Source organism: Schistocerca americana, chromosome 2 (assembly GCF_021461395.2).
Source record: "Schistocerca americana isolate TAMUIC-IGC-003095 chromosome 2, iqSchAmer2.1, whole genome shotgun sequence".
Taxonomy (NCBI): domain Eukaryota; kingdom Metazoa; phylum Arthropoda; class Insecta; order Orthoptera; family Acrididae; genus Schistocerca; species Schistocerca americana.
Genome location: NC_060120.1, coordinates 879,243,035 through 879,315,123, shown reverse-complemented (window position 1 = coordinate 879,315,123; position 72,089 = coordinate 879,243,035). Strand labels below are relative to the sequence as shown.

The 72,089-nt window shown below is 42.3% G+C and overlaps 1 protein-coding gene and 1 non-coding gene across 2 annotated transcripts; one reads left to right on the top strand and one right to left on the bottom strand.

The window, feature by feature from the left end:
• The first annotated feature begins 19,249 nt into the window (after positions 1-19,249).
• On the top strand, positions 19,250-55,421 carry LOC124595789 (glutathione S-transferase 1-like). The gene is made up of 6 exons (XM_047134677.1): positions 19,250-19,401; positions 28,833-28,995; positions 39,799-39,857; positions 48,110-48,248; positions 50,275-50,439; positions 55,148-55,421. Exons 2-6 carry the CDS (start codon positions 28,852-28,854, stop codon positions 55,295-55,297), a joined length of 657 nt encoding a protein of 218 aa, XP_046990633.1. The 5' UTR covers positions 19,250-19,401; positions 28,833-28,851; the 3' UTR covers positions 55,298-55,421.
• On the bottom strand, positions 36,688-36,761 carry Trnar-gcg. The gene has a single exon. It is a non-coding gene; the product is annotated as a tRNA-Arg (tRNA).
• Positions 55,422-72,089: the final 16,668 nt, after the last annotated feature.

Sequence of the window (72,089 nt, the reverse complement as noted above, 5' to 3'; positions counted from 1 at the left end):
GGGGCCAACCACAGCGCCATCTGGTTTCCCCCTTCAAGCTAGACAAGTTTCGTTCTTTGTAGTTTTCTCGTTTGACGCTTATTTCGTGAGATATTTGGCCCTGTCGCAATCAATGGACCACCCTGTACATCAGGTATAAAAGAGGCATCGCAAGGTGAAGATAAGGAGACCCAGGAAGTGTATGAGGATATTCAACGCGTAAGTCAGTACGTAAAGGGAGATGAAAATCAAATACCAATTGGGGATTGGAATAATTTTGTGGGGGAAGAAGTGGAAAAAGGTGTGCCGGGAGAACAAGGATTGTAGAAGAAATGAGAGACACGAAAGACTAAGTTGTGCAATAAATTTCAGCTAACAATAGCGATTACTCTGTTCAAGAATCACAAGAGGAGGAGATAAACTTGGAAAATGCCGAGAGATTCCTGTTAGATTATATCATGTTCTAGCAGAGCTTCAGAAATCATACATAGGATTGTAAGGCGTACCCATAAGTAGATTGTGCAAAAAAAAGGTGGGTTCCCACATGAAATTTTAAAGTTGTTTCACGCCCCACTCCCAGGGGGCTGGGGTAGCGGGCTAATTTTAGCACCAGAAGATGTCCTCCTCGAAAATAATCAACTTTGGATTCTACACATTTTTTCGGTGAAGATTATTTTTCGAGTTATTCTGGTTTGTCAACTTAAAATTTACACCCTGTATATCAATTACAGTGTAACGCTTGTGATGGCAGATATACAGTACAAACAGGTAAAACATTTGATTTCAGATTCAAAGAACAAATGAGAGCCTGGAAGTATGGGACACACCACTCCATATTTGCAGAACACCTAAGAAAACACACTCACAAGCAAACCACTAGAGAAGAAGACATGAAAATAATTAGAATCAACAACAAAAAGCACCTCCTAACCCTGCAAGGAAATTACCACATACAGAAAAACAAAGCAGAAAAGAAAACCTTGTTCAATGATCTAGTATATATATATACCAAGCAAGTCATTGTTTACGCTAATAGATAAAATAATAAAGTAACACTACCATAGAGAACTACTATCGTAATAATAATAATAATAATAGTGATAGTACCTCCCAATCCTCTTTCCACTCACTTGTCTATGAATCTCTTCACAACATATTTCAACAAAAACTCAAATCAAATGCAGAAAAATAAAACAAGCGTGATTACTCTCTCTCTCTCTCTCTCTCTCTCTCTCTCTCTCTCTCTCTCTCTCTCTCACACACACACACACACACACACACACACTCGCTCACTGACACACATATGGATATAAACATAACATAAATGAACAGACGTTAGTTTTAAGCATATTATTCATTAGGTTGGCAATATGTACGTGTACGTAAAGAAACCAAATAGGATGAGGTGCAAAGTGAACTCGAAATAGTTATGTCTATATTAGTGTTATGTCTCTACTAGTCCGCAGCTCGTGGTCGTGCGGTAGCGTTCTCGCTGCTCACGCCCGGGTTCCCGGGTTCGATTCCCGGCGGGGTCAGGGATTTTCTCTGCCTCGTGATGACTGGGTGATGTGTGATGTCCTTAGGTTAGTTGTGTTTAAGTAGTTCTAAGTTCTATGGGACTGATGACCATAGATGTTAAGTCCCATAGTGCTCAGAGCCATTTGAACCATTTGTCTTTACTATAGTTCAATTCTTTTATCTTGGCGGCTCGTGCATGCCCGCCCAGACGCGGGAGATTGCTGCGTTGCCAGTTGCAAACAACGCACGCGCCAATAGAAGCAGCGCCATAGTATAGCATAGTTCGCAAGCTTACGTTTAGGGGGGAGCGCGCAGTTCATGAAGTAAAGCCACCAGGGCCGCATTAACCCTTTCGCTGCTACAGAGCCGTGCTCCCCGCATGTCACTGCACTGCTCGCCTGTGCTGACACATGGTGTTCCGACTGCTTTGACACTCTTATCATTCGATTCCACAAAAACTCTTTGGCCCAAAAATTAGATTTGTACACATCTTCTTGACTGATAAATTCCCCCATAAATATTTTGTTTCGATGTTCAACGCAGTTATTATGCAGCATTAAATATAGTAAACCATTGCACGAAATTTTGAAGAGTTTGCAGAGGTAAAAGTCCATAGCGTATACTTTCCGTATGGTCGATTTTAGTTGCCACAATGTTGAGAATGAAATGTGGACAAGATACCTAAATTTCATATAAAATTTACTCTACAACAATATCTCATTTAAGCACCACATAGGTGTCGTATGTAATATTGAGAAATATTCCGTCTTTCGGGACTGTAACAAAAGTTTTATTTACACTGAGCACGTTGGCTTTATTTTAAATAAAGAGACAAAACACTAGAAATTTCAAAAAATTGCATTTAAACGAATATAATTCGTGAAGTAACGCACTTCGATATTGTTTTTAAATAATGAAAATATTACGCTCCGCACAAGGTTTAAACTCCTAACCTTTCGTGTAGAAGCCCATCACCTTATCCGTTACGCTATCGCAACTCGTCTGACTGCAGAACCCCATGAAGACTCTAACACGTCACGCAAAATACTGACAAACACTGTTGGTATGACTATGAATTACTCACGCTTTGTCGAAGTACAATAGGAAATAAACAATTACCACTGTTCTTTATTGCGAAAAAGCGGTTCGTGTGATTGATACAAACACCTTTCCTTGCTATCGCCTGAATTAGGAGTCTTATTGCTTGTTTGGTTTAATTAATTAATAGAATATGAAGCAATTGGTATAAAGAATGCTTTTTCCAAACTTTCCATAAAAGAAAGTCTGCTATCAAGACATTGCTTTCGTTCTATTACTTTATTTATGACTGAACGTTTCTAAAACTGAAGACACTCGTCCATGCTCTGCACTGCAGTCGAGATCTGACAACGACGTTCTCTGTTCATTGGCTAACTGTGTTTTGTGACGTCAGATGCGCAGAACGAACCTAAACTCGGCCGCCAACATAAATGACGCGCACTTTAGTGACAGAAGACTGAGAATGCATCAAAAAAACAAGTGCAAACAAAATGAGAAGTGTGAAGAAAAATATTCCATACACAGAAAACATGCTTATGTTTAGTAAATAGAGCAGCTGTGCGATCTCCATGTGACCGGAGGAGAGGAAACACGGCTACCAACTAAAAACAGGAAGAACTGTAAATAAACAATTATTTAAAAAAAGCAAGCAGTGAACGGTTTTATAATCTACCAATAATACATGTCAAAACAAAAGTGTATCATAAGTGTATCATTATAGATCCCAGTGATGTTGTCTTAAAGTGAAAAAAGCCGGGACGCATCTGGGAAAACAAAACACAGTGCAACAAGAGAAGGCGTTTTTATTGAAAACGAACAGAAAAGGGAATGGTTATCGGCAGCACTGAATCAGCGTATAGAAAAGTCAAAACAACATTCGGTGAAATTCAAAGCAAGGACAGTAAGATCAATTAAAGCAGAGCTTCTAAAATCAGTGGAGAAAGTGACAACAGAACGAATATTCCCACTGGTGTGTAGAAAGTACGAAACTGGTGATGTATCACAAGCTATCGGAAAAAACATCATCCACACAATTTCGATGACAGCAAGAGCTGACAAGTGCGAGAATTATCGCACAATCAACTTAACTTCTCATACATCCAAGTTGCTTACAAGAGTAATACACAGAATAAAGGAAAAGTAAACTGAGGATCTGTTAGATGACGATCAGTCTGGTTTTAGGAGAGGTAAAGGTATCGGTGAGGCAATTATGACGTTCCAATTGAAAATGGATGCAAGACTGAAGAAAAATCAAGACACATTCGTAGAATTTGTCGATCTGGAAAACGCGTGCGACAATGCAAAAGGTGCAATGTGTCCGAAACTGAGAGAAATAGCGGTGAGATATAGGGAAAGACGGATAATATACAATATGTACAAAAAGCAAGAGGGACCAAGAAGTGCTCGGATTAAAAAGGATGTAAGACAGGAATGTATTCTTTCGTCGCTACTATTCGATCTATAAGTCAAAGAAATACTGATAAAAATGGGAAGGAGAAAGGTTCAAGAATGGGATTGAAATTCAAGATGAAAAGATATCAGTCATCATATAAGTCTCCTTGATATAATGTTCTAAAAACTGTTCAGTCCCCTTGTAGTTGCTATAAGTAGACCCTTAAATGTTTTATAAGATTTTACCACAATTTTTTTTAAAAAGTCTTTTAACTATCAATGATAAGATGACATTGCTATCCGCAGTTAAAGTGAGGATAAATTACAGGACGTGCTGAATGGAATGAAAAGTCTAATGAGTACAGAATTTGGACTGACAGTAAATCGATGAAGGTCGAAAGTAATGAGAAGTACCAGAAATGAGAACAGCGAGAAACTTAACGTCAGTATTGAAGGACGGTGAAGTAGACGAAGTTAAGGAATTCTCATACCTAGGCAGCAAAATGACCGATGATGGTAGGAGTAAGGAGGACATAGAAAGCACACTAGCAATAGCAAAGAGGGCTTTCCTGACCAAGAGAAGTCTAATAGCATAAAACATAGGCATAATTTGAGGAAGAAATTCCTGAGAATGTACTTTTGGAGCAGAGCATTGTAATGTAGTGAAACATGGGCTGTGGGAAACCGGAACAGAACAAAATCGAAGCGTTTGAGATGTGGTGCTACAGAAGAATGTTGAAAATTAGGTCGACTAATAAGGGAAGAAATGAGGAGGTTCTCCGCAAATTCGGAATAGGAATACATGGAGGACACTACCGAAAAAGTGGGACATGATGACAGGACATCTGTTAAGCCACCAGAAAATAACTTCCGTAGTACTACAAGGAGAAGAAGAGAGTAAAAACTGTAAAGGAAGGTAGAGGGTGGACTACAGCCAGAAAATAACTGAGGGCGATGAGAGAAAGCTGTGCATACCTGTACTCTGTCTCTCTAATGTCTTAACGCTTACTCTTAACTACGAATACTCTAACCACGAAGTGGAAGAACTTGCGTACTCTTGTTAAGAAGTTGTTAAAGAGAATAAATTATTTTCTGTTATAAATAATGTGACTACGTCAGACCCCTCTCGGCTACAGCACTAAAGTGTTCCTGACGCCCTCAAACGCGTATTTTATGGATTAGTTCCTTAGTTATCGGCAGGTTTCTGTTTATATGCTATGAGAATATGGACTGATTCTCTATGATTATGTGTCAATATTCAGGACACTGACTCGGATCTTTGCTCAGATCTCTTCTTGCGTCGACGCCTGTCGATTTTGAGACGTCATAATACTTACAGTGTCTACGCATGTTGGTATACAGTATGTATCAGGAGGAACAGTAGATATATTGGTAGGGAGATACGTCTGTTTTTTAATTGATAATTACTAACCTCGATACGTTTGCTTATCGTTCTTGGAAAGAGCGTTATGTATAAGCTTCAGGATCTTTACGAGCTACTTCCAGAGGGATTTGCGGAACCATGTGAAATACATTCCTACTAAGGAGCAAGCACAGTCAGAGGAACGAACATGGCAGTTGCGTTCGTTGATTTTTTTCATAAAAATGTGCTTGTTACTCAACTGTTACACACGTCAGAATATTTTGAAAGAGTATGGAATAGATTAGTCACAAAAATATCTGATATTAACGAGAAGTAACTCCAAATTACTTTTGTAAGTAGGCTACTTAGGTTTTCATGTTGGTAACGCCACGTAGCACTCTGTATGAAACTCACTGACTGTGCTGTGTTCAGTCTGTGGCGGGTTGGCAATGTTGCAATATTGGCTATAGTAGTGCTGGGCAGTTGGATGTGGACAGCGCGTAGCGTTGCGCAGTTGGAGGTGAGCCACCAGCAGTGGTGGATGTGGGGGGAGAGATGGCAGAGATTTGAGAGCGGACGATCTGGATGTGTGTCCGTCAGAAAAAGGAAATTTGTAAGACTGGATGTCATGAACTGATATATATGACTTTTGAACACTATTAAGGTAAATACATTGTTTATTTTCTACCAAAATCTTTCATTTGCTAACTATGCCTATCAGTAGTTAATGCTCTCAGTAGTTAGAATATCTTATTTAGCTGGTAGGATTGGCGCTCGCTGTAGTATTGCAGTAGTTCGAGTAGCGAAGATTTTTGTGAGTTAAGTGATTCATTAAAGGTATAGGTTATTGTTAGTCACAGCCATTCTTTCGTAGGGATTATTGAAAGTCAGACTGCGTTGCGCTAAAAATATTGTGTGTCAGTTTAATGATGATCCGAATAAGTAAAGAGATAAATGTCTGAGTACGTTCAGTTTTGCTCAGCTGTTTGAAAATCAAATAACGTAGAGGTTTTCCAGCACTGTCGTTTATGAAATTTTCTAAGGGGATGTTTCACGTTTCTTCGAGACATTGTGCAGCTATTGGACATAAAGAAGAAAGGTATAGAGAGCGCTGTTTTGCCTCTTTTAGCCTCGCACTAGAAAAATTAATGAGATAGTAAAGTATAAGATTTAACGAGGATGGGACAGACTGTATCTTTCAGGCTGAAAATGTTGAGGTCTGAAGGTAATCAACCTCGTTTTCGCGGCTGATTTGGCATTACAAGCACAAAATAAAGAAGATACTGGCTGATTCTTGCAAGGAAAAAAAATAAAAATATAGCGTTAATGACGCTACCCGTTTACAGAGATAGGGCCGTTACCGGTTTGGAAACGGCCGGTTCAACCTTTGACGCACTTCACTTTTCCACGTCTACATCTACATGACTACTCTGCAATTTACACTCGATTGCCTGGTAGATGGTTCTTCGAATAACCTTCATACTATTCCTCTACCGTTCCGATATCTAATAGCAGGTAGGACATCAACACTTCACTCTTCCAGTAAGAGTTCTGATTTCTCTTATTTCATTACGATGATCACTTCTTCCTACCTGTATGTAGGTTGGCAGCAATATTTTCGCAAGCCGAGGAAAAATATTATGACCAAAATTCCGTAAAAACATCTCACCCCAACGAAAAACACCTTTGTTCTAATGACTGTCACCTGAACTTGCTTATCATCTCCATGACACCCTCTCCCCTACTTAACGATAATATAAAACGAGCTGCGAATTCTTGGACTTTTTTGGATGTCCGACGTCAAATCCACCTGCTAGGGATCCCACAATACAGCAATGCTCCAGCACAGGATGGACGAGTGTAGTCTCTTTAGTATACAAGTTGCATTTTCTAAGTGTTCTGCCAATAAAACACAGTCTTCTGTTTGCCTTCCCCAAGAAATTATCTAAGCGATTGTTCCAATTTACGTTGTTCGTAATTGTAATTACCGGGTATACCAGTTGAAATGGCAGCCTTCGGATTAATATGATTTATCGCGTAACCGAAACAATCTAACGCATTTCCTTTTGTACTCATGTGGATGACCTCAGACTTTTCATTATTCAGAGACAATTACCACTTTTCGCACCATACAGATGACGTGTCTAAAACATTTTGCAGTTGGTTTTGATGTTCTCATGACTTTACTAGGCGGTAAATTACAGCATCGCCTGCTAACAGTCTAAGATGGCTGCTCAGATTTTCTCCTAAACCGTTTGTATAGATTAGGAGCAACAGAGGGCCTATAATACTTCCTTGAGGAACGCCTGATATAACTTACGTTCTAATCGATGAATTTTCATCGGTTACTAGCACTGCGACCTTTGTGACACGAAATCACGCATCCAGTCGAACGAATGAAGCGGTATTCCATTGCAGTGCAGTTTGATTAGATTTGTGAAGAACCGTGTGAAAAGCCTTGTAGAAATATGGAATCAAAATGAGATCGGCTATCGATAGTACTGTTTACTTGGAGATAATAAAAAACTATTGTTTTTCACAAGAACGATGTAATCTCAATCAGTGCTTTGTGTCAGTATCCTGTTACCGTCGAAGTTATTCATAATCATTGAACACAGTATATGTCCAAAAATCCTACTGCAAACGGACTTCTTCGGATTACTCCTGCGTACATTCTTGAGAGTTGATGCAACTTGCACAACTTTCCAATCTTCCGGTACGGATATTGCGTCAAACGAGCGGCTGTATGTGATAGCTACGTATGGGGCTATTCTGTCCGCATACTCTGAAAGGAACCTAGTTGGTATACTATCTGGGCCGGAAGACTTGCCTTTATTAAGTGAGTGAAGTAGCTTTGCTACAGCGAGCATATTTACTTTTCAGTTACTGATGTTGGCAGTTGTTCTTCATTCATTTGCAAGGATCAACTTACGTAAATGTGAAGAGCAGTCTGAAGATAAATCTGTTGGTTCGAAATCATTAATGGCGCTATTTGTGTACATAAATAGCGTTATTAAAAGTTAGGGTAGCTGTTTCCTTCTTTGCAACACCCAACCTTTATTTTGTACACATCCACGGTCTCAAAATATCGGTTTAGGATAAAACAGCAAGCAAACAAGACTTTCAAGAAATGGTTCAATAAACTGGATGTAGAAGTAGAAGGGATAGTACTAAAGATACGTTACAAGATAACGCGTCGTTCAGACCTGAAAAAGAAAAGCCTACGAAACTGATGTTTAAAAAAATCAAGAGAGCAGACAAATTTAAATATATTTGGGAATGGACGAAGCCAACTGAGCTTCGTAAATAAGAAGCAATGGAACAACAGGAATGGATGTAAGGACGCTAACCCAAACCTCGTACAAGAATGTGATTTCCTTCAAAGATAAATAATGTAACATTCGTAAAGACTGATTCACTCTATAGTTCACGCTGAATAAGAAACGAAACTGTATCAAATATAGAAGGAAGAAAGAAAAAGGAACAATTTGAGGGAAATATGGTTAATAGTGGATTATGATGTTCATACAAATAGAGAAAAGAAGACATGACACGCAAGAGAAGACCGATGTACTGTAAACATACACTACTGGCCATTAAAATTGCTACACCACGAAGATGACGTGCTACAGACGCGAAATTTAACCGACAGGAAGAAGATGCTGTGACATGCAAATGATTAGCTTTTAAGAGCATTCACACAACGTTGGCGCCGGTAGCGACACCTACAACGTGCTCACATGAGGAAAGTTTCCAAACGATTTCTCATACACAAACAGTAGTTGAACGGCGTTGCCTGGCGAAACGTTATTGTGATGCCTGGTGTAAGGAGGAGAAATGCGTAACATCACGTTTCCGACTTTGATAAAGGTCGGATTGTAGCTTATCGCGATTGCAGTTTATCGTATCGTGACATTGCTGCTCGCGTTGGTCGAGATCCAATGACTTTTAGTAGAATATGGAATCGGTGGGTTCAGGAGGGTAATACGGTATTCCATGCTGGATCCCAACGGCCTTGTATCACTAGCAGTCGGGATGACAGGCAGCATATCCGCATAGCTGTAGCGGATCATGCAGCCATCTCGATCCCTGAGTCAACAGATGGGGACGTTTGCAAGACAACAACCATCTGCACGAACAGTTCGACGACGTTTGCAGCTGCATGGACTATCAGCTCGGAGACCATGGCTGCGGTTACCCTTGACGCTGCATCACAGGCAGGAGTGCCTGGGATGGTGTACTCAACGACGAACCTGAGTGCACGAATGGGAAAACGTCATTTTTTCTGATGAATCTGTTTACAGCATCATGATGGTCGTGTCCGTGTTTGGCGATATCGCGATGAACGCACATTGGAAGCGCGTATTCTTCATCAGCATACTGGCGTATCACCCGGCGTGATGGTATGGGGTGCCATTGGTTACACGTATCGGTCACCTCTTGTTCGCATTGACGGCACTTTGAACAATGGACATTAGAATTTAGATGTGTTACAACCCATGGCTCTATACTTCATTCGATTCCTGCGAAACCCTACATTTCAGCAGGATAATGCACGACCGCATGTTGCAAGTCTTGCACCGGCCTTTCTGGATACAGAAAATGCTCGACTGCTGCCCTGACCTGCACATTCTCCAGATGTCTCACCAATTGAAAACGATTGGTCAATGGTGGCCGGGCAACTGGCTCGTCGCCGGCCGAAGTGGCCGCGCGGTTCTGGCGCTGCAGTCTGGAACCGCGAGACCGCTACGGTCGCAGGTTCGAATCCTGCCTCGGGTTTAACTAGTTCTAAGTTCTAGGGGAATAATGACTTCAGCAGTTGAGTCCCATAGTGCTCAGACCCATTTGAACCATTTTTTGAACCAACTAGCTCGTCAAAATACGCCAGTCACTACTCTTGATGAACTGTGGTATCGTGTTGAAGCTGCATGGGCAGCTGTACCTGTACACGCCATCCAAGCTGTGTTTGACTCAATGCCCATGCGTATCAAGGCCGTTTTTACAGCCAGGGGTGGTTGTTCTGGGTACTGATTTCTCAGGATCTATGCGCCCAAATTGCGTGAAAATGTAATCACATGTCATTTCTAGTATAATATATTTGTCCAATGAATACCAGTTTATCATCTGCATTTCTTCTTGGAGTAGCATTTTAATGGTCAGTAGCGTATTATAAGAATGAGTCAGGGACGATTAACGAAGAAAATTTTCGCTTTGTAACTTAAAAGAAGTGACCAATTACAAGGGGTTTCAGGTTAGAGCAATTGTTCAGAAGAAAAGAGGAAGACGCCCCCTAAAAGAACGAAGAACGAATTAGAACTGGAGCACCATAGGACTTTGGCTAATTTTGATTGTTTATACGATTAGGTATTAGTACGTAATGAACTTCTGTATTAGTCTAGCTTGTAAAGGTAGCGAGCCTGCGGTTCTAATCATGAGTACATGACATTACACTGGCCACATAAAGAGCTTCCGTTCTGTCAGCCATTTAGTCTCTCTCTCTGTCGTGCGGGCGGCTTTTACTTTGCCCTGCAGCGAGCAGCGAGTGGCCGCACTGTCATACCGGTAAGACACTGTCACGTGATACGTTCCAAGCAGTAACTTTAATAGTGTCGCGATTAATCATGTCCTCAGTGAAAGTTTTTTATCGCCATGCGGCCCACTTTTAAAAACTTTTAACATCCGCTCACTATAAAATATTTTTCTGTTTTCTTTTTAGACGCCGGCATGATTTTGAGGAATGGAGCACATCTTCGTTACCTTTCGCTCGCCACAGTATTGACAACATTCACCGAATAGTAAGTATTGGCTAGGGGTGATGAGTATGCCTATGATCTTGTGACGTTGTGAGTATATGTTAGACTTTCCCTTATTAATTTTAATATCCACAAATTGGGTTGACACTGTATCTTTTTACATTGTAGGTTACATCTAATGATGCGGATTTATGCTGCGCAACCGGTTTGGTTTTAACAAAAAACAATTTTACAGCCGTTAGTGGAATTCTTCCTAACATCAACAACGATGAAATTCTGAGAGCAGAACAAGAAGCAAACGGGAAAAATCGGTTTATACTCTTCGGTTTACTGTAAATCACAACGATGATGAAGAAGAAACAGTCAGGACCGGTGCTGCATGATAAACAGTTTCCTGTAAGGTCTGGGTCTAGTTCAAGGAGGAGATAACTTTTGCCCTCGCAGGGGTTATCTCCCGAGGCTTTCACTCAGTAACATCCAGCGGCATTCCACACTTCAACAGCAGCGCTGTTGCGTAACACAAAAACAGAAGCAAGAGAACAAATATTGTGATGCCGCTTAGAGAAGTGAAAGTGTCGGAAAGGCGAAAAATCGTAAACAAAATATGGTTTATAGCAGCTCGACGCGGCAGACTGGCAGTGTGTGTGTGTGTGTGTGTGTGTGTGTGTGTGTGTGTGTATATGTACGATGTTGGAAATACCTTCTTCATCTCTTGCAGATACAATGCTCGAGAAACGTACTCCTTACAATAAGGCAGAATTGAAGTAATTCTTTTCCTTTTTTGTAGCAAAGAAAATAATAACCCTAATACCTACGATACATACTCTTACACTGATACCTTTGCGTAGAATAAGTTTCCAGCAGAAAGGCTTCAGTTAATATCGGTTGCTCCTTACATCAAAGGACAGTGAAACAGAAGTAAATCAGTACCTAATACCTACTTGAAAAAGTAAGATGTACCAATGCAACAGGAGGAGGACAAAGATGTCATTAGAGACGGAGTAGAAGCTCGGATTAGGGAAGGATGGGGAAGAAAATCGGCCGTGTCGTTTCAAAGGAACCCTCTCAGCATTTGCCTGAAGAGATTTAGGGAAATCACGGAAAACCTAAATCAGGACGGCCGGACGCGGGTTTGAACAATCGTTCTCCCTAATGCAACTCCAGTACGCTAACCACTGCGCCACGTTGCTAGGTTTCCATCAGCGAGTTATTTAATCAGTCCTTCTACAATAAGGATTGATTACATTTGTTTCTCCCTCAGGTACGCTGTTAAGCTGTTTATGCGGGTTTTGTCTGTTATGGTTACATAACACCAACATGCAACGAGGAACTATGTTTAAGGGCTACAGATATAAATCGAATGTTGAACGTAACCTGCCCTTTTCCTAATAGGCGGGCCAAAGATAAACTAGAGTCATATCTCATCACGAAATTATGTGGTGACGCCTGAAAAAAAAAATAGTAACTGGCGAAGGTTTAGAAGCAGTCCGCACCGTCAACAGTTAAGAAATGGATGGTTCGTTTCCAACATTCTCGCACTTCTCTTGACGATGATGCTGGTGAAGAACTACCCTAAAGTGTTACCACAAATGAAAACGTGAAAATGTGCATAGTATGCTATCGTCAGATTGGCTATTAAACATATATAAAATAGCCTGTATCTTACCGAAAATTACATTATACACGAAGAATCATTTGCGAAAACATTTTGCGCGACACGGGTGTCGATATATTTAAATATGGCGAAAAGCATAAACGAAAACGAATTTTTCGACATTTGTCTGGCCTGATTAAAATAGTACGCGACTGATTTAATTCATCCATTTCTTACTACGGTTGAAGTTAGCGGGTGGAAATATGTGACATTGCATCAAAGAAGGGGAAGTTTATTTTATTGCCGGCAAGGTTATCACAAGATACTCTTGGGCTGAAGTAGAAGGATATAACATACGTGGGAAGTGATACAAAATGGTTCAAATGGCTCTGAGCACTATGGGACTCAACATCTTATGTCATAAGTCCTCTAGAACTTAGAACTACTTAAACCTAACTAACCTAAGGACATCACACACACCCATGCCCGAGGCAGGATTCGAACCTGCGATCGTAGCAGCCTCGCGCTTCCGGACTGCAGCGCCAGAACCGCACGGCCACCGCGGCCGGCGGAAGTGATACAAATTGCAAACGAAAGGAAGTTTTTATTCATCAGGAATCCCGCCTCTTTGAATAAAAGTGCTTCAGCATTGGGATAAGCGAGCGATTTCCAGTGAGAAGTATGTTTGGAAGAAGGTTATAATCTATTGAAGTCGTACACAAGTATTTTTCAGGTCTTTCCGAAACACATTGCAGGGTTGGAATCTGCTGATTAGAAAAGGTTGCACCACTAAAAGACGACGAAAATTAAGTCCCTTTTTCTCCCCACAAAAATAATAACGTTCACTACCGCCTGAGAGTTCTCCACTTGGCTTTAATTGAATTAAACGCACTCATACATTTTTCTGAGTAAAAAGTTAGTGGTTTAATAGCATATCAGTCAATAAATTTAAAGAAGGCTTTGCAGACATGGTGTTACAAGACTGCATCATTTTCAATGTCAGTACAGAATTGTGCCGTTTGCAACGGCATTTCAAAATTGCGCATGTTTAGAGAACCGTATCGACATATGACGGTTTTCTTGTGCAGTTACAAACTCTCTAAGTCTTACAAATCAAATGAGCTTCAAGACTTCACCATTAGATCTCGAAGCACACAAACGAGAGTGATACGTGACGATTTTTATCAAAAGTTCCACAGATGGGAAAGCCAGCTAATGTAAGTTAAAAATTTGTAAATTTGTGATAAGATCTCATGGGAGAAAACTGCTTGGGTCAAAGGTCCATAAGCTTACACACTACTTAATCTAGCTTACGCTATGGACAACACACACACCCATGCCCGAGGGAGGACACGAACCTTCAACGGGGTAAGCCGCCCGGACCGTGACAAGACGCCTCAAAAGTGGTTCAAATGGCTCTGAGCACCATGGCACTTATCTGCTGAGATCATCAGTCCCCTAGAACTTAGAACTACTTAAACGTAACTAACCTAAGGAAATCTCACACAAATCCATGCCCGAGGCAGGATACGAACCTGCGATCGTAGCAGTCGCGCGGTTCCAGACTGTAGCGCCTAGAACCCCTCGGCTACTCATGTCGGCCAAGACGCTTCAGACCGCGTGGCTACCTCACGCGGCAATGTAAGTTAATTTCCGTCCAGAAATGAAAATAATAATATTGTGGTTCGCGATCTTTGGATAAGAGTTCGGCTAGCTCTGATTTGGGGGCGAGAGCTATGAGGTATGAGTGGTAGCGAGGCTAGTGAGGCCGCGAGAGCAGTGAGCCGCGGGAGATGAAGGGAGCTTTACGCTGTGAAAGGAGGCCCGTTCCACATTGTCGACGATGCGCTGGGTTGCGAGCGCCGAACCGAGGAAAGACACCAAGCGATAGTCAATTGGTTGCTGCCTTCGAGTTGGCGCTGGAAGGAGTGCTTTTCCATCCTGCACTTCCCGGGATCACCTATGACCAATGCCAGTTTCTGAATCTGGTAAAGCATTTGTATGATCACAGCACGTTTATGTGTAAAGGAGAGAGTCCTGTACTCTTTAAAGCTCTAATAGTGCTTTGGGTCAAGCAAGTAAAGTATTTAATAGTGGCGTAATAAGACATCCCTTGAGACAGGCAATGTTCCGAGACAGTACTATCTCTGTAGCGATCGTGACCGTTAGGCTGCTTCCAGTGCCTGCAGAAGCCTACTGTTCCACTACTGAATTTTGTGATCTTTGTTAATGTTTGGGTGCGAATTTATTGACTGGTTTGTGGTTTAAAAATTGCTAATTTTTACAGGTGCTGTTCGCATGATTTAATAAAGGAACGTAATTGTGATTTCCTTTGGCCTGAATTGGTCACTCAAAGTTGTTGACCCGTGGAATTAACAAATTGTTAATTTATAATCTTAATCTATTGTAGGTGGCAGGGGTAAAATACAGGGAGCGAAAAGCTATTTACAATTTGTACAGAAACCAGATGGCAGTTATAAGAGTCGAGGGACATGAAAGAGAAGCAGTGGCCCCAGAAGAAAAAGTCCAGCGGGGTTAAGTCTGGGCTGCGTGGTGGCCAAGGTATTGGTATACATGAATAGTTCAGATTAATGTCAGGACTTCAACATTTAATTTCAAGACGCTTATTAGTAACTGCAGGCTTTACATTCGCTCAAAACAGGCACTATGTGCATGCATGATTCTTATTGTTGTTCTTTCCTTCCATCTTGATTAACAATCGGCAATCACTGTGTGGCTTCTGTTAACTTAGTTGCTTACCCAAATGTTTTCTGATTAACTTGTTCAATCCAGGTTCATTATTTGACCTCTGCGAAGGTGTTGATACTTTAGTTCAATTGTAATACTTGTTGATATTTATCAATATTACCTATATTTTGTGAATACCAGCACCCGTCTTTCATTTCGTATATTAGGGCCACCTCTGTTTAAATAATTCAGTCCACTAAGTTATACTTCGTGCGTCACTTGTAACTAAATTCAAGTGATTCTGTGAGACGTGATCTACACTCCTGGAAATTGAAATAAGAACACCGTGAATTCATTGTCCCAGGAAGGGGAAACTTTATTGACACATTCCTGGGGTCAGATACATCACATGATCACACTGACAGAACCACAGGCACATAGACACAGGCAACAGAGCATGCACAATGTCGGCACTAGTACAGTGTATATCCACCTTTCGCAGCAATGCAGGCTGCTATTCTCCCATGGAGACGATCGTAGAGATGCTGGATGTAGTCCTGTGGAACGGCTTGCCATGCCATTTCCACCTGGCGCCTCAGTTGGACCAGCGTTCGTGCTGGACGTGCAGACCGCGTGAGACGACGCTTCATCCAGTCCCAAACATGCTCAATGGGGGACAGATCCGGAGATCTTGCTGGCCAGGGTAGTTGACTTACAGCTTCTAGAGCACGTTGTGTGGCACGGGATACATGCGGACGTGCATTGTCCTGTTGGAACAGCAAGTTCCCTTGCCGGTCTAGGAATGGTAGAACGATGGGTTCGATGACGGTTTGGATGTACCGTGCACTATTCAGTGTCCCCTCGACGATCACCAGTGGTGTACGGCCGGTGTAGGAGATCGCTCCCCACACCATGATGCCGGGTGTTGGCCCTGTGTGCCTCGGTCGTATGCAGTCCGGATTGTGGCGCTCACCTGCACGGCGCCAAACACGCATACGACCATCATTGGCACCAAGGCAGAAGCGACTCTCATCGCTGAAGACGACACGTCTCCATTCGTCCCTCCATTCACGCCTGTCGCGACACCACTGGAGGCGGGCTGCACGATGTTGGGGCGTGAGCGGAAGACGGCCTAACGGTGTGCGGGACCGTAGCCCAGCTTCATGGAGACGGTTGCGAATGGTCCTCGCCGATACCCCAGGAGCAACAGTGTCCCTAATTTGCTGGGAAGTGGCGGTGCGGTCCCCCACGGCACTGCGTAGGATCCTACGGTCTTGGCGTGCATCCGTGCGTTGCTGCGGTCCGGTCCCAGGTCGACGGGCACGTGCACCTTCCGCCGACCACTGGCGACAACATTGATGTACTGTGGAGACCTCACGCCCCAAGTTTTGAGCAATTCGGCGGTACGTCCACCCGGCCTCCCGCATGCCCACTATACGCCCTCGCTCAAAGTCCGTCAACTGCACATACGGTTCACGTCCACGATGTCGCGGCATGCTACCAGTGTTAAAGACTGCGATGGAGCTCCGTATGCCACGGCAAACTGGCTGACACTGACGGCGGCGGTGCACAAATGCTGCTCAGCTAGCGCCATTCGACGGCCAACACCGCGGTTCCTGGTGTGTCCGCTGTGCCGTGTGTGTGATCATTGCTTGTACAGCCCTCTCGCAGTGTCCGGAGCAAGTATGGTGGGTCTGACACACCGGTGTCAATGTGTTCTTTTTTTTCCATTTCCAGGAGTGTATGTATCACTGAGGTCACGATGTACAGGTCATTCTGACATCCGCAGGAGTATGTTGATTGCTCGACTGTAACCTCACAAAATCTGATGTTAAACCCTGTCTTGAAATCTACCGCGGTAATTGTTCAAAGACTGACGAAAGGCGAAGATGAGATGATATATGAACGACATGGTACCTGATCAACAGAAGTCGTTCAACGAATATATCGTGCACCAAAATTAATTCAGGTAACTAGGTAGGGCACTGCAATGCCATTACGAAAGATACGATACTGCAATGTCTGTGTTGTTAACAAGTAAGAGGCAATTCTCTGACTTTGTACCGTTCTTCTTAATAACACAGGCACTGCAGTATCGTATTCATCTGCCGATACCCTGACAGTGACTTTCAATTAATGTTCTCCCCTCTGTACGGGAATTACACAATGTGTAGCAGCGCAGGCTGTGAAGCATGAAGAAAGAAATATGGAAGTTTGGGTCTGGCCGTGAGATGTACACGGATAGCCAAAGCGGTTAAAGTGATCGCTCGCGCCTTTTAATCGTTGTATACGCAATTTGGTCTACGTAACAAATGAAGCCAATTGCGTCGTATACCATAGATTCGGATATACGATGACTAAAAAAATTCATCTGAACAGATGCATAACACATAGAACACACAGAAATTGATAACAGATAACACATCAAGGTAACGCGCAAGAGGTATCTTTTATATTATTAATGAAAAAAGAGTAAAGAGCAGTAAAAATGTACTGATTTGCTCTGTAGTGATGCTGTATTTCGAGATTACCTACAGGTGACGCGATGGCTTTCAAAGGTAAATATAAAGCAACCGTGGCGCTTAATAATTGTCTACAATATGGTGCAGTTTATTTATAATTTACTGCGTTTTCTGATGCGAGGATAGAAGAGATACTAGCGCGAAACAGGTTCTTCAGTTTTCTTAGCCTCTTGCACGCAGTTACTTACTCAAGCGAAAGGAATGTGTAAATGGAAACATTTTTGGTGTTCAGCCTCACGACCAATTTAGTGTATTTCTGATGCTTTTCCTGCTAACAGTAGATGCTAGGGATGTTTCCTTGACGGAAACGCATCGTTATGATGGGCGTCAGGCATCGACTATCATGTGTCCAAACCGAGAATTACGATCCGGTAACATTACGCGTGTTATATTGCCAGAAATGACTTATGATTGCCGTCGTTAATTTAAAAACGGAAATATTCATTTTCTTCATTGTACGCAACAAGCCTACAAATATTCGTACATGCCTCCTTCTGATAGACTGAGTCTATGGAAACTATCGTGACACTTATACGTTTGTTTTGTCGTCAGCATTTCGGCCTCTTTCTTCATAAATGTTTGTCTTTTGCTGACAAAAGTCTTTGACATACTTTTCTCTTACCAGTCGTATGTACAACCTTCATAAGTCACACCTCTACTATGTTATGCTCCAAGCGAAAATTTCTGGAACTTCTCATTCTAAGTGTCAGTTCTTTTTGTATTCACAGTAACACTGTCTTAAAAGAGTAGTGACCAAGGTGTTTCCACACTATTAAAGCGTATATGGGATCACAAAGTTGTGAATGTTGAACTTTAATGACTAAATAGAAACAGGAGTTACAGTAACAGAAATACACGTAGTGGATAGTTCACAGCGATTGCACTCCTGAACAGCACAACACTTTCTGATGTTTTGATAGCGTTGCGCGTCTTTTAAAAGACAGACATGGACACTTTTTTTTCCACCTGAGGATTACTGTAATGGATAAAAGTTCGATTGACAGTTATAGAGCTAAGAATCGGTGCAAGAGCGGCCAAGCATCGTACAAAGGAACTTACCTGCTGAAATACGAGCTATTTAAAACAAATGTTGCGTATGGTTTGAAAAGAAGAGAGGTTTCATGAAAAATGAATCTACTACTTTTCGCATTATATCCCAGCGTGAAGCCGCAAAGAAACATTCTTTCATTGATTCTCCTACATAAGAAAACTACTGAGACCGCGAATATTGGATGTTATTAGTTCCCGCGCTAGTGAAATTCACCTACTCTGTTGCTTATTGGATCACACTTTTATTTTTTCTCAGAGGTTTCGGCAGGCAGAGATAATTTGATTACTCATGTTTTGTCATCGTCAGGTAGTTGTAGCGATAAAAGGCGTTACACCACGCTACATATTAATTCCAAGACGCCAGGCGCAGCGTCTGTCCATTTCGCTGTTTCATGGTGATAACGGTTATCTTATCAGTGTCTTTTTAGAGTTGTGCAGTTATATAAACACAGGAGAATCCTTCTGCGTACAGTATTCCAGAGGACTCCTTCTATTAGCTCACACGTAAGTTCAGCTGCTTTACAACCTAAACAATTTTTTAACTATAACAAATAGTATACATCATGTGCTAAAATTTAAAATTTTTGCAATTTGACTTTTATCTGTCAGTGTTCAACGACTAGCGGTAAGGCTCATAAGATAACATGAGAATGAAGTTCAATTACTTCTCTGGCAAAGTACGATAAACCGCGTCTTCCAACAGTGCTACGACCCTTAATTACTGTGCAGTCAGTTCAGGTCACGAAGGTAACAGAAATTTTTGCATTTGGTTGGCGAGGTAAAGTGAGAGAGTGGAGATTAATTTGTGACAACTGCATGCCAACATATTCGACTAAATCTTCGACCTCTCTGCCGTGTCTTATGAAGCACAGTCGTGTGGTATTGAAGTAATCTGTCCGGCGGGGGCTTAAATGTAGTTGACCATCTTGGTACAACTCCAGAGTAATAAACTGTCGGAGAGCAGCGCGTTCAACTCCCTCCTTATAATAGCAACATCAGTCGTGAAAACATTACATTGAGGTGGTGACCATTAAAGACATTTACAAAGTCCATACATCTTAAAGGCTTGATACTACGGTAACAGGTCAAGGGAAGGCAACAACGAACCATCTAAACTATGATCTTGTCAGGACGTTTCCATGTTTTCCGTATATTCCCTGCGGTCAATGTCTAAAGTAGGCCTGACAAAAAGTTTTTTACTCTCTACACGTATTCTACGCATGAGTGATTTCAGAAGCCGTAGTGATAGTGAATAATACACTGATAGAATCGGGGACTGATCTTGCTGCACCTGAAACATATGTTGTGTCAGTTCGTGGAATTGCTGGCTGGAGGATGATACGATGCATACTTCACACCATGTCATCCCAGATTTGTTCTGTAGATAACAAATCAGGAGACTGGGTAGGCAAGTGAAGGATCCGTACAGTTTTCAAGTGTTTGTAATGTGAACTGAAGCGTGGGATCTTGCATTGCCCTGCTGGAATATACCACATGGTACCCACGTCATGAATGATACGACAACAGGGTTATTATTATCGTCACAGAGGGGAGAATACTGCACGTGAAGGATAGTGTACCTAGGAACAAATTATGTTTCCTGGTTGATGTTTCAGTCTAATGATCGAATTTAGAATTACATGAAGGAAAGCGCACTAGAGACCACCATCAGAAGTTTCCGGCGCTTTCTACTGCTTATAACCACCGCCTCGTTACGAAAACTTCATGCAAGCACTGTTAGTATCACAAATATTGCATTTAATATTTAATCTTTCAAGAGAAGGTGTTATATTAGCATTTACCTTCATTCGACTTCAGCGTCTAGGAGATAATTACAGATAAGTCTTAATCGGGCATTTCATTGTAAAAGACACAAGCACCTAGTTGATATTTAACACTTTCGAATTTCTTCTCAAACTCATTGATTACACGAAACTACAATATTTGTCCTCATGAAGAGTCAATTTCGTCATACTTTTTCGATACAAAAGACGTACAATGTTTCTTCGGGACACTCTGCCCGCAAACGAAGTCCAAATATCACCTGCTGCCATCCATCTGTTCATCAGGGCGAGTCGACACAATCCTACGATCTTCTCGTGTATTCCTGGATGCACCCGTGCCTGCCCTTCTTGCCATAGCGTTTTCGGGGGCAGTTTTGTCAGCATTTGTTCTGCAGTCACAGCAGTACAGGCAACTGTCTGTGCGATTTATCGTGCGGTGCTTTCACGTGCCACGACCGTACTCAAAGTGCGAAAGCTGACAATGAGTTGTAAGTGCGCGTAATCGGGGCATGCTTTCTGAAGTTCACCACTGAAGACCTTCAGCAACATTAGACACCAGTAATAGACATGTACTCACACCATTCTTTACCAGTAAGAATGGCTTTTTCTGTAAAACAAATACAAAAAGTAAACTTGTTTGAGGATCAAACTTTGATCAACATACCCTGTCGAAATACTGAAGTACCGGTTTCTTTTTTCGTTCGGTCAAAGTGTTCATGGTGTAACACTTTCTATGGTCGTCAGGAAACTTAGCCGTAAGTTTTGCAAATCGTACCAGAGGAAAATACTTATCATTTCAGAAATTTTTGAAAGTTATGTACCAACGTTGTGATTATATTAACAGTGAAGAGTAAAAATCTGCGATGACAAGCAAAACTGGATGATCGATAGAGATAATTGATAGAAAAATAATTTATCAATTCTAAAACGACAGTAATTTAACTAGATCTGACATTGGCATCGGTGGTCCGTCAGAACCGATGTCTTCTCTACATTTATTCTCGATTTTCGTAACATTTGCAATTAGTTGCACTTATATGTAATGAGTAGCACGTACGAAAATTTTTTTCTAGCAAAACTCAAAAGTAGTGAAATGGGTTTCATAACTCTAAAGAGAAATTAGAAGCTCCGAATAAAAATCATCTCACTGTAGATTCGTGAAATACACATGCACATGTACTAAAATATTGTTTAAGCTTTGCTTACAGCTGCACGAATTGATAAATACCTGTTGTTAATGCTCTGGTAATAACATCTAATTACCCAGAAGGATAAAGCGGAATTAGAGACTGCGCATCTATTAATATTTAAGAGTTGGAGAATATGATGAGAGAAAAGGATGTGAAAGAATGCGAATCGAGTTGCTGTTGATGAAACAATTCAGGCTCTTCCTGAAGTGATGTCTAAGGATACCACGGAAAGCTTGAACCAGGAAGGCCGCCGAATATAAACATCTATCTGAACCAATGCCTCATTCGAAAGAGAGATCCTGTCCAAAATATCAGATATGTCTACATCCGATGATTAAGAATATTTTCTAAAATATTTATTGCCCCACGTGGGACGGTTTATTTTAGGCAGTAGCACATATTTCGCTCCTCTTACTGACTATCCATTTAGATCATTTAGCACACTTCTGCGTCACAAGAACTTTATAAGTTGCTGTATTTAAACGTTTTTCGTTATCTTCATTTACATATTTATATCTGGAGTTAGTTTGATTGAAGATGACTAATGAAGTAAGCAAATTTTCGTGACACGTTATGTTACATCACCAGGCTGCCTCCTTATCTGTGTGCAAGAAACACCGATACAGACATTATTTATTCGATGTATCTCATACTTGGTTTCCAAACTGTTATGACTCTCGAACACAGTGTCAACATTTTTTAAATAAACTGTTTAATTTCACTTGCATTTATTTACTATGGAACGTGGCAGGAAAAAGAAAGTGAGTAGAGGTAACGATGCGATAATATTTTAATGGGCAAAACCCATAAGTTTTCAAGTTAATCAGTTACGTAGCAAAAGTTCTTATACGCAACGTTGTTCAATTTATTTATGAGTTTTCTTGCTATGTTTAGTAAATAGTGTAATACTCTCAAACAGATTAACCGAAATGAAGAAACGAGGATGAATTAATTATAACAGTGGCTAATGGATAAGTGTGATCGGATTGAAAAGGAAGATGTTGCAACGATATTATAGAACTGCATACGACAGCATATCACTGAGCTGAATTTAGTTTTCGTTGTTCCCAAATTAATTGATAGTTTTAACAAAAACACATACATGCCTTTTAAACACTAATATGAAACACTTATCCCTTCTCATTAAGAACCAATAGCGAATAATGTCGACACAAGTACAGAATTGAAACGGTAATATAATGACACGTCACATCCTCCTAGTGGCCGAAACGTTCACCAGTAATAATTTTTTTATAATACAACACGGTACCATACCGAGAATTTTATGTCAACTGATTCTGGCCTTCGAAGTTTAAAAATATAAATTTATTCGTATTTTCGTTTCCTATCCACCTCAATTTTTTTGCAAAAAATGTACCTCGTCATTGATTATTTCAATTATGGCGACTTTGAGGGTCTTCCCGTGGTGACGGTGATGCTCTCAACCCCTACTATGAAGTACGACCACTGAGTTGTAGTGTACGGCTACCACTGTAACTAACTTCATATGATTTGTCAGAATACGAAAGTAGTTAACCGTTCTGGATTCCTGTTTGTAATGTTTACAAATTGTCACATATTATAAAAATATGTGTGTGTGTGTGTATGTGTGTATTTTTCGTATGTCTTCCTACACCACTGGACCGATTTCAACCAGTCTTGGTACACATATACCTTACTGTCAGACGAAGATTACTTTGGTGGATGAGAACTACTTACCTATCAAAGGGGTGGGGGCGAGTGTGAGAAAGACGCGTGAATTCCCAGATTTCGTATGAGAATCGGAGCACTTAACGACTTTTAACAAAAATTAGGTATAATTTGAAACCTTTATGAAATTTTTTCTCGTTGACAACCCCTGCGAAACTATGAAAGAAAAATGTTTATCACTTACTATTTTTCTTCTGCCACGCAGTGAATGTACGGCAAAAGGCAAAACGATATAATTTATTATTTCTTTACTGTTCACTGCTCTCGCGACAAATTTTGCAGATAGTATGCACATTTACCACTGAATGTAACTGCAAAATTATATTATTCGACACACAGTTCAGGAGATATGGCGTTATAAACAGTGAGATGCTTAAACTGCCTCATAGTGCTAGACTTAAGTTATGGCTTTATTGCTAGTAACTCCATTCCCAACACGTTTTTCAGGTAGTATTCACATACGCCGCTGAATGTTCCTACAAAATTATACCATTGTGCGACACATAGTTCAACAGTAACGACATCATTAATATCAAGCACATGGCTAGTCGCTGCTTGTTACGGGCGTGGACGCACATCTACAATCAAATACCTAGGCAATGTCGCGTTTCTAAGTTAGTTGTCTCCATTTTACGGTCGTGAATATGTCATACATTTGTTTCACATATTAAACCGTTACATATATTGAATAAACGTGACAGTCAAGAGCCTCCGTTTTCGTCGTGGGTTCAACATCAGATTTAAAATGATGTTATGATGTATATTCCAATTGTTATTGCATCAATGTTCTGAATGACGCCCGTGTTCCTCTCCACTGGGACTTCATTACCTTGGCACAACATGAGAACGAAAAGTAATATCAAATACGTCATCTCTTTGGGCCTGTAAAATCATGTTATGAATGACGCTTGTCTTCCTCTCCATTGGGACAAGTTCATAACTTTGATACGGCGTGAGAACGAAAATAGCGCGCGTACATTTAAAGCCACATCGCCCTACCTAAAGACAGTCTCGTCCGACGGCACGGCTCTCGATGATATTTGTTAGCTGATAATACTGACGACTTGTTGCTAAATATAATATGAACTCTGTCACTGCGGCAGATAAGGCATATCATCCTGCAAGAGAACAGGCCACTCTTGGTCCTCAGCATGGTACGTCAGTTGTTGTAGTTATGGAAACGTTTCTTCCCGTGGCAATGGCCGTTCGGTACTCACGTGGCTAATCGCCTTGAACAAATATCTCCTTCGCGACGACGTCCGCGCATTATCCAGCGGTGTAGTAACTTAGGATAGCTCGTAATTACAGTTGCACTGGACTAGCACTCGGGATGACGACGATTCTAACCAGTGTCCTGCCATCCTGATTTAGATTTTAAGTGATTTCCCTAACTCTTTTATGCAAATACCGGGATGGTTTCTTCGAAAGTGCATGAGCGTTGTCCTTCTCCGGCCCTGCCTAATCCGAGCTTGTGCTCCGTCGCCAATGACCTCGATGTCTAATGGATATTAAACACTAATCTCTGCCTCGTCCTCCTGCTCCAGTCAAGTCGAGGACCATCTACTTTAGAGTGAATAAAATCGAAACAGGTAACCGTGGTTATAAATCACTCTCTGCGGTTAATGGAAGGATTAACACGAGCATGGCGACAGCTCTCTTTACCTCTGATGGGCGCCTGATGTCAGTGTTACGCGTAGATCATCCGATATATATAGTCTCTGCGCCACTGAAGCGAGGAGTCTAATCCACTAGTGTTCTGTTGGCCTCAGATCACAAACCGTCTCTAATGCTTACAATTGATTTGTATGAAGCCGCTCATTTGCATTCTGTTGTTTAGTGTTAGTGTTCAAGGGTGTACCCAGGATCTGAACTAGGGGGGGGGGGGGGGGCAGGTCATTCATACTAGTCTCAGGAAAAAGGACTCGAGACAACATACAGCACTTCTTATTCAATAAAACAGTAAACTAGTGAAAAACTGCTTTCAATAAACATTTTAAATATAAGAATGCACTTGTTTAAAAATACAACTTTTTAATTCAGTAATAATCTTCTAGGATTTGCCGACAGTAACGTGCCGAAGACGAAAAAATTACTCCTGGATTTGCGCGAGCTATTTCAAATATCTTCTAGCGGGGGCGGGGGGGCGGGGGCAGGCAGCTGCCCCCCCCCCCCCCCTGCCCCTCGCTGGGTACGCCCATGTTAGTGTTGACTGGAATATGCTGTGTGATATTCTGAGCCGGCAGCTGTGGCCGAGCGGTTCTAGGCGCTTCAGTCCGGAACCGCGCTGCTGCTACGGTCGCAGGTTCGAATCGTGCCTCGGGCATGGATGTGTGTGATGTACTTAGGTTAGTTAGGTTTAAGTAGTTCTAAGTCTGATGACCTCCTATGTTAAGTCCCATAGCGTTTAGAGCCATTTGAACCATTTCTGATATTCTCAAGTACCACAGGAATAAAATTCACGGCCCCAAACGACACATGAACAAGACTTCAATTATAAGCATCTGTTAATGAGAATGGGATGCTGTTGATGAGAAAGAAGTGAGATATTGTTGTGACCTATCCTCAAGGTTATTTACTGTAAACATTGAGCAAACCATAAATAAGAAGAAAGAGAAATTTGAGAGGTAATTAACGTTCAGGGAGGAGAAATAAAAACGTAAAGATTTGCCGGTCACACTGTAATTCTCTCAAAGACGACTAAGGGCTTGGAAGATATGTTGAACGGAATACTCAGGACACTGTCCATGTCTCTGGGACAGATATTACTCTGATAAGCCAAAACATTTTTACCAATGCCCACGGCGACGTTGGATGCCGCCTGGTGGTTTTGCGGGCACGTGACGCGGTAACAAAAGTATCTAAGCGAGGCACACATGGAAGGGGGATCACCGTAGCGAAGATATGGAGAATAAATGGGGGAATCCACTGACATAAGTGACTTTAACATAGTGCAGATAATTATTACGCAGAGCCTGTGAACGAGTATCTCGATAACGACGTAGCTGATCGAATGTTCACTTGCTAATGTCGTGAGCATCTACGGAAAGAGGTAGATGGTCAGTTAAACTACCGCTAGATGCTGAATGGTTGGACGTCGACGACTCTTCACAGAGGAGCTCAAAGGCTTGTCTGTTATTTAAATGCCTCGGGCATTGATGTGTGTGATGTCCTTAGGTTAGTTAGGTTTAAGTAGTTCTAAGTTCTAGGGCACTGATGACCACAGATGTTAAGTCCCATAGTGCTCAGAGCCATTTGAACCATTTTTTTTTTGTTATTTAAAGTAGGATAGAATGTGATCTGTGGCAACTCTGTCGAAAGAGCACAATGATGGGGCACGCATTGTTCATCGTACATTGTTGAACATGGAGCTAAGCAGCAGATCACCCTAGGTGTTCACCTATTGACCCAACGACATCGTCACTTACGATTTCAGTGGGCACGGGACCATCGCGATTCGACCGTTGATCAATGTAAACGTGCCGGCTCTTCGCGTGAATCACATTTTAGCTACACGAGGTCCATGGTCGTCCCGACAGAGGCCGTCTTCGAGGCGAACGGCGGCTTGACACGTGCAGCGCGCCACAGAGACAGGCTGGTGGAAGCAATATTGTACTATGGGAGACCTTCCCCTGCCCTTGCGTGGGAACTGTGGTAGTAATGAAAGACACGTTGACAGCTGCGAAGCACCTCCATCCCTTCGTGTTTGACTTCTACCCCGATGGCTATGTTATCTTTCGGCATTATAATCGTCCTTGACTCGGAGCCAAAACCATATTTCAGTAGTTTGAGGAGAAGCATAGCGGACTCACATTGATGTCTCGGCGACCAGATTAGCCTAATGTAAATCCTACAGAACCCATTTGGGTTGCTATCGGACGCCAACACAGCGAAGCAAATCAGCGGCCTGCTATTTATACGAATTACATAACCTGTTCGTAGACATCTGATACCACTTAACTCCACAAAAATACCTCCACAAACCTACCAATAAACTGTAGGATCCCGGATACGCAGAATCAGTGCTGTGTTTCGTTCCAAAGACGGACAAGCAAGGTTAAGCAGGTGGTCATAATGTTTGGGTTCATCCATGAACCGAGCGAGGTGGCGCAGTGGTTAGGACACTGGACTCGCATTCGGGAGGACGAAGGTTCAATCCTGCGTCCAGCCATCCTGATTTAGGTTTCGCTTCAGGCATATGCTGGTATGGTTCCTTTGAAAGGCCGACTTCTTTCCCTAACCCCATGAGACCGATGACCTCGCTGTTTGGCCTCTTTCCTCCCAAATCAACCAACCAAACATTAGAAAAAGTATCTCAAGTCATACAAAATCAGGTGATGTCGATGGTGTTACATTACAAAATAAGACATCAATGGCAGCAGATGAGTTTTGCTATTTGAGCAGGGGTGTAACTGACGACAGACGAAGTAAATGTGGTAAAACTGCAGCATGCAACTGTAACAAGCGTTTCTGAAAATCGGAAATACTGTATCTTGACATCTAATATAAATTTTATTATTAAGGTATTTACTGTAGAGTAATATAATATGGAAGCCAAATGTAGGCGATGAATAAGAGATCTCAAGGAAATAAAAGATCTGGAAATGTGATCGGATAACGAATGAAAAGGCACTTAATCGAATATGTGGGTGAAGGAATTTGGTAATGGAGGCGAGCGGGGAGAGGGATAAAAATTATACAGTGAAACTGGCTTGACTGCAATAAGCAAGTTCAAGAAGACTCAGCATGCAGTAGTTAAAGACCTACAGAAATAAAGTTGTGTGCTTGGGTTAGGCTAGAGTGGAAAGCAGCATCAAACCAGTCGTTGGACTGAAAACAACAATAGTTTCGAATAGTTTTACTGTAGTAACAACTTAATCAGCATTCGTATAATGAACCTTCTGTTCGTTATTGTTTTGTGAGTAAGCAATGCTGTATGTAAGTAGTGCAATTTTTTGTCATGCCGTTACAAGAAAGCTGTAGCCGGCGACTCTGTTACGTTAATGCATAGCCGGCCGTTGTGGCCGAGCGGTTCTAGGTGCTTCAGTCCGGAACCATGCGGATGCTACGGTCGCAGATTCGAATCCTGCCTCGGACATGGATGTGTGTGATCTCCTTAGGTTAGTTAGGTTTAAGTAGTTCTAAGTCTAGGGGACTGATGTTAAGTCCCATAGTGCTTAGAGCCATTTGAACCATTTTTGAACCTTAATGCACAAACAGATCCTGTCATGGTGATTTTGTTTGATTTTTGCAGGATAATCCTGCTAGGTACCATGCCGACCATCACGGTATATGGTAACGACCTGAGCCCACCGGCGCGAGCAGCAAGGATGGTAGCCGAAGCGGTGGGAGTGGACGTAGACCTCAAGAGGACCTACCCCTTGAGAGGGGAGTGCAAGAAACCCGAATATCTCAAGGTAACTCACTTGGCGGAAGGCTGAAGTGCCATTAGTTGGAACTGCCAGCGACAGCGACAGCTAGCAGACGGGTGCTGTTGTCAGACAAAGTAATGGGCCGGTGATCGCTGGTGCTGCTCGGCAGTCAGCCGTCGTGACGTCAGCGGGTGGCACTCGCAACTGAAGCTACCAGCCTGGCGGTCACGTTGAAACTGTCGGCTATGGTAAACATTGTGCGCGCCATATCTTATTTCATTTAAACCGTAGAAGAACAGTTTTGATGGCTAAGACTATGAGCGACTGGCAATGTATGTCTTTCGTCGTGCTGTTGTGAATGACCACAAGGATAAGGATTTCAGAAACTCATTGCAAATATCTATGGAAAAGTATGGAATTCACTACTACAGGCACTTCTAGTTCACATTACCGTAACTTCCTCTTCTTCAAACAAGGACTCTAGAATCGTAGTGGTAACGCAATCTCTCTCCCCAGTCTCACCACCAGTGCACTCACGTAAGGTTTCTAACAGAGGGAGTGCCAGTAATTAATAATCTATCCCTTGGATGAATTTGTTTAGAGCTCTTAATTTTACTTGGAGTTCTCTTTAATTTTCGTTGCAAATCAACACCTTAACAAGCTTCTCCACTCAAATGGAGACAATTCAGAGGGTACAGCTTCTTCCCTCACATGTTAATCAGCATCGTTGTTCTTGACTGAATACGATTTCGGCATATTTATTTAGAACTTAATGACCAGGGGTCGAAATAGAAAAGAATGACAATGTGCTTTTGGAATTGTAGGCGCACATTCTATCTTATTTGATTGTTATACGCTCATTTGTATTGTTTTATGATTTATATATGTTTAGGTGCTGTGTGTGCATGCGTATGTGTGTGTGTGTGTGTGTGTGTGTGTGTGTGTGTGTGTGTGTGATCTGCATAGAAACAGGTGCAGGAGACCCTAGATAATGCATGGGTAGTCACTGGTATTCTTTGAACAGTCTCTAGCTCACATAAAGAGGACTGAAGTAGGGGAGAGTCTGGACTGGGGTTGGCCAGTGTAGCAAATGGATACCCCCACCATTGTCTAGATGGAGGTATCCTTTGTGAGGCGCCATATTTCCACACTCTGGCGCTGGTTCATAATCTGAACGCTTAACTTTGTCTTGTGCTTCAAGTATTTTTCTGCAGACTGAAATGAAGTACTTAATAGTGTGCTTAAAAATAGCCAACCCAGTAATCCAGGACAACAACTGTGACAAACAGATGGGGAGAGGAATTTTGATGCAGTGTTAGACATGTAAATCTGGGAATGTTGGGATCTTTGTTTCAGACCAACGGTTTGTTGGACGTGATTAGGAAATAATGAAACTGCCTGTGTTTAGTGCGCACTGAAATATCATCGTGTTTGAGGTTTTAAGATGAGATTATTTAAGAAAGCCGTGTGAAGACTTTTGATTGGGTGAAGCACTTCCTCAAGGACGAGCAAAATTTATGTACAGCCTTTGTCACAGTGAGTTGTATGGAGAAAGCGGACCAGAAGTACTTGAACTATTCTTAATTTCAGGATTGTGTGTGATATATATATACAGGAAAAATGCGTTTTTAATATTTTTCAATAAATTTATTCTTTAAAATTTTAATGCAATTAATTTAAAGATGTGCTTTGTCTTCACCAGACACGTGTTGGTTTCAACTCGGGCAACCACCCACGCTGTATGTTTACGTGGGAAAATTCGTGTGATTAAGCTAATCTAGATAAGTAAAATCGTGTGAAGCTTTTAAGTTTGTACTCCGTTGGCAAAATAGTGGTGAGTACATTAGCCACATACCCGGCTGTTCCTAAAGGATCGCATTGCACTGGGAAACGCGCAGCGTCGCTCTGGAGATTAAATTTAACTTTGTCAGGAAAAATATAGTGTCTGAAATACTGAGCATGTGGAGCAGTCTCATAAAGCTACATAATGGTGAGTACAAAGAAATGCATAGAGAATAGCACCAGGGGGTACGGTGCAAATATAAGTTGCCAGTATCACTACATAGCTATGGAAGTGACGTGGGTTTTGGGATCAAATTTAATGGTAACAGTACAGATCGATAATTTAATATTTTGATGAGATCCGTAGCAATAAAGTAAATACTTTCTGATAAATTTTTTGTTGAATTAATATGTCTTCCGACGAGATTTGCGTGCAAGATACTGAAGAATAATTTTCTTGCTAGGCAATCGATTACAATGAGATCGTTTCGCAGCATGAGTATGAACGCTGAGAGGGTGTGTTTGAAGTAATAGGTTAATAGAACACGTATTGTAGGGAGGACAACACAAATCAATCGCCAATTATGCGCTGTAGGTATTGATATTATGAGGCCTAGCATAAAGGTTAGTCAGAGTTGAACTGGAATGTTAATGAAGAATTATGCCCGCATGGTACTTGTAAACAATGTACGAAATAGACGGTTTTAGGGATGTGCGAACTGTGGGACTAATAAATGAAAATCGGTGAGGTAAGATCGTGTTGCTTGACAGCTAGTCAGTAGCCATTGTCTTCTTGGCTTATAATCGCCTGTTCTTCGGTCATCCATAAGCTAATAATACGTGGCAGTGATATGAAAACTGTAGTATTACTAAGCTCCAGAGACAAAATGTAGCACTGTTATTTGATTAGAACTGAGTCAATACAGCAGTGACGTCATCAGAGGCGGTGTCTCGATGCTAGTTTGTGACAGTATTGAAACTTACTGGCAGATTGAAACTGTGTGCCGGAGCGAAACGCGAACTCACGACCTTTGCCTCTCGCGGGCAAGTACTCTACCATCTGAGATATCCAAGCACGACTCATGACACGTCCCCACATCTTCAATTCTGCCAGTACCTCGTCACCTACCTTCCAAACATCGCAGAAGCTCTTTTGCGAACCCTGCAAAACTAGAACTCCTTGAAAAATGGATGTTGCGGAGACATGGCTTAGCTACAGCCTTGGGGGTATTTCCAAAATGAGATTTTCAGTCTGCAATGGTGCCGAGTTCGAGTTTCGGTCTGGCACACAGTTTTCATCCGCCAGGAAGTTTCTTATCAGCGCACACTCTCCTGCTGAGTGAAAATCTCATTCTGCTAGTGTTGTTTCCGTTGCGCAAATTAAAAGTAAAGTAACAGACCAGAATTTGTTGGTCATTTCTTATATATTGTTCTTGATGATGCTATGTCCGAGAAATCGTTATATTGCATGACCGCTGGTACTGCGAGTATAAATATAGCTCGCTCGTCAAGTCACATGTGTGGTGATTGTCAGCTAGATGTGCACGAGAGTTAACTAGGTAAACTCTCACTATAATAAAGTTTCCTGAAAAACTGAGGAGTCGAAATCTGCAGGCGGATCTCGGTTACGGCCGTTCAGAGAAATGTGGACATAGTGCGGAAAATGGCGGCAACTAATTAAAAAAACGTATAAAATCCGCATCATTCTCTTCCTCATGAGGGGGCGGGAGGGGCCGGCCGTTGTGGCCGAGCGGTTCTAGGCGTTCCATTCCGAAACAGCACTGCCGCTACGGCCGCAGGTTCGAATCCTGCCTCGGCCATGGATGTGTGTGATGTCCTTAGGTTAGTTAGGTTTAAGTAGTTCTAAGTTCTAGGGGACTTATGACTTCAGCAGTTGAGTCCCATAGTGCTCAGAGCCATTTGAACCATTTGGCATTTCCTCTCTCCCATAGTTGGCAACGTAGACTCGGAAGCTCTCTCTGCTACAGTGACACAGACGCCAAAAATATCCAATGTTGGTCTCCCCGGGTCCTATTCTGTTTGTATTGGGACCGACGATGCATACGAGACGACACCGAAGGGAAGGCACTTCGCTCTTGGCACATGTTATCTTGCAGCTAGTCTAGTTTGCTTGGTCATTTGGAGCCACTGAAAATACGGGTCCCTCAAAGAATTTGTACCTCACGCTATTCGCCTTGCCCCACATACATCGTGAACACTCGGCTACTCCAAGGGACAAGCGGCAGATCAGTATATCAATGAATAAATTCCCGACACTCCTTAACTGTACCATATTTTATGGAGCGTACAGCCGCGGAGTGTTAAATAGTTCTCAAATAATAACTCACTCTCCGCCGGCGAAGATCGCTGCAACTCGTCGGACCTTAGTGTCACTTGCTGTAACGTACGGCCCGAACATTAACACATATCAGCAGAACATCATAACGTCTTCCGCGAACGACGTTGCCATTTTTACTCGGCATGTGCGACTACGTCGCGCTACGGCATGACGCCGACAGTTCCAGACATGCGATTAGAAATCACATCAGCCGACGCCATTTTCAGTCACGATTAGAAATCACTTCAACCGACGCTATTTTCAGTCACGAAGTCGTGGCTTCAGTATTGTCTCTTTAGCTTGACCTGAGATATTAATGCATTTTCTCCCAAGCAAATTATGAGAAATGCCTTTGCTTGAAACACTGATAACTCGCTTGCCACGTCCGTGGTAATATTTTCTTATTTTGCGATAGTACAGAACGAGCCGTCCTATTTGAAATTTTTCGATCTCTTCTGTTAAGGATCCCATACCGTGTAGCAATACTCCATAAGAGATGTACAAGCATAATATAAGAAGTCTCTTTAGTAGATTTGTTTCTCCTAAGAGTTCTACCAATAAAACGCACTCTTTGGTTCGGCCTAACGTCAAAGTTTTCTATGTTATGGTTCCACTTTAAGTCGTTCGTAATAAGAATCCATAAATATTGAGTTGACTGGAAAACATTGAAATTTGTGTGATTTATAGTGTAATCGAAATTAAACGGTCGCAAGTACATACCGGACACACTGTTTCGGTAACTGTTTTGCTATTTAGCGCTTCTCTATAAGCTCAAGCCTCACGTATGAAACGTATGAACCGAACTACGCTTCTTGTTTTCCCAGAAAAAGCGCTTGCCTACTTTACAAAAATATTTCCAGTTCATAATGTACAAGAGATACGTAGACAGATGCACCACCCCATTAACCATGGACCTTGCCGCTGGTGGGGAGGCTTGCGTGACTCAGCGATACAGATAGCCGTACCGTAGATGCAGCCACAACGGAGGAAGGGGGGGGGGGGTATATGTTGAGAAGCCAAACATAAACGTGTGGTTCCTGAAGAGGGGCAGCAGCCTTTCCAGTACTTGCAGGGGAAACAGTCTGGGTGACTGACTGATCTGGCCTTGTAACATTAATCAAAAGGCCTTGCTGTGCTGGAACTACGAACGGCTAAAAGCAAGGGAAACTACAGTAGTAATTTTTCCCGAGGGCGTACAACATTACTGTACGGTTAAATGATGATGGCATCCTCTTGGGTATAACTTTCCGGAGGTAAAATAGTCCCCCATTTGGATCTCCGGGCGTGGACTACTCAGGAGGACCTCGTTGTCAGGAGAAAGAAAACTGGTGTTTTACGGATCGGAGAGTGGAATGTCAGATCCCTTAATCAGGCAGGTAGGTTAGAAAATTTAAAAAGGAAAAAGGATAGGTTAAAGTTAGATGTAGTGGGAATTAGTGAAGTTCTATGGCAGGAGGAGCAAGACAGGTGAATACAGGGTTATAAATACAAAATCAAATAGGGGTAATGCAGTAGTAGCTACAGTAATGAATAAAAAAACAGGAGCGTGGGTAATCTACCACAAACAGCGTAGTGAACGCATTATTGTGGCCAAGACAGACACGAAGCCCACACCCAACACAGTAGTATAAGTTTATACGCCAACTAGTTCCGCAGATGAAGAGACTGAAGAAATGTATGATGAGATAAAAGAAATTATTCAGATAGTTAAGGGAGACGAAAATTTGGTAGTCATGAGGGACTGGAATTCGATAGTAGGAAAAGGAAGAGAAGGAAAAGTAGTAGGCGAATGTGGAATGGGGATAAGGAATGAAAGAGGAAGACGCCTGGTAAATTTTGCACAGAGCATAACGTAATTATAGCTAACATTTGATTTAAAAACCATGTATACGTGGAAGAGGCCTGCGGACACTTGAAGGTTTCAGATAGGTTATATAATGGTAAGACAGAGATTTAGGAGCCAGGTTTTAAATTGTAAGACATTTCCAGGAGCAGATGTGGACTCTGACCACAATCTATTAGTTATGAACTGTAGATTAAAACTGAAGAAATTGCAAAAAGGGTGGAATTTAAGCAGATGGGGTCGGGATAAATTGAAAGGACCAAAGGTTGTAGAGACTTTCAGAGAGAGCAATAGGGAGCGATTGACAAGAACGGAGGAAACAAATACAGTAGAAGAAGAACGGGTAGCTTTGAGAGATGAAATAGTAAAGGCAGCAGAGTATCAAGTAGGTAAAAAGACGAGGGCTAGTAGAAATCCTTGGGTAACACAAGAAATATTGAATTTAATTGATGAAAGGAGAAAATATAAAAATGCAGTAAATGAAATAGGCGAAGAGGAATACAAACGTCTCAAAAATGAGATCGACAGGAAGTGCAAAATAGCTAAGCAGGGACGGCTAGAGGACAAATCTAGGGATGTAGAGGCATATATCACGTGGGGTAAGATAGATACTGCCTACAGAAAAATTAAAGACGCCATGTGTGAAAAGAGAACCACTTGCATGAATATCATTTGCTCAAATAGAAACCAAGTTCTGAGCAAAGAAGGGAAAGCAGAAAGGTGGGAGGAGTATATTGAGGGACTATAGAAGGGCGATGTACTTGAGGACAATATTAAAGAAATGGAAGAGGACGTAGATGAAGATGAAATGGGAGATATGATACTGCGTGAAGAATCTGACAGAGCACTGAAAGACCTATGTCGAAACAAGGCCCCAGGAGTAGAAAACATTCCATTAAAGCTACTGATAGCCTTGGGAGAGGCTGACAAAACTATACCATCTGGTGAGCAAGATGTATGCAACACGCGAAATACCCTCAGACTTCAAAAGAATAATATAATTATTCCAATCCCAAAGAAAGCAGGTGTTGACTGGCGTGAAAATTACGGAAATATCAGTTTAATAAGTCATGGCTGCAAAATACTGACACGAATGCTTTACAGGCGAATGAAAACTGGTAGAAGCGGACCTCGGGGAAGATCAGTTTGGATTCCGTAGAAATGTTGGAACAAGTGAGGCAATACTGACCCTTTGACGTATCTTAGAAGATAGATTAAGGAAAGTCAAACCTACGTTTCTAGCATTTGTAGACTACAGAAAGCTTTTGACAATGTTGACTGGAATAGTCTCTTTCAAATTCTAAATGTGGCAGGGGTAAAATACAGGGAGCGTAAGGCTATTTACAATTTGTACAGAAAACAGATGGAATGGAATTTGATCTAAAACTAAACCAGGTGATGCTGTAAAGTAGTAGATGAGTTTTGCTATTTGCAGAGCAAAATAATTTATGATGATCTAAGTAGAGAGGATATAAAATGTAGACTGGTAATGGCAAGGAAAGCATTTTTGAAGAGGAGAAATTTGTTAACATAGAGTGTAGATTTTAGTGTCAGGAAGTCTTTTATGAAAGTATTTGTGTGGAGTGGAGCAATACATGGAAGTGAAAGATGGACGATAACTAGAAGCTTTCGAAATGTGATGTTACAGAAGAATGTTGAAGATTAGATGGGTAGATCGTGTAACTAATGAGGAAGTACTAAATAAAATTGGGGAGAAGGGATCGGTTGGTGGGACAAATTCTGAGGAATCAAGAGATCACCAGATTAAAACTGTTTGCCGGACCGAGACTCGAACTCGGGACCTTGCTTTTCGCGGGCAAGTGCTCTACCAACTGAGCTACCCAAGCACAACTCACGCCCCGTCCTCACAGCTGTACTTCTGCCAGTACCTCGTCTCCTACATTCTCGGTAGGAGACGTGGATGTTTCATATCAGCGCACACTCCGCTGCAGAGTGAAAATCTCATTCTGAAGAGATCACCAATTTAGTATTCGAGGGGAGCGTGGAGGGTAATAATCGTAGAGGAAGACCAAGAGATAAATACACTAAGCAGATTCAGAAGGATGTATGTTGCCATAGTTACTTGGATATGAGGAAGCTTGCGCAGCATAGAGTAGCTGCATCAAACCAGTCTCTGGACTGAAGTTCACAACACACGTAGACAGCTAGTAAAGCTACGTCGTCAAAGTATCGTCTACATTTGTTAACATCTTAATTTTTAGGGAACAGACTACCTAAGCTTACTCTGTTCTTTGAACTATAATGAAAGAACAACGCAGTATCTTCTCAGGGAAGATCATACACCATCAACATCCTCCGCAGATGGGGAAGAATCGTTAGGTTTTAATGAGAAATCCATTCGACCACCGTGTAATACCCAGAAATATTTTATTAGCTGTAATCATCAACTATTTTCACATATATAAACTGCTTAGACAAAATAATGTGAAAGTCAGTTTCAACACCGTGTATGGAGCTTCAAGGGTTACACTTGTAACTGAATTTACTGTTTAAGGTATAATATGAATTTGGCGTATAAGTGCCAGATTCTTTAATATTGGACTGTTATTTTATGTTTAGGTGTTTTGTGATAGGGGTCGTATTTTGTGGAATTACTGTCACGTAAGTTGTGTTTCGAGAAGAATGCAAAATCTTGCATTACTATGCATCACTGCGCTGTCCGGGGAAAACAGTCTTAAATTATTCCTACTACGAAAATTAATTTAATTTTTGGGAAAAGTGAACCCAAATACATTAGAGTGAAAGTGTTTCTGTGGTAACCACTTAACTGCAGCAATCGGCGACAATCACAACAGTTGTCAAGCCATAGGAACTGACTATCGATTCGAAGCACCAATCGCACAGGTCTAACCTTGCTTTTGCATGACAAAAAAAAGCTTCTCTAAGTGTAGCTGCATAAAATTTATCAATAAATATAATCAAGCAACAAACTGCACAGTGACGCAGAAGCGCATACGCAGTTTTGAAAATCATACAAAGGAAGATTTGGAATATGAATTCTTACCAACTACAGAGTATAAAGTGCTAGAAAAACACAAATATTTTGGATTTTCTAAAGCTCATAAATTTCGAGGAACTAAGGTCACAACTCAATGGTTTTCTGCATGCATCAAAGAATTAACTTTACAGCAAACATGCATTTACATAACGATGTGGTTTTTTGTTCTTTGTTGGTTTTTTTTTTCTTTTTAGTTACCAGTCTTCTGACTAGTTTGATGCGGACCGCCACGAATTCCTCTCCTGTGCCAGCCTCTTCAGCTCAGAGTAGCACTGGCAACCTACATCATCAATTACTTGCTGATGATTCCAATCTCTGTCTTCCTCTACAGAATTTGCCCTATACAGCTTCCTCTAGTACCATGGAATTCATTCCTTGAAGTCTTAACAGATGTCCTTCCATTCTGTCCTTGTTTTTCACATATTTCTTTCCGCTCCGATTCTGCGCAGAAGCTCCTCATGCCTTACTTTATCAGTCCACCTAATTTTCAACAATCGTCTGTAGCACCATATCTCAAATGCTTCGATTCTCTTCTATTCTGATTTTCCAACAGTCCATGTTTCACTACTATACAATGCGGTGCTCCAAACATACGTTCTCAGAAATGTCTTCCTCACATTAAGGTCTATGTTTGGTACTAGTAGACTTCTCTCGGCAAGGAGCGCCCTCTTTGACAATGCTAGTGTGCTTCTGATGTTGTCCTTGCTACGTCTGTCATTGGTTATTTTGCTGCCTAGGTAGTAGAATTCCTTATCTTCATCTACTTACCTATCATCAATTCTGATGTTATGTTTCCCGCTGTTCTCATTTCTGCTGCTTCTTATTACTTACGTCTTTCTTCGGTTTGCCGGCCGCGGTGGTCTCGCGGTCCTAGGCGCGCAGTCCGGAACCGTGCGACTGCTACGGTCGCAGGTTCGAATCCTGCCTCGGGCATGGATGTGTGTGATGTCCTTAGGTTAGTTAGGTTTAAGTAGTTCTAAGTTCTAGGGGACTGATGACCATAGCAGTTGAGTCCCATAGTGCTCAGAGCCATTTGAACCATTTTTTCTTCGGTTTACTCTCAGTCCATACTCTATACTTATTAGACTGTTCATTCCGTTCAGCAGATCAAGTAATTCTTCTTCACTTTCAATCAGGATAGCAATGTCATCAGCGAATCGTATAATTATCCTTTTACCTTGAATTTTGATGCCACCCCTGAAACTTTCTTCTACTTACGTCATGCTCCTTCGATGTACAGACTGAAGAGCAAGCCGTCTTGGCTCTTATGTATATTATATATTACATTCTCTCCCTATAGCTTACCCCTATTTTTCTCAGAGTTTCGAAAATCTTGCACAATTTTACACTGAAGGACGTTTTTTCCCAGTCGACAAATCCCATGTGGTACTATATCTGACAGATGTAAGAAGCTTCGACAAGTTGGAAGACTGTACCCTCCGGCTAGCCTCTTATTAACTGTATCTCACGCATAGCACTTTTAGTTGACATTTAGTTCTTTTCTACGGTTCAGCCTCTGTTATTATGCCGTGGAGCCAAACGCGTCAATCTTCCTTATTTTGACATGCGGTTGACATCTGACGCATAAGAATTGCAATCTTTCACAAACGCCTTGTTATTGGTAAACATACTTTAAAATGACGCAGACGTGTGAAATCGATGTACAAAATATCAATGATGAGTAGTTATCTAATATGCTGCAGTTTAAAGAATTGACATTCCTCTTCGATGTGATCTAATCAGACTGTGCTGATACCAAGTTTCTGACAATACTACAACTGCGCAATTTCTGTTCCAGTCTAGTAATTTCTGTTATTTCTACTTTTTGGAGCCAAATACTCAATCTCATGCTTATTTCATTTACAGATGAACCCAATGCACCAGATTCCAACCATTGATGATGGAGGATACTTTTTGTCTGACAGGTATGTGTACTAAAATGTTGCTCATTCCATGCTGGATTCATTACAAAGTCTAACTGGTTATTTGTAATCTGTGTTGATTGCACTTGTAACTTTGAAAATGAATTTAGATGTTAATTAGGGATGAGATGACGTGCACTAACGCTAGTGCTTGATATGGTTAAATGCTCCAGTGAGATTTAATCAAGTTGCTTAGCGTGACCAATATTTTCTAATTCACTTCTGAAATGGATAGTAGTTACGTCTCCAGAATGAGATTTTCGCTCTGCAGTGGAGTGTACGCTGATATGAAACTTCCTGGAAGATTAAAACTGTCTACTGGACCGGGACTCGAACTCGGTACCTTGCCTTTCGCGGGTAAGTGCTCTACCATCTTTTTTTTTTTTTTTTTTTTTTTTTTTCACAGCTGTACTTCTGCCAGTACCTCGTCTCCTACCTTCCAAACTTTACAGAAGCTCTCCTGCAAACCCTGCTTCCTTTGACGATGTGAGGTAATCATAACGAAAGCATTAAACGATTTTTTTTTTTTTGCTGACCACTTTTTTTTTTTCCGCGCTGACCACTCAGCCACTTTTTTTTTTTTTTTTTTTTTTTAGTGAGGTTTTTTTTTTAAATTTATTTATATGAAGGAAGGTAGGAGAAACAGAAACCTTTATTATTCACAAAATAAACATAGTACGTCCTGTCACATGATAACTGTTCTGGAAGGATCCTTGCTGCCGTCCTACCATGCAGCATGAAATAACAACAAAATCGAAGTGGGGCCACCTCCGGCACCCTAAAGAAAAGTATTTTGGATATGAAAACAAAATTTGAAATACATCCATTTGATAACTGTTCAAGCGTGAGTTTTTCGCAAGTCGCATACTCGCATAGTGTTCTTAGTCGATCACTTTAACTTGGTCGGTTTCACAAGACAGCACCGCCGCTCATCTTTGCGCACCCGGCACACCCCAGGTATATGGCGGGTCCGCAAAAACCGTTACTAGGAAATTGGCATACCTTGTACTTTTGTAGCCGTAATAGTTTTGTGTGTCCATCTTGCAAGTATTGCCAGTAATCCAGGACGTTCAGTAAGTTCGTACGTGTGCCTCTATAGATGTAATGGACCGTCATACCTGTGATCCACGCCACCGCGTTCGTCTTATGACGCGGAAAATACGTTTCCTCTGGAAAAAATACTATGTCAGAAGAGACTGCTGTATAGATAGTGCGCCGCATGAACGCTATTATCTTTCTTGCGAGAGTCCAGACAGCCAATGCCTCGCCGCAGACCAGCCGATGGTCGTCCGTATCCAGCACGCCGCATTGCTGACACAAGGGCGAATCCGCCAAATGTATTGCTTACTTTTTATCATTTGTAGGGTATTTTCGGTTGACGACAAGGTACCATGTTGATCTGACTGATGTAGGTAGGTGGGGGTGGTGGACCGTGCGCCACACCACGTGCCAATTAACAGCTGGATGTTTGCGTTCCACCCTATTCCGGGCGATCTGTCGAAGGAGCAGATGGTACACGTCCTTCGATGTCGACTGTCGGGTCGTCGGTAAACGCTCTCGAACGTAACTGTGTTCCACGATGAACGTGCGCACATACGTTAAAGGGGGCGATATATGGCCGACACTGACTGGAGGAAGATGCGATGTTGGGACGAGTTCTTCGATGATCGTCCCCGTAAGCGAGTGGTTCCTGTTGCGCCACCGTTTGAGCATAGTATTAATAAACATGGCACGCGCCTTCTCGTGCACGTTCACTAAACCAACGCCCCCCTCTCGCTCTGGGAGGGTAAGCGTGTTGTACTGTACCTTAAAGAGTTGTCCCAGGCACACATAGTACCCAAAAGCCGCCTGAATCCTCATAGCCATCGTACGCGTCAAGGGGAGAAGGTGTGTCAGGTGGCACATCATGGGCGCGAGAAAAAGGTGGACGAGTAACACTCGCTGCAGCATATCCATCGACCGTAGGGCGTTTAGTCGTACTGCCGTGCGGACTCTGAGTAACAGTCTTCGGTAGTTGTCCGCAGCCGTTCCCGCTGTCTCTTTATGAAAGGTGATACCCAAACAGCGAAGGGTTTCCACCGCAGGTAAGGGTCCTTCCGTTCCTGGTTCTAGGCCACGCCCCACATGCATGAATTGTGATTTTCGGTAGTTGACCACACTTCCAGCTGCCATCCCATACGTCTGTAGCCAATCCAGTGCTGTTTGAGTCTCCCTCTCATTCCGTACGAGGAACACAATATCATCCGCATATGCTCTGCATTTGAATGATAAATGCCGGAGGGAGATCCCGGTAAGACGGCGGCGAAGGCCTGCGAGGCACGGTTCTAAGGCAATCGCATAAAGGAGGATCGACGAGGGGCAACCCTGTCTCACTGATCTTAAGATCTTAAAATACTCAGTTCTCCCTCCGTTGACCACCATCGCTGATCTGGCGCCGTGCAACAGCCGCATCACAGCATTGGTCAGTAATGGTGAGACACCCATCCTGTTCATCACCGCCGCGAGGTACACATGATCCACGCGATCAAAAGCATGATCGAAATCTACAGCAACCATCGCCCCCCGGAGGCGGCATGCAGCCGCGAGGGCGACGACGTCACGATAGTCTCCCAAGGCTGTGTGGATATTACTGATGCCGCCAAGACAAGACTGATCGGCATGTATTCGATGCTCCAGCGACTTTTTGATACGACTTCCCAGGATGCGCATGAAGATCTTGTAGTCACTATTAAGGAGGGTCAAGGGGCGATAATCACAAGGCCGTTTGCCACCACGGGGCTTCGGTATCGGTATCATGAGTCCTTCCGTGTACTGAATGTGAACCGGTACTTCTTGCCTCAGAAGCTCATTAAACATACATAGCCACATCGGTGTCATAATGGTCACGAAGGCACGGTAAAATTCCAACGGGAATCCATCTGGACCTGGGGACTTGTTGCAAGCACCTCGTGTAATCGCTTCTTCCAGCTCTTCACACGTAATTTCGGATAACACGTCTGCTTCCCCGTTCACAGTCGGCGCGTCAGGGATCTCTTCCAGGACGTTCCCCAGCTCCCTCTGACCCTCCCCGTTGCTCGCATAGAATCTGCTAAAATGATCCGTGAACGCCTGTGCTATGCCCCTTTGTGTTGTATAACGACGTCCATCGCCGAGATCGATCTCATGTATTAAATTCCTGCGTCTTCTTCGTCTTTCCTTTATCACGTAATGCATCGAGGGAACCTCGTTGGGCAGGAAATCCTGCGACCTCGCGCGTATCATCGTACCTGCCATCCTCTGCGTCGCAAGTTGTACCAGCTTCGCCTTAACTCGGTGGACGGCCGTCTGGCGTTCTGGTGTAGGGGGTTGAGCTAACAGTTCCCGGAGAGCCGTAAAGTAAAACTCAGTGGTCGTGCGCTGCCATTGAGAAACCTCCTTCCCATAACCTATTAACGTCCTCCGTAAAGCTGGCTTCGCGCACTCGATCCACCACTGCAGGATAGAACCGAAAGAATTTCGTCGACGGAGGCAGCCATGCCACGCGTCCTCCACCATGCGTCGGCATTCTGCATCTCGCAGGTGGGAGACGTTCATCTTCAAATTACCCCTCCGTCTCCACACCTGCTGTCTATCAAGGTTAACTGTACAAATATATGCCTCGTGGTCTGTAAACGCTGTCGGCCATATTTCTGCATCCACCGTCGACACTGCTAACGCCCCTGAAACGTAGATTCGATCCAAACGGCCCGCGGAGTGGCTAGTAAAAAATGTATATCCTGGTTGGTTGCGATACTTGAGGTCCCATGTATCGACTAGTTCCATCCCGTTGACCAGCTCCCTAAGTTCTTGGCTAGTAGTATAGTTAGGTTGTTGGTCCTTTCTGTCAAGCACACAATTAAAATCTCCGCCGAGTATGCAACCATCGTATCGTCCCTGGAACAACGGTGCAACCTCATGGGCGTAAAAATCTGCTCTGTCCCTTCTCTTATCCGAACCTGACGGTGCGTATATGTTGATCAAACGTATTCCTCCTATGGTCACGGCCGTACCACGGGCAGAAGGAAAATACTCTACTTCGTCTGCACGTATCCCTTCCTTTAATAGTATAGCTGTACCAACGCCTCTCTCGTCACACGGGGAACAGTAAATGTCGTAACCGTAAAAGTCCGAGGGGGGAAGTACCCGAACTTCTTGTAATAGTGCGATGTCTAAATCCGCAGCCTTTATCATGTCACTGAGCATCTTGATTTTCACCGGCGTCCCAATGCTATTGATGTTAACAGACCCTATCCGATAAGCTTGGTGCATGGCGGTCAACGTAGATAGGGTACCGTACGGTCGCTAATTTTGCCGTACATAGGCTGCTGTCGGACTAACGTCCCCCGCCGTCCCCTCATATAGTCTGCCATTATTCCGTGCACCCTGCCGGTCTTACACCGGGAGAGTGCGTGGGAGCAGTTCCTCCGGCATCATCTGTTCCCCAAGGGGGTGGCTCTTCTGACCAGTCCCCTAGTGTCCCATCGTTGTCGTGCGATGCAGGCGCCGTAGCCTCCTCAGTAGCCTGTTGCCGTCTATCGAGCTCCTTCGCTGTGTCTGGAGCATCGTCAGCAGTAGGTCGTGCCGCCGTCCCGCTGGCCACCGTTGCATCCACGCGAGGTAGTTCTTCTGTATCCATGGTCGTCTGTTCTGTACCCGTAAACTTCTCAGAATTATCTACTAGATCAGAGTGATCGTTCTCCACCGTGAGGCGGTGCTTCTTCCGGCGTTTTGGTGAGCGCTGTTTACGTTGCCGGACCTCGGAATCAGAGGTCAGCATGGTCTCCAGTTGTTCGTGGGGGACGTCAGAATCGTGCGCCGTCGTATTTTCGACGTCTCCAAGTGCCTTATCTGAAGGGGCCTCAAGCGGAACCGAAGAGAGGGCGTCCTGTGACTGCTGCAGGCGGTCCAGCGCAACGTCGTCTTTCTGTGGCTCGCCACGATCCGCCGCTGTCTGTGTGTTCTGGTACGCGTCTGTCTCGCGGCCCACGTCATCGCGTAATGCGGCGACGTAAGTCATGGGGAGCACAGTCGGATGCGGCGTGAGGGGTGGATCATCCCGTGGCAGCTGTAATAACCTTCGTTGAGCACACTCAGAACGTACGTGTCCCTCCTTCCCACATCCAGAGCACGTCCTTGGTTGTCCGTCGTAAATGACAATCGCCCTACAACCGGCGATGTACAAGTATGACGGGACGTGTTTTCGGAGTTCAATCCGTATTTGTCTGACGCCATTGAGGACAGGATACGTCTTGAAGCTCGCCCATTTTTCAGCCACGTGGGATAGGACCGTTCCGTAAGGACGCAGGGCGTCTGTCACCAATTCTTCTGGCACTTCGAATGGAAGCTCAAAGACGCGGATCGTTCTGAGTCCCATGCCGGCGTGTTCAACTGTTACCGCTCCAACATTCCCGTCCGAATGACAGAAACGAAGTCCTTGTCTGTGTCGAAGTAGTAGTTCGTCACATGCCGCTTCATTTATAAGCTTGACATAAACCACGCTGCTGACTATAGATAAGTGGATTCCAACTAGAACGTCAGGTTCGATTTTCACCTCGTCCCGTAAATAACGTTCGATCTCGTAAGCCTTCGGTCGAGCATATTCGTTAACAAAACTAAATTTCAGTGTCGATTTGCGGAAGGACAAGGCCATGATTCGTTCTATGTATTACCGCGACACACCGCTACACACGTAACGTAAACACCTCTCGCGCAGACGTGCGGCAGGGACGTAAACACCGTCCGAACCGCTGCGCCGCCGAAGGCTGACTGACCATCTGAGCTACCCAAGCACGACTCACGACCTGTCCTCACAGCTTCAGTTCTGCCAGTACCTCGTCTCCTACCATCCAAACTTCACCGAAGCTGTTCCACGAACCTTGCAGAACTAGCACGCTTGGAAGAAAGGATATTGCAGAGGCATGACTTAGCCACAGCCTAGGGGATGTTTCCAGAATGAGATTTTCACTCTGCAGCTAGAGCACTTGCCCACGAAAGGCAAAGGTCCCGAGTTCGAGTCTCGGTCCGGCACACAGTTTTATTCTGCCAGGAAGTTTCAGCAGTTATGTCTTCTTAATGGGCCTATTCACTAGGATGCTGATTTTTAATAGTATTATAAGATTTTAATAACAAAACTAAGCGGCACAATTAAAGGATCACCTTTTAGAAACCCGGTAACTGTATCCCGCTGGGGCGCATAAGTCTGAAATTTGGGTCAAAGACCGTGCATCCTTCCTTTGCAATGGTGCAATAGCTTGGCGACTTGCAACCTCAGTCTCGGGCTCGGCGACGCTTCAAACAGCGAAGGTGTCGAAACATGTGAAGAAAAAGCCAGAGCTGAGAAGTTCATGTGCGTTGCAAGGTGGGTTCATGATGTCGCACTGGTATCAAATTTCACCGCAATTATGCCTAAAATCCTGCGGATGTGTCACACGATGGGGAGGCCATCACGCCACCCTTAACCACATTTCACTCCATACGTTAACGTCTGTGCAATGTAGACCAGTACTGCGACACTCCGTACTGAAATCACAGGGTGTTTCCTGAAGAGTGGCCGAGGGAAACACTTCAGACACACCGCCACTCGGTTCAAAATGGCTCTGAGCACTATGGGACTCAACTGCTGAGGTCATTAGTCCCCTAGAACTTAGAACCAGTTAAACCTAACTAACCTAAGGACATCACAAACATCCATGCCCGAGGCAGGATTCGAACCTGCGACCGTAGCGGTCTTGCGGTTCCAGACTGCAGCGCCTTTAACCGCACGGCCACTTCGGCCGGCCCGCCACTCGGAATCGGCAAGGGAAGGCCTTGGGAGGGTGACATAAAGGGCACTAATTTCCATACACTTTGCGGCCGGAAACGACAGATGGCATCGGTTGAGCAGCAGGACGGCGTTCTGTACAACCTTAGTACTGTTGACACTCCCCAGCCGATTCAAGCCTTCTACAAGGACGTCGTCGACCAGCAACCTCACTGGACGTGGTTACAGCCATTTACAGTGGAGTGCGACCGCAAGTTCTACTCTGGCATACAGGACGGAACCAGCAAGGACCGTTCCAGTCCATTCAACGAAATATGGACGTGCTGCAAAGGGTTTTTGTGCTTTTACAGCCGTCCCGTTTAACGCGCTCATGAGGCGTGATCACAGGGGTGCGACATTGGCACATGCTTGAATAAACGCCAGAGGGTCCTAAGTCCCCGCTATTCAGCAGTACCCACAGTGCCAACTACCTGTCTTTGTTGAACACTTTAAAAATATATAAGTACATCTGCTGAAGCCATAGGCGCTTGTAGACAGGTAATTCCTTTGACGCACTTCTGATTCCAGACAGTCTACTAGCAAACTTTTCGAAAACTGTTGCAATTTTGTCAAGATAGAATTTATTTCTACCTGAAGCTAGTGCATGTGTTGATTATAGTTGGCACTGTAAATATGGGAATCATTTTCCAAAAATATATTATCCCTTGTCCACTTATTAAATGAAACTTACCTTCTTAACAATGATAGTAAAAGTTGTGTGGTCTTCATTACATTCAACTTGTAATCTGTCTTTCATACAATAGTTCAAAGTGATTTCGTTCTTGTACACTCTACAGTGGTGTTGAAAACATGAAACATTTCCAGAACAGCTATTATTCATCTTATTTTTAATAATTTATATTTCCTTTAGCCAACGAATTTATTCATCACACACTGCACAATGTTCAGACCGTTGAGGTAGATGTGTATTTGGTAATTTTTGTAAAGTAATTTACTCCTACAGTAAATAATGTGTTTAAATCAACCACAGGAACATAATTTCGCTTAGCAGACAGTGAGTACAGAGTAAAGAGTAACTATCCTTAGTAAAAATTATTTTCAAGTTCCATGGTACAGCCTAAATATTTTTTTGCAAAAATAATACGGAAGACGATAAAATCAGCTTTTGACTTGAAACTTATTTAGAATGTACCTTTGATTTTCATTGATGTATCATAGATATGTGTGGTATAACCTTCATTGGGATTTAAGAGCAAAATTAAATGTTCTCTAAAGGAGTGCAATTTCCAGAGAAAATGATTCCTTACATCTTTGGTTATTATTATCTATAAACGTCGAGCTTCAGATGAAAAAAGAGTTTCTCTTCGAAATTCTAAAGTGATTTCGGTTGCGCGAAAGAACGTTTATTATGCTCATTTATAATATTTCAGATTTATTTTATCAGAAGGGTTTGATTTCAGTTTATTTCATGTTTCAGTCATGCAATAGTGACCTATATAGTGGACAAATATGCAAAGAATGATAGCCTGTACCCAAAGGACATCCTGAAACGCTCTATAGTTCATGAGAGGCTGTTTTTCGACGTCGCATTGTATACCAAAGTTTTAAACTTTGTCGTAAGTATTTGTGTCTCATTTTACAAGCAAGACAATTACTTTTGCAAATAAATGAAAAACAGACTTAACTAAATATCATAATTTGACATGTAATGATTTGGTAATGTGTGGTGTCCTCTATACTTACTTATTGAAAAAGTTTGGAGACTGTTGTAAAGTAAACATTGTTGAGAAATCGGCGTATTGAAACAAAGGTAGTCACTTATCTTCAGTTGAACTTGCAGTGCACAGTTAAAATGTGTTCAAGTAAGGGTATTACAAGTGAAATGGTTTTTAAGTACTTTTATTGCTATTGCTTAATGAGATATTGCTAAGAAGCAAATAGGCTAAATCACGAACGATACTGATGGAAACTATTAAGAAGAAAAGAGCTAGTGGAGATAAATGTGAAGAAAATAGGAAACGGAGTATCTGCACCTAGAACTGACTTTGTGACGTTATAGGTAGCTTGAGCGAAATGACGGAGATTTGGTTTACTTTAAGTACACACAGAAAATTGTTTGTAGTACACGGAATGTTACAGGTGTAAAATATAAGTTTGAATTACAATTTAGTGGATGGGAATGGCTTGCTTGAAGCCAAGATTATGGAAACGGCGGAAGATATACAGGTAATCCAGTTATGCAGTTTGAATTTCACAGGGCAGTTAAATATTTAAGTTCAAATAATGCTGGTCACGTTGCTGCGATAATACGTGTGTGTTACTAGATGCTGAATAAATATGCTTTCAAAAATAGGGGAAACAGTCTTTTGGGAAGTCTTTTGGGAAGACTTCATGTTATTTCATACCGAAAGACACTGATGAACACGGAATTATTTGTGAGTAAAGTCAGTTACCTCATAGCGATCGACAGTGTTGCATAAACCAAGCCCTGAACCATTTTCATTAAAACGAAGTAAAAATGCTCCATTGACTACGGTAACCGAGTGATAAGGACTTAGAGGAACGATTCATGGTTCAAAAATAGCTCAAAGTTACATATTAGTAGACTGCCAGTAACATATTATACCTATAAACATGAAATTATATATTTTATCAATCGAAATTGCTGAGGGAAGCCAGTTTTCCAGTGGAAACCATAGATACCGTCAAGTCCCACGTACTAAAAATGCTGAAAACATTATGGGCAGAAGCATATCTGCATACCAGATATGAGTACTAAGACCTGCAGTCTCTTATACCAAAGTCTTACTGGCCTCACAGATATCTAGAGACGGCTATGCATCTCAAATGTTTACGAATGTACGTTGAAAAACAATAAAAAAAAGTCGTAGAAATCACACAGACTGTTGAAGTTCACACAACTGCAGGAAGAGGTGGCATGGAAGCATCAGCTCTGTGACTCACCATGACCTGTCCTTCATAAAACATGGATGGAACATTCTATTAACAAATTATTCTCGAACGAAAATAAATGGAATAATCAAAAACGTCACATCGCCAAATCAGCAAGTGTATCCGTGAAATGACGCATCTGGTCCCTGCGGAAAGTAGACATTCACTATATTTCTGGTACTGTAAACTGTTTTCGTGAGTGTCCTTCCGAATGGGGGAAATTCCGCTACTCTAAACATTATCTACAATTTTAGTTTCCCAATCTCTTATGCCTAAATCATTTCCCGTCAGTGCCGAGATCATTCCGTCGAGATCTCGAACGGCGATTGCTTCTATCATAGGGCTACAAATAAGATGATGTTCAGTTTAGAATGACTTCGTGTCACAGAGATGTTAGACTCAAACATACTAGATTACACTCCCCCGTTCTCCCATTTATCTTTCGACCAATGATAATATCGGAACATTGCTGCTCATTGAAAGCCCTATTCAGCATCAAGCAGACGTCTTGTACATCGTTTGCAAAGGTTAGAAGAAAATAATATGAGAATAGTTCAATTAGCAACTTGGCACAACCGTAATATTGATTGTTTAACATCTCTTTTAGCCTCATCAGATACTATAGTTACGTAAATTTTTAATGAAGATATCACGTGACTCTCTCTAATCCTGATATGATGTTTCCCGCAGATAGCCCCTCTGCTTTTCAAAAAGGAGCCGAGTGACGAATTGAGGGACAGTCTGATAGACGGTCTGGAGACGACGGAGCGGTTCTTGACCACCAACAAATTTATTGCCGGGGACAGCTTAACCATTGCCGACTACTGCTGCTACTGCAGCATCACATTTGTTGACGTAAGTACATTTTGTACGCTACTAGAGTGCCACTGTCTTAAACTTAGGAATTACAGTACGTTACAATTGTGGGGAGGCAGTATAGTTTGCTTTTTATATCTTACAGCTATTCCGTTATGAGCTCTCGTGTACTTTTATTTTTTCATAATACTCAGAGCATTCAAAGAACTTGTAATATATTTCTATTTATTTATTTTCTTTTGCATCTTCTCCTCATCATTTATAATTGTGTCCTGTCTGAGACATGGAGTACGTTTCTGATGGGGAAGTTGCATAATAAATGATGTAGATACCTATGGTAAGGTTTCACATTCAGCTCTTAACCACGTCAGCTCGACATTCTCATTTGTCTTCCTCAACTTCTTTGCTTAGTTAAAAGATTTACCTTATCACGTATCTATAACAATGTTATTTATTCAGCAATATTAATTATTAACCGCAAAAGCTTTTCAGTTCCTGTATTTTCATCTTCAGATGCAATACTGTCCGATTTACGCCTTAGTTTTTCAGGTTGTTTCGGTAAACGCAAAGTGATTTACACGATGCGAATATTTTATTGGACTAAAAAACGTATTTTATATTGTAAGGACTTAGCCACGTTTTGTCAGCATGAGAACGTGTGTGACTATTAATTGAAGGTGAAAACATTTGTTATTTCAGTACAGAACTATATTCTCGACAGTCAGAAACATGGCTTTTATGTTACAGTGTTAGTTTACTAAGTTTCATTGATTCTACGGAGCCGTGAAATTCAGTGTAGCGAAGAATGCAAGAGTTCATCTAGTTTATACAACAAATTCTGGGAGTGTATGTTTTCTGTACTTTCTTAAAAATAATTATGACGAACGTAATGTTTTTTGCTACATGTTAACGTCTTTCTGAGTTCCGATAGATCGTTTTACTAATTATGGTTTCCATATTCACCACTTGAATGTGTAGAAAGCATTCATGGAAACTAAAATGAACGTATTGGACTTTATAGGCGTAGCTGCTGACTGCAAATAGATATATTGGAAGGAGCGGCTGACGAAATATTATCAGCAAGAGATATTACACACCAAGCGACGTGGCGCTGTGGTTAGCACACTGGCCTCGCAGTCGAGAGGAAGACGGTTGATGCATGCATGCAAGCATGCATGTCCCAAGCAATAGGCACTCCAGCCACTACAGCCGTTATGAAGTACATCAAATGAATTCGCAATTGCGAATAAGGACAACATTCACCTGTAGACTGGAATGACGACAATTAAGATTTGTGCCAGCCTGGGAGTCGAACCCGGATCTCCCGCTTACCGCGAGCGCTCGCCTTACCATTTGGCTATCCGAGCACGACTTACTGCCAGACATAAACTTGCATGTGGCGCAACCATGCGTCTGCGATCTGTCCTCGTACATCCATTGTGTACATTCCCGTACAGATCAGACGCTGTACCTGAAAGTCACTTGCCCGGTATCGGCAGATCAATACGATATTATGCGTTACACAAGCAGATGTTGAAATAACAACTGTAATTTTTTCAAATTAATCTAAAAAGTCTTGCAGAAAACGGCATCAGCGGTGCCTACGTTTGTAGATGATCTCGTTCGTACGGCACAGAGTTTTCGCTTCTGTTGCTTTCTCACTAGCCTAACTCAGAAGCACTGACTCAATACATTTGATAATTCTGGCGCGTACCACTTCAGCATTTTGTTATTATTCAGCAGTTTGTAAGTAACCTATGTTTGTGGGGAGAAGCACGAAAATGATGCAGAAGCGCAATTGGGATGCGGAAAGTTAAAGGAAACGATTGAAACAACGCTTATTGTTGGTTGATGATTGGAAAAGGTACCAACACTTAAAAAACGTTAAGCAACGATATGGAGAGTATGAAAATCTAGTAATATGGAGTGGGAGTGGAGTGGATGAAGATCAGTAAGACAAAGTGCGTTTAGTAGCTTTCTTGTACGTGATACGAGGATTACAGTGTGCTATCAAATGAGGCACAGTAGGCAGGAATCACTGATATGTTTCTTTAGTAATGCCATAACAGAAGCCACAGGTATAAAAGAAAATTTCAGTGGAAACAAGTTTAGACGTAGACTACATTAAACTACTTGATTTTTTCTAGACTTTAAATAACTATGAGTAAAGAGGTTATCAGTCAATGTTGATGTGTGCTGTTTATTGGCTAAAGCGGTTGCGACAGTTATGTCCTTCTCATAGCCTCTAGTACGAGGCCTGAATGAATGGACGTTACTGCTATATACTGACGCAACCTTAGGCTAAGAAGTAATATGGGCTTTTGAGGAGGACGTAACTCTTGAAACTGATTTACCCAATAGGCAACATACACTATGTGATCAAAAGTGTCCGGACATCCCCAGGTAGTACATATCAGCGACCACAGTTGTCATTGGACATCGTGAGAGAGCAGGATGGGGTGCTCCGCGGAACTCACGGACCGCGGTCTGGTGATTGGGTGCTACTTGTGTCATAAGCTTGTACGCGAGGTTTCCACACTCCTCAACATCTCTAGGTCTACTGTTTCCAATGTGATAGTGAAGTGGAAACGTGAAGGGGCACGTACAGCACAAAAGCGTACCGACCGACCTCGTCTGTCGACTGACAGAGACCGCCAACAGTTGAAGAGGGTCGTAATGTGTAATAGGTAGACATCTATCCACACCACACACCATTACACAGGAATTCCAAACTGCTTCAGGATCCACTGCAAGTACTATGACAGTTACGTGGGAGGTGAGAAAAACTGGATTTCATGGTGGAGCGGCTGCTCATAGGCTACAAATCAAGCCGGTAAATGCCAAACGACGCCTCGCTTGATGTAAGGAGCGTAAACACTGGACGACTGAACAGCGGGAAAATGTTGTGTGAAGCGACGAATTACGGTACACAATATGGTGGTCCGATGTCAGGGTGTGTGAACGGCGAATGCCCGGTGGACGTCATCTGCCAGCGTGTTTAGTGCCACAGTAAAATTCGGAAGCGGTGTTATGGTGTGGTCGTGTTTTTCATGGAGGGGGCTTGCACCCCTTATTGTTTTGCGTGACACTATCACAGCAAAGGCCTACACTGATGTTTTAAGCACCTTCTTGCTTCCCACTGTTGAAGAGCAATTAGGGGATGGCGTTTGCATCTTGCAACCGATCGAGCACCTGTTCATAATGCACGGCCTGTGGTGGAGTGGTTACACGGCATAACATCCCTGTAATGGACTAGCCTGCACAGAAGCCTGACCTGAATCCTATAGTACACCTTTGGGATGTTTTGGAAGGCCGACTTCGTGCGAAGCCTCACGGACCGACATTGATATCTCCCGTCAGTGCAGCACTCCGTGAAGAATGGGCTGCCATTCCCCAAGAAACCTTCAAGTACCTGATTAACCATATGCCTGCGAGAGTGGAAGCTGTCATCAAGACTAAGGGAGGTCCAACACCATACTGAATTCCAGCAGTACCAATGGAGGGCGCGACGAACTTGTAAGTCATTTTCAGACAGGTGCCCGGATACTTTTGATCACATTAGTGTAGGTGAGCACTGACTGATAACCTATACATTCAAATTCTTATGGTCCTCGAACAACATGTCAAATGTGAAAAATTTAAATAGCCATGAGGGAAAATATCATTCCCAGTTCTTATAAAAATGATCAGTAAACCCAATCTCTTCCTTCATTTCAAGACTGAATGACAGCCAGTAAGTACTCGCCAAGTTACAAGTGAATTGGGAGGTGTGAGTAGCACTATCCGTAAGTTACTGCTTGAACAGGAGAGCTATAACTACATGAATCCAGAGTTTGTTTCAGACTTCGTGTTATGTTTAGTCGAACATTACTACAGCTGTTCGTGAAGCAAAATCAGTTTTAAATCTGGATACTTTCTTCTGATTAAGCCTGTTTCGTTAGTGATACTTCAGTCATGTATGGAGTCGCTTAAATACCCATATCAAATTTGTGCGAAGAGGCCTACAAAATTCCAGTGAATATGTCAGAGGGTGTAATATATAACTACTCAGTGCAGCATAATACTCTTCTACCCCAAATCACTGTATTGTGGGATGAATATACTATGTGAGTTATTAAAATGTGTTATCTAGTTGTTCGGCGACGCTTAGAGCCTTCAGAATTCTGCACGTGATGCTTCAGATTCCTCGCTTAAAGTGCAGTGGAACTGAAAGATGTGACACTTTTCTAGAATGCGGTTCTTATTTAACGCGATTGCTTCTTTACTTTTAACATCATGAAACATTCTTCTTACCACACCCTGGTACTTAGAAAAATGGTACCATAGACATTCAGTAATTTTTCGGGCTTGTACACTTTTCTTGTGGCATCTGCAGAGTGAGCTCTTCATTTTATTCGCTAATTCTTAAATTCCCCATCAATTCTCAAAGTCTAAGACCTTAACACGGAAACACAGACTTAATTCTCTGCCGGCCGAAGTGGCCGTGCGGTTAAAGGCGCTGCAGTCTGGAACCGCAAGACCGCTACGGTCGCAGGTTCGAATCCTGCCTCGGGCATGGATGTTTGTGATGTCCTTAGGTTAGTTAGATTTAACTAGTTCTAAGTTCTAGGGGACTAATGACCTCAGCAGTTGAGTCCCATAGTGCTCAGAGCCATTTGCACCACTTAATTCTCTTGTTGTTGCTTTGACGCTGGGGATTTAATGAGCCTGTAGAATATCTACATGTTTTGTTTCTTTTCTTTTTCAGGTTCCACAAAAGGGTAGAATAGACCTCACAAAGTACAAAAATATCCAGAGGTGGATGGACCTACTCCATAAGACTAGTCCCTTGTTTAAGAAGTATGACGAGATAGCTGAGAATGCGCTGAAAGTATTTTTGCAGGATGGAAAGTATTAAATATCCATTTGTTTTTCTTAATGAGTAAATACTGCACCTGTGGAAATACTGTATTGCCGTGCTAAAAGTGTGAGCAATACTGTAACTAAAGAGGAGACCAAAATAAATTAGTAATATCTTGATATTTCCATTCGTAAAGAATGATTGTAAGTCTCCCAATTTTTCCTCTCATGATAGTGTGAGAATCATCTTTCGTGTTGGTATGGTAGAATTAGCAGCAGAATGGGCTGAGGAGTGTAAGTGACTGGGCGCTCAGGTTGTATGGGGGACCTTTTGTGAAGTCGCTGTGTAAGCGACTTGTGGTAACATGCAACGTCGTCGTGAGCTGATGCCGTTCGAACAGTGTATGATGGTCGGTGCCCGACGAATGGGAATTTCGATTTCGGCAATGGTGCAACAATTCGGCTTCGCACTTTCAACCGTGTCCTTAGTGTATCGTTAAGGGTTGCAGGTGTCGCAGTCCACAAAAGATGAACTAACGGCCGTCCAGCCACCCTCGATAAAGGGCATCAGTGCAACAGACCACGGCTCTATTCATCACAGAATTGAGCGAGACACGTCTCCCAGTGGATAATCCGTAGGAACCCGAGCTGCATGGGGTATGGGAACCGGCGCCGCACGTGGATGCGACTGTTAATCCAACTTCACCTGGCGCAACGGCTTTCATTTGTCGGCAGTCACCAGGGATGGACACTGTAACCATAATTAGTCGACGAATCACACTTCCATGCCGTTGGAAGGCACCGTGTATGGTGCAGACCTCATGAATCGATGGATCCTGCCTGCCAAGGCGATGGTGGCGGTATGTTGAGCTGCTCGGGGACCATATCCACCCATTTTTGGCGTTTCAGCGCCTTTACGATTTTGTGGCAACATGCACGGGATGTCCAAAGACTGAGATGGCAACCCCAGAGCTCAGATTTGAAGCTAATCGAGCATATCTGGGATGTCATGAAACGCAGGCTCCATGCCATGGGTCCTGTTGCACCCACGAACAGATCAGAATTGGCTGCTGCTCTGCAAACGATTTGGTGTTATCTGCTTACAGAGCGATAATATGGACTTTTAGACTCACTTCCACGGCGTCTCACTGCAATCCGCAGGGCCAGAGTGGGCCCCACGAAATCTTAGGTGCCTGTCCCATGACATATGATAAGTCAGCGTAAAGATAAAACTCTTACTATCTACAGTCGGATGCTCATTAAGACAGTTTTCAGGTGAAACGTTTGTCAATAACAAGGTAGCAATGCCAGAAGACAGTATCGAAATGCGGAATGACTCGTGGAGGATCGATGAATGATGCAGGTTCTGGTAGTTTACTCAGAATATAAATACATGTAATATATTGCTCACACACAGGAAAAGAAAGCCACTACTGTATTACTTCACTATCGATGAGAAAATGCTGGAAACAGTATCTACTGTAAAATATTTAGGAATAACTACCTAGAGCACCCTAAAGCGGAGTGACCCCATTGCACAAGTAGTAGGAAAAGCAGATGGCAGACTGAAATTCATAGGTTGAATCTTAAGAAAATGTAACTCATCCACGAAAGAAGTGGATTATGAGGCTTTTGTTCGACCAATCCTTGAGTATTATCAACATGGGATCCATATCAGGTAGGACTAATAGAAGAGATAGAGAAGATCCGACAAAAAGCGGCCACTTCCATCACGAGATTGTTTTAGTTAACGCGAGAGAATTACCGTGATGCTCAATGACCTCCACTGGGGGACGTTTCAAGAGGGGTTTACTATTGAAATTTTGAGAGATCACTTTCCGAAAGAGCCGGTCAACGTGCTACTTCCTCCCACATACATCACGCGTAGTGACCACGACCAGAAAATTTGAGAAATTACTGCCACACAGAGACTTACCGACATCATTCTTCCCATGCGCCCTACGCGAGTGGAACAGCATGGGAGGATCAGTTACTGGTACCAGAAGTACCGTTTGCCACCCGCCGTTGGGTGGCTTGAGACGTGTGTAGTTGTAGATGTACTTATATAACTTTCTTACCAAATACACAATTTATTGATAATATAAACAATACATATAATTCTAAACAAGCGAATGTATTAATAATAAACAAACTAATCATAGAACCTTACAGACAATCTTTCAGTAAAGTAACCTTTTATGATACAAAATTTCGCCTAAGGTTCAAAGAAAAATAAAAGGTTCGCAAACAAAAACGTAATGAATAACATTAATTAAAACTTTTTTAATGAATAGACAATGAATATCACACATTTTATGTGTGGCAGTGAATGTGTATAATATCGCTACAGTAATTAAGTAATGAATCCACTGTGAACAAAACGAAAGCTTGTTAGGGTTCAAAAAATGGTTCAAAAGGCTCTGAGCACTATGGGACGTAACTTCTGAGGTTATCAGTCCCCTAGAACTTAGAACTACTTAAACCTAACCAACCTAAGGACATCACACACATCCATGCCCGAGGCAGGATTCGAACCTGCGACCGTAGCGGTCGCGCTGTTCCAGAATGTAGCGCCTAGAACCGCTCGGCCACTCCGGCCGCCGCGCTTGTTAGGGAAAACTAGTATTAACGATACGAGGAAAAGGTACAATAAATTACACTAGAATCTCGAGTACACAATGATAACCATCAGTATCGTTATTTTTACCTTCCAGACGCAAGTGCATCATACAGTCAGAATGCAAATTGCTTCACTTTACACACGGCAGTTATAAACAGTCTGAAAAGGTTATAACGGCGGTGCAGGATAGGTTGTACTGCGAAATAATTGTTCAGAAAAAAATTCTATATGTTGTGTCGTTTCCGACTTAATTAGCGTTGACGTTAGTCAGTCAAGTTGTTGCACCCGCAAATTGAAGCACGTACACGCGCTAAAACGCGGTAATGCACAGGCATCTGTGGGCTCTGAACTAAACTTGTTCAAATGCTCGTTACCAAATAAAACGCGACTTTCTTTGACTTGATAAATTAAAGCACGTTTGTTCAGTTTGGGCCGGCCGAAGTGGCCGATCGGTTCTAGGCGCTTCAGTCTGAAACCGCGCGACCGCTATGGTCGCAGGTTCGAATCCTGCCTCGGGCATGGATGTGTGTGGTGTCCTTAGGTTAGTTAGGTTTAAGTAGTTCTAAGTTCTAGGGGACTGATGACCTCCGCTGTTAAGTCCCATAGTGCTCAGAACCATTTGAACCAATTGTTTAGTTTGATAAAAACAACTGAGAACACGTTTGGCTGCAATGTCTCTGGCAGGCTGCATAAGTTGGCGCAGGTAAAGATATGACAGGCTAACTTCTATGCTGATTAAATCGGAAACGGCGCAACACGGGGAATGTTTTTTTTCTTAACAAATGTTTCTTAGCGCAGCCTATACCATAGCACCCTTACGAACTTTCCAAACTCTTTCTGACACCCTGTTCTTATGCAAGAAGTGCAGTAAATAATGTTAGCCAGAAGAATAAAAACAAAGAGTTACCAACCATAGTCAAAATCAGTTAAAGGCAGTATAAGAACATGGTTAGCTTTGGACAAAATCTCTGACTATGCACACTATGTAGCACTAGTGCCTGTTCTGTTTCCTGTAAGCACACAGCTCACTCTGGTCTTCGGGAAGCACTGAATTCAAGCCACACACACACACACACACACACACACACAAAGCCCGACTGGCCGCACAAGTTCGTGCTCTCCTGGAACAGCAAGGAATGTACTTCTGTTCGCCATGGCAGCACCGGCGAGCCGGTACTTCTAGCTTTTGCGATTGCTCGTTCGTGTTGTCAGCCGCCAGCCACTACTTGGCACCTCAGGCACCTCTTCAAGGTGGTTCTGCTGTCCGCCACCACACTCGTGGGACCAATCACTCCGGGCCGCTTCCTGTTATCGCTCTCGCTGGTTCGTCGACTCACGGTACCACTGTGGTCGTCACACTAATGCTTCGCTCACTCCCTGCTGCAGCAGTAATACATCACCCGCCTTGGCGCCCACTTCCGAGTGGCGTTACGCTATGACTGTGCCACGTGCCGTTAAATCACCGTACAGGGTACCACTTAAAATTAAGAATTTTAACCGATTAATGTCGTACAGTGATATGAGAACCAGTCGTCGGCTCTAAACAAGAGGGCAAATCCATTTTACATACGTGATATTAGCGACAAACTTTTGTACAGCGTTGTGTTCTCAGGTATTGCTCAGAAACGACCACTGAAGCGCAGATCGATTAGCCCCGTTGCTGGGAGAAGCAGGAAGTCTTTCACAGTTGTTACCTAATAGACAAAAGAAGGAACATAACACGATCTCTAGTAGAGACTGGATAACTACCCGCATGCAGTGACTGTTATACGACAAATACCGAGTTACCTTTAGTTAGTGTGGGAGGGAACCCTGTATATACATAATGAAGACGATGACTGTCAGGAGTAACCTCTACTAATACTCATACACTGATATTAAACAGATGTCAGACTGATAAATTTCGGCAAATCGTTATGTGTCATTATGTTGGAAATAGATAAACGAAGGACAAAGTTTAACAAACTTTGCTTTGTTTTTAGCTGTTTTAGATGCAGTGAATTCTGATGCAAGATATAAGTGAGCTTCCTTTTCTTACACTTTGCCTACATTCTACCGTAACGACTCGTTGTCTGAAGCTGCATATTCTGAAGCACTTCAGCTTTCTGTCACAGTTTCTGAAGGAAATATATTATCACTTAAACTTATGTAATCATCTTTTCTCCTGTAGCGAAAAATTTCGATCGAATCCTACTTTTAAATTCCTCATTTCAATAGATAGCTGATCATTTAACCTACTGAAAGAAGAACAGTAACTTGAAAACTTCTTCATAGAGGATATTCGGAAATTACCGTTACAAACTTCTACGACTTGTACATAATATTTTGAATAGCAACCCATGTTGGGATACGTACGTCCGCAGCTCGTGGTCGTGCGGTAGCGTTCTCGCTTCCCACGCCCGGGTTCCCGGGTTCGATTCCCGGCGGGGTCAGGGATTTTCTCTGCCTCGTGATGACTGGGTGTTGTGTGCTGTCCTTAGGTTAGTTAGGTTTAAGTAGTTCTAAGTTCTAGGGGACTGATGACCATAGATGTTAAGTCCCATAGTGCTCAGAGCCATTTGATACGTACGGTTTCCGTTGTGCGACGGTTTCAAATCAGATCACTCATCCACATCTGCTTGAGGAGTAGAATTAGGCGTGACGCAGTATAATTACTAGGCAACAATTCGAAACGAAAGGTAAAGAAAAATCCATTTATCATTTAAGCATATATTTGTATACCCCACAAACACTATGTTTTTACATTATTCCAAACCTAAAAAGAGCGCAACACACTGAACGCAAGTAACGTAATATTCAAGAGGTAATGCAAACAAATGTGCTTAAGTGATAAACGGCTGTTTCGTTCTGTTTCTTTTAGAACTGCTACCTGACAACTGAACTACGTCACGCCTAACTCAATTCCTCAAACGTAAGTGGATCAGTTGAACATCTGAACTGAAACCGTCGTAGAACGGAAACGGTAATATCCAAAATATTATGTACTCACTCCCCTCTACAAGTCCTAGAAATTCGTAACGGGAATTTATGAAGACTCTGTATAAATTCCAATAACCACTTGTAAACAATCTCTAATGTTGATATTTCGGCGAATTACTATCTACTGTTCTATGTACATAGCCGGAAAAAAATGTAACGACCACAAGGAATGTGTTCAGTGGTACCAGGACATGCTTAGGGACTGTAGTGTTACTGATTCATTTATCACAGGTATAGGTGATAGATGGCTCTCATATGGCCTGTCTGTGCGCTCAATATTTTGTTTCTGCAGGTAGAAACTGTGCTGAGAGTAGAGGTGAACGGTGTTTCTATTCTAGAGATACACATAATTATACATCGCAATGGGACATCTATTTAATATCTCCTACATTAGCAAGACAGAAACTCAAATTTTAGCTTTTCCTCGATACGACCTCGCAACGCCACAACACCACAAAACAGGTAGTCACCGTCTCGAAGCTCTCGAAGTGAGTTATCTCATAGGACCTGAAAATAACAGGATAATGCAGAAGGTAGTTTTTTGTGAGCAGCTTCCACGTGCAGAAATGATTTTTAATTGATGAACTTACTTGGAATAGGTACTATAATATTTAATCTGAGTACTTATACGTAGGCACTGGGCTACACGTCGAACGTGCTCGCTTCTACTAGCCGGCTTGGGTGGCCGAGCGGTTCTAGGTGCTACAGCCTGGAACTGCGAGACCGATACGGTCGCAGGTTCGAATCCTGCCTCTGGAATGGATGTGTGTGATGTCCTTAGGTTAGTTCGATTTAAGTAGTTCTAAGTTCTAGGGGACTTATGACCTTAGAAGTTAAGTCCCATAGTTCTCAGAGCCATCTGAACCCTTCTACTATCTGATAAAATTGATGCTTCTGTTAACAAAATTAATGGAAGGTGCGGATCTGAAATAAGGCTATGAGATTTTCTCTAACATCATAATTACTACTGAACTTCAGACTTTGAAAAATCAGTGCCCAGTTGAACTGCTGCTCTCATCATAGTCATACAAAGATCGAGTCCTAGTCGTAAAGAAGAAGTGCGTATTATCTTGTATTGCTGAGCAGAGAAATTGAGAGGAGTCGTATACACGTATTCTTCTCAAGTCCTCACCACTAGGTCACGAGCTCTCTGTCTCTCTGCGTTTCAGAAGGTAATATTTTAGCGACCTTCATTGCAAAGTCATACCAATGCCACGCCTTCTATCCACAGCACTGCCAAAACAGGATACATCAGAAAACCGACCATCACGTGCAACTAATAGTGGCCATGTCCTGGCGAACATTGTCTACCTACTCAACTCCACAACAAAAAACATTTCAGCTGACTGCTACACTACAGTTGCCTGCTACTCTCCAACTGCCATTTCCTCGTTTAGAATACTAGCTTCTCCAAGTGAGGCTACCACGACCTTGCTATTCATTGGCTCAGTTAAAACTCGGTCGGAAGACCACAGGCGAAAACCTAATTGTAGGTGATGTAGGAGAAAAAATGCGTAAATCGATCAGTGGGTTACCGATACAAAACCATAAGTGCGTCCCATCATGATACGTAAATAAACAGAACATATGAAAGATGACTAAAGCAGACGTCTTTCATCAGATTCCCCTGGAGTAAGAGAGTCGGCTTGGAATGTTTCCTGTAGTGTGATCAGCACAACACATTCAGAGTTGATCGTCAACATTTCCCTCATCAAGAAAATGGATAAGATTTAAAGCATATGAAAATTCATTATGCATAACCGCCACTTTAGGATACATAGCTCAGATAAAATCATTAGAGTATATCAATTCCTTTTAGATAACTATAGGTTGTAAATGACCTCATATGACCTGAATATCTTCACAGTAAAATAAAATATGTAGATAATTCATTATTTTGAAACACTGTGTACGAGATATCATACAGCTATAGTGAATACAGACATACACTTTGGAGATGAAACTATAGTATGGTCTGAATATAAATAAATTAAAGAAAATTGCTCCTGAAAGATTGATTTGATAAGAGTTGCTTGATTCATAGAAGACCATTACACATAATCTTACAAAATGGCCTCACTGTGTCCATGTTATTACAGTACAGTAAATGTCATGCACAAAGGTAGATAAAGTTATGAAACTGAAATGCTAAAAAAAGAATTTAAACTATGCACATGCTCTTGCCATGTGCAGTGTCAACTCCCTCAATCTGAACTACATTACACAAAGTTATACTTTCATTTAATGTATTTACCCAGATATCACATGTAAGAATCACTGAGAGCACTCATGCTGCGAGGATGATTACGATTGCCATCCTGTCTTTTAAACGTTTGGCCAGAATACCACACCAGTCTATCTCCCACTACACTGACTACAGCAATTAATCGGAACCAACTACCACTTCTCTACTAGCCTTTTTTAAAAAAATCTCCGCTCATCCTCATTGTAATTATAGGAACACTGAACTATCAAGAGCTCATAACAATCATATACAGATATTTCCATCTGAAAAATAAGAATATTAGAAAATTAAAGAAGCAAAAGTATAAAAATTTAAAAAGAAGAGATTATACATTCTTAGAATTATCGCATTATTAGCGAGCGTCAATATTTAGAACGTTATCAATCAGCAACTGTAAATATATTCGATGAAAAAATCAGCAACCAGTGCTGCAAACGAAATTTTATTTCCTTACTGGTTTTAGGTACCTAGCGCCCTTCTTCAGAACAGTGTATAGGAAAATGTACCACAAGTAAGTACAAGGCAGATAGGAACATAAGAATAGAAAATTTAAGGAGCAAAATCATTCATCCAGTCAGGGTCGAACCACCAGGTAACATGCTTCCTTCTGTGGAAAACGACAGTAACAACAAAGAGAAAAACTTTATTAAACGATAGACACGGTCTGTTTGCAAAAGTCGGCAGTCTACAAGAATAAACGATTCCTTAACAAAAGCCCATTACAAGTGTATCTGGAAGTAAGTAGTTCTTGAGAAGATATCGTTCCTTGAAGTGAACGTTTATAAAGAGATCCCTAGGTATATAACAGTAGAAAAGCACAGAGGCGTCGCGATGTGTATTATAAGTAACAACTTATTATCACAACTGGAAATCGTCTGCACTGACAAGTGAAACCTCGTAATAAACAGGAAATATGTATAACAATAAGATGACTGCGAAACTCAAGACTTCAAATAAGAAACGTTATAATCCAAACATGATGCCAACGATACAAGAAGAATAAGCACCTTCAAGTCATTCCAAAATCACATACACACACTTACATGCTGGTTCATACGCCGAAAAGATGGATACTTGTGGGAACAAGAAAAAAGTCATCCAAAACTCTTCGAATTAATTCTCACCAATGGTTTACCATAGTTCTAATACCTTAGGTTAAATAGGTTATGTTTATTTTCCACGATACAGTGATGGAAAATAAAAGTTTTAACATTTACTTCATGAATAAAATTATTGAATAAATAAAATAAAAATAAAATAAAAATAAATAAAATTATTGAATTGCCTATCTCCTGACCATTCTCTAATTATTCCTTTCGTGGCTACTGTTGTTCCTTCAGCAGTTCGCTTTAATTACTTTAATTATTATTAAGTCCAATTCATTAAGGTTGGTTGGACAACATCGCTATGTCTCAACTTGATGAATGTCCAAAACAGTACTGATTCTCGAATTTTATCCCATTGGAGATGAATCTATGGGCACATGAATTGGTCCTAGGGAAGTCGAATCATTTGATATTTTCAGTTGGCGGAGTTCTAAATATACAGGGAAAAACATGTATACCAATGAATGTCATTTACTGGAAAATTTACGTGATGTTATCAACACCGTTTGTCCTATGACTATTGATTTTGCTACTCTCCTGCACTTAACGATTTCTCTGCTGTAGCTCACCAGCCCTTCCGATACTCCTTGATGTTAGTTAGACAACATCGCTATGTCTTAACTTGATGAATGTCCAAAACGGTACGACCTCTCGAATTTTATCCCATTGGAGCTGATTCTATGGGCATCTGAATGCTTCGTAGGGAGTTCAAATAATTTGGTATTTCATTAACGAATTCCTCGAATATACGAATCATATAACTTATGGCATGTTTGATAGTAAATTCTGTCAAGTTTTCCTAGTTATTCCATTACATATTAAAACGGGATGATATAGTAATACGTAAACAGTTTTTTGTGACAATTTAAAGCACACTTCCAGATTACTGATCTGAATTTTGGACTATTGTCCAATATCACTTTCTCCAGCTGTCCAAAATTGGTTAAAGCATGTGCTTACAACAGACTGACTAACAGCTCCCCTTAATGGTGTTAGTGACACAAATTTGGAAGTTAATACGATAGGAGGGACAATACAGGAATGCCTTTCATTAGTTCTTGGAAGGGAACTGAACACGTCTGCTGCTGCAAGCCCTTTTAATCTCGATGGAATTATCAGAAACGATGGTGGATGATGAGACCTGTCACTGGTATCATCTTCTGACCAGGTTTGGATGAAAGCAAACCATTAGAAACGCATTTCTCCATATCCGAAAAGTAGCATGTTTGACATATAGTGTGAACACAATCCCTGTCACCAAAGTGCGCATGGCTTAAATGAGTGTACCACATCATTTTATTGACCCATTCATCAATCATTCTGGAAATTACTATCATTACTGCAAATCATCTTCACCTCTCTTCACAAACAATATTTCTAAGAACAATATTGTCGAATGGCAGCATTGTTGTTATCAGTACACTTTATTTTTATCTCCTTCCATGTTGGATCCTTGTGTTGCTCGTTGGCAGTGTACTCAAAGGACGTTCTACTGAAATTCTTAAATGTGACTTTCTCCAGATGTACCGGCCGCTGTAGGACTCTCCATACAGTTGATTGTGGAATTTGCAGCTCTCTGATAGCTCTGCGAGGCGATTTTCCTGGGCTACGAACAAATGCTTGCTGGATGCGTGCTACATTTTCATCACTCGTTCTCGGCTGTCCAGAACTTTTCCCTTTGCACAAACACCCATTCTCTGTAAACTGTTTATACCAACGTTTAATACACCACCTATCAGGAGGTTTAACACCATACTTCGTTCGAAATGCACGCTGAACAACTGTCGTCGATTCACCTCTGCCGTAATCAATAACACAAAAAGCTTTCTGTTGAGCGGTCGCCATCTTAGCATCAACTGACGCTGACGCCTAGTCAACAGCGCCTCAAGCGAACAAATGTACAACTAAATGAAACTTTATAGCTCCCTTAATTCGCCGACAGATAGTGCTTAGCTCTGCCTTTTGTCGTTGCAGAGTTTTAAATTCCTAAAGTTGTGGTATTCTTTTTGAATCACCCTGTATATGTGGAATACATTAAAGATGGCTGATTAAAGCGAACACAGTTCAGCGAACTGACGGATTGGTACACATGTCAGAAGCAATGCATCTCTGGTGTATCACACCTTTCAGCAGTGGTCTATGGAAAATTTCAACTCCCGGAGGCTAGCTTCTCAACTTATATGTAGTACAAGTACAGACAAAGTCAAGTTCGGCGAGTTGTACGAGCAGGCATGGCCGATATAACTTCGTCCAAGGAAGAATTATGGACACTTATTGCACATTCTGTTTTATCAGAGACCGCTGGAAACCACATGCTTGCAGAGGGTCTAAGATCATTTATGGTTCTGGATACAGGGCCACAGTAACAACGCCGCCTCCAAGCACAGTTCCTCTGGTGTCATGAAAGAGGCAACAGCAGAATGGAATTGCACTCTGTTGTCTCCAGTGACTATTGTATTATCTGAAATTATGCTAGTGATGGACGTACACGAGTACTGTGAAGAGCTGGTTGGTTGATTTGAGGGATGGGACCAAACAGCGATGTCACTAGCCCCATCGGATTAGGGAAGGAAGTCGGCTGTGCCCTTTCAGAAGAACTAACCGTCATTTGCCCAAAGTGATTTAGGGAAATACGGAAAACCTAAATCAGGACGGCCGGACGCCGGTTTGAACTGTCGTCCTTCCGAAAGCGCGTCCAGTGTGCTAACCACTGCGCCACCTTACTTGGTAGCGGTCTTTTCTGGAGCGCATTTGCCTACGACTCATACGTTTCATCCCAGGCTTTATGGTGAGGTGAGCCATCACGTAGCTCGGTTACATTTGGTGTTTCTTCAGGGTAAAGTAACCGGTGGCCACAAGACTGCACAGTTTGTTATCCACATAATACTACCATTTCATCGGGACTGTGGACGTCCACGTACGGCTCCTCCAACGCAATTTGCTCATCGTGGTGTGCAACTACTGCCGTGGCCAGCAAGATAGCCAGATCTATTGCTAACTGCACGTATATGGTACATGATGAAGCGGGACTTTACTCATTCTCCGAAGCCTGCAAGAACCTTTGTCGAACGGCAATAAGAGGTAAAGATGCGTCGGAAAAATCTGTAGCAGGACGCCATTTGGTGTCTTTATCATCGTTTGTGTGTAAGACTACACGCCTGCATTGCAGGCTAGGGGTGCTACGCTGTATGTTGATGGGAATGTTTGGGTACCTCCTACTGTGAATTTATTAGCATGTACTCCTACAATTATGAACTACATATCACAATACATGTCCAGTTAAATGACCTCGTACTTGTCGGTGTTGCATTTTTTCCGGCACTGTGTTCATAAAATGTCCTGTATAACGGTACTCGTTCATACAATGACCGTTATTACTGTTTGTCGAATACTGATATTGCAATTGGTTTACATTTTAGTAGCTAGATAACAGCAGAAGTGACCCCTTCCCCAACATGTTTCTCACCATTCTCCTACCATGTTTTTACGCCACAACGTATTGCCAACCTATTGCCTGTATCTCGGCACTAATATGTACTTGCACTGACTCGCAGAATCTCTGACAACACAGTACTTTGTAAACACCATCTATGTTCATGGTTTGAATGGCTTTCTCTAAGACATACCATATTTATATGTAAGTATCTACGAATAGTCTAAACAGCGATGGATGCCAAAACGACGTCTGTTAGTGTGAACGATTACACTGTACTTGAACGTTATGGTATTTGAAAGGAGCATCATCTCTGGACGTACTCAACCTGCACAACTATCTTCCTTGAATGAAACGTATCGTATTCAACTGTACAGTCACTATGCGTCTTACAGCTCAACATACTATGGTGATAATTGTTGACCTTATAGGACAACGTTATTGCATCACCTCCACAACCTTTAAAATTTTTGGCAGCATAAACACACGTTCTCCAATGAAGTTATATTTCAAAACATTGTTCACCCCTTAAAAGAACACACTGATGGTGATGGAAAGCGTAGTTGTTACAGAACTGCTGTCATGCGGTCATGTGACTGCAAGACGTAAGTCTCTTCCAGGGAGGAAAAACTTTTAAGAGCATTTATCATGAAGAAAAGTAGTAGTCTGGTTCAAACACTTTAGAAATGGATTAAAAACTATCTTAATGCGATATAAGATATATTAGCAATGGTTGCCGGCTTCAGCAGAATGTGGCCATCTTCCAACTGCTTACACCGTGATGGTAGGCGATAGCGGTGAACGGGGCAGGTATCGTGACGCCATGAACGTCAGTCGCCCAATAGGAAATAAATATTTTATTGCGATCAAGCCTGTTTTAATACATTTTTAAAGATGTGTATGTACCAGTCGAGTGTGTGGAATCAGCGTAGTAAGATGGGTCGACTGGGAGATGGGACAAAACGGCACAGACGAACGTTCGTGTCGCGAAGTTCTCATGACCAGCCGGCGGACGAAGCGGACCGATTTGCTGGTGCATCAACATAGACAGTTACTCACGTCTACCGTGAATGATCACCATTCGCAGTCATGTAACACAGCGTGAGATTAGTGGCACGGACTGAAGGCGAGTCCGCTTCCTGTCAATGATGCTTTCTTGAAGCCATTATCAAGGTTAGAGGTCGTAATGCGCAGTATAAGCGGATTGTCTCCTAGATATGACTAATTTCTTGTCTAGTAGACTGTCCCAGTAAGAGAGTCGTAATCACGCGTTGGTCAAATAAAGAATATATCTAAGTAAAACAGAAATAGAGCACAGTCTCATTCAGTTTAAACATAATGCTAGTAGCGCTTTAGAATCTTAAAGTTTACCGGAAGTGTGAATTGCTCGGGAACTGGAATTCTATAAAGGTACAGTGGCGTGAATATTTGCCATTTGTGTCTGATAGCTAACTCTCCTGTAAGCAACTGTAAAAGGATTCAGGGTATGAGAAGGAATTTTCGGACATCATTTGTTTACATTGTAAGATGTAAACGTTCAAACGGGCCGCATCAGGTGCTATGGTATGTGGCCACATTGTTCGAATTTAATTGTATTGCATTTCATATTCATACTAACACGTAGCTCACATGCAATGTCACTAAGTTTTTAAACTTTTTTTTCCTTTTCCGGAGGCGTGTGGCACCAAGTGACTTCGCACAAGTCACTCAATTCCCGTAAATAATGGGCAGATGGATTGTGGTCACTGAGCTAGTGCCCGACAAAATTCCAGATGTATTTCATTAGGTCCGGTCAAGCGAATTAAGTGGACAACACGTCAATGTAAGTTCATTATCACGCACCAGAAACCACTGTAGCAAAATTCCAGGATTACGATAAGTACAGTTACCTGCTGGGCGATTCCATCGATAAGAAAAAAAACGTCCAAGCATTAAAGGATTGTAGCGCTCCAAAACACGTTCATGTAGTTCACAGCTGTCAAAAGGCCTTCGATTATTACTACAGTAGAGGGTCACGGCGGGGTCTGGGCTGACTAAACATGCAGTGACGGGCCACTTTATCCGATTTAAGCATCAACATTCCTGGATTTCTAACATCATTGCCTCTGGCCACGTGCATCAAGGTCATGACATCATCGCTCAAGGAATTCTAACATCATCGTGCTCGGTTTTGCATGGAGCCCAAGACGCCCTCACTCCAGGAATTCTGACAACACTTCACCCGCGCTCCCTGTTCCCAGCATCAGGTCCCCCCCCCCCCCCCTCCCCCGTCCCACCGTGCCTCCAGTCAAATTAAATTGCTGCCATTTTACTGCAAAAAAGCTGAGAGCTGGTGAAACCTATAACTGCGACGTCACGCTATTTTGCTTTAATATTTATGATATTTATGAACGCGTAACGGTGGCGCGCAAGTTCTTAACCCCCCGCCCACAAATCCTACGAGCAAACTTTAATTTGATTGTGAGAGTCGTCAAACGCTGTCTATATTTCGAGCATGAAGGGACTCCCATGATATGCCGTCCAGTCTAGATCAGTGTTCAGGTATCACAATATATTCACTTTTGACCCAAATGAATCCAGTCTGACGATGTCACACATGTGATACACCCATACATCACACGGGCGTCATATCGCTGTAATGTCGGCATCTCACACCGGTGCAGCTTCGCACCATTACCCATAGTGCTCGAAAGTTCGTGTGCTGTTGTTCTCCATTGGAGGGCTTTGCTCCGTAGCCAGGGGATTATGTGCTCCATTGAGAAGCCGAGCGACAGAAAAACGGCGAAGTAAGATTCTTTGAAAAGATTCAATAACGACATCAAGTACGGTCTGTAAAAAAGAAATCGATTGATACTCATCATATAGATGCGATGTTAAGTAGGAGACAGCCTCAACAAAAAGACTGCGAAACATGTGAGCTTTCGGCCAAAAGAGCTTCTAGACTAGATAACATACACAGATTCACGGAAGGGTAACTCACACACACGTGGCCACTGTCTGTGCTCACTAAGGCTGTGACCTGAGACAGTGGTCGTATGTTGGTGAGCTGAGCTTGCATGAATATGTGTGTGTGTGTGTGTGTGTGTGTGTGTGTGTGTGTGTGTGTGTGTGTGGGTGGGTGGGTGGGTGTGTGTGTTACATACTCCAGAAGAAGCCCTTTTGGCCGAAATGTCACATGTTTGGCAGTGTTTTTGGTGTTCCTGTCTGCGACTGAACATCTCTTCTGCATAGGGAATAGCAGTCCATACATTTCGTAATTTTATTGTTCTATCCTAGATTTTCTACTGTTTGACATTCTGTAAAATGTTAATCGCGTGGTACAAAATCCGGAAATTGTTAGTACAGGCTGTAAGTAGAAAAATTGGTGGGATACAAAATCTTGAAATTGGTAGTACTTTCTGCATAATTGGTAAATTGGCGGTGTTACGCCTTACATGCACCCCATACACCTCAGTTACACCACAAATACGCTACAATTGCACCAGAATTACGTCACAGTTACGCCACAAATACACAACGTATACACAACGCTTATGGTATACATACACACATAGTCCATACGTATGTTGTATATACGCTCCAATAACATACTTTTACAGTGTAATAGTAATTACGTTATACGGTAATCTGCAAAATGTTAGCTGAGTGGTGCCAAATCTGGAAATTGGTAAAGCTGGTAAAATCTGGAAGTTGGTAAGAATCCCGATAAGATTCACCAAATGAAAATGTACCAGCCAAAACGTAAGAACCTTATGCGAAAGTGGGTGTATCTGCCCCTGCTACGAGTAAACACGTCTTACACTATCTTCTGTTGGTATCCACATTAAACTCGCATTTTTGATAGTCTCAGTGTGTCTCTATACACAGGCATTCCTACTGAGTCGGTGAATGTTGAACGTATTGACTATCGCCACAATACCAACGAGCAATGTTGTTTTGTAGGTCTTAAAAACAAGAACCAGTGTGTCAAATTCAAACTGTTACCTACCTGTCTATAGTTTCAGTTATTTAACGCGGAAACCTTGATATTATTGTATCACTTCTTTTAGTATATGATTCATCTAAGCCAGGGATCCCCAAACTATTTTGAACAAGTGACCCCTTTTCCAAAATGAACTGTTACCTCAGACCCCCATGGCCAAATTACCTACTTTTGAGATCAACCCCCTTATTCATAATGGTCCACTAACTTAAAACAGCTGCTACAGAGTGATTATTTTTCATTCTGAGTTAGGTCAATAGAAGAAGACAGAGTGAGAATTAGCAATGCTTTAAGTTAGCAGACTATTATGAATAAGTTTTAAATAAGAACTTGTGTTAATTTAATAGGGGTCGATTTTTAGTTTTCGTTTATGTCGACTCCTAGGAAACCGATATCGACCCCAAGGGGTCGATGTCGACCACTTTGGGAATTCCTGATCTAAGCACTTCGATTAATGACTACAGTATTTACACACATGAAGAGGA

What these genes read in the sequence shown, in the direction of transcription:
- LOC124595789 (XM_047134677.1), top strand. Translation starts at nt 28,852, where the DNA reads ATGCCGACCATCACGGTATATGGTAACGACCTGAGCCCACCGGCGCGA. An exon ending in AGAAACCCGAATATCTCAAG is followed by an intron (nt 28,996 to 39,798) that starts GTAACTCACTTG and finishes TTTCATTTACAG; the next exon opens with ATGAACCCAATGCACCAGAT. An exon ending in GCAGCATCACATTTGTTGAC is followed by an intron (nt 50,440 to 55,147) that starts GTAAGTACATTT and finishes TTTCTTTTTCAG; the next exon opens with GTTCCACAAAAGGGTAGAAT.